At 36.7% G+C, this 72089-nt stretch overlaps 1 protein-coding gene across 1 annotated transcript; it reads right to left on the reverse strand.

Annotated features, from left to right (window-relative positions):
• Nucleotides 1-44073: 44073 nt before the first annotated feature.
• Nucleotides 44074-44751, reverse strand: CLDN8 (claudin 8; the record flags this gene model as incomplete). Its single annotated transcript, XM_082654699.1, has 1 exon — nucleotides 44074-44751. One exon carries the CDS (start codon nucleotides 44749-44751, stop codon nucleotides 44074-44076), a length of 678 nt encoding a protein of 225 aa, XP_082510825.1.
• Between the last annotated feature and the right edge of the window lie 27338 nt (nucleotides 44752-72089).

The raw sequence follows: 72089 nt of genomic DNA on the forward strand, positions 1-72089 counted from the left end.
CTTCGGTCAATAGGAACCTGTGGAGGCTTATGCACCCAAATGCCTCTTCCAACTGCTAAGAGTGCCAACAGCAAAATGATCTCACCTGTCATCCACCTTCAGGTATTGCCTGAAAACAGCCATCTCACCCAAAGTATTCCCCATGCATGGGGACAGCCTATATCCAATGAATGACTGATTAATATAGGACTGTGAAGGTCTAGTCCACTAGCCCCAACTAGAGGTTAACTCTAAGGGGCCATCCCAGATCCAGAGTTCACTGTGGGGCTAGCTTAGGCTTTCACTGATTCTGTACTACAACTTGACTTCTTATTTCCAATTCTCTTCCTTCTCTTCTTTCCCTTAGGGGTTGATCCCAAGAGCACTTTATAAAACCCAATGCACACTCTAATCTCCACCTCAGAGTCTGCTTCCCCAGGAGCCCAACTATTGATTGACACCTTATTATAATTCATTAAATATGTTTCCTGTTCTAACATCACTATGCCTTAGTTTGCCTTTCAACATTCCTACTTGAATCATTTCAGTAATGTTTTACCTAGTCTCCTTGCCTCTGGTATTACTCTTATGTCACTCAACCTCCACTAGGGACCATAAAGACTTTTTCAAATTCTGAACACCCCACCACCTTGCTTAAATTTTTTCATTAGTTCTCTATTTCCTCCAAGATAAAATCCAAATCCCAAATCCAAATCCCTTAGCACAATACAAAAGAGCAATCCTTGGCTTGACTCCTGCCCAATTTTAACATATATCTTCTAAACATGACTCCATCCCATGTCTTCACAGAGCTTATGTTTTGGTGACAGTAGTAAATATTAAACAAGCAATTGCAAGCACAAAAATATGTAATTACAAATTGAGATATAGCTATAGATAAAAAATATAGGGTATAGAAAACATAGGGTATAAAGAGAGTGTAAACAGATGAGACCTTAATTTTAATTACAAGGTGAAGAAAAGGCTCTCTGACAAAATGATATTTAAGACATAACCTGAAGCTTGAGTAGGAATTAGCCAGATCATCAGATAAAGAGTGGGTTAAAGAGCATTCTGGGCATGAGAGACTGTCTGGGTGAAGGCACTGAGGCCAAAGAGAGCTTGGAGCTAATGCAGCTGGAAGACCTTTAGCAAGAGGGAAATGACGGGCAGATGAGGACCTTGAGCAAGAGGGAAATGACGGGCAGATGAGGCTGCAAATATAGGCAAAGTCCAGATATGTAGTGCAAGTGAACCATTTTATAATCTTCTCAGAAGATCAAAGCAAAATCAGTTAAAGATTTTAAGCATCGAACTGACATGATCAAAACTGCATTAAAAAACATACTAACTATTAAGGACCTACTGTATAACACAGGGAACTGCACTCAATACTCTGTAATGGCCTATATGGAAAAGAATCTAAAAAAGAGTGGATATATGTATATGTATAACTGATTCATTTTGCTGTACACTTGAAACTAACACAACATTGTAAATCAACTATACTCCAATAAAACTTTTTTTAAAAACATTGTTATTTGGTGGGAATAGACTAGAAAGGTATACAGTTGAACATGAAGAAATCAGTTAGAGGGTTACTGCAATAATCCAAATGAGAGATGATGGAAGTTAAGTTAGAAGTATCAATAGTGCAATGTAGAGGACAGGATGGATTGTGCTATATATAGGAGTTATAACTGACAAGGGTGAGTGATGGGCTAGAGGTGGGGAAATGTGTAAGAGATGACTGTCAAATCATTGGTATGAGCATCATTGTACCCAGGGATGCATATACTGAGATGTGAGACACTGAAGAATCGGCGACCTTGTAGAAACACGTCAAGAGTTAAGTTTCAGATGTGAAGTTGAGTAGTCTGTGAGCCATCCCAGTAAAGAACATAGGAAATCAGATTTTGTGGAGCTCATAGGAATAGTCTGGACTGTACATATATGTAAGAATCCACAACCTCCTTCCTGTGCACAAATTGTCTATGATTAGATCACCATCAGTGAGAGGAATCTGACAGTACAGACTGCTGACTTACTCTATCTTCATGTTCTCTTGAGACTTGTTCTGAGGTCTTAGAAAATCTAACTTAGGTTGAGGGACTTTTGCAAAAATATGTCTGAGTTTTACTTGCAACGTCAACTTCAAGTAAATAGGAGTGGAGGTAGAACATCAGAATGAAAGAATTAGGATTCACAAAGCATCCTCATTTTGCCTTATTTTTCTCCCCCTTCAAGAGTTTCACTCCTTAAAATGTTCAGATATTCTGCTAACTTACTGTATTCTATTTTGAAAGTTACTGGTATATCTTGCTCTTTGTCCAGTTCAAGTTTTAACAAGTACTAGTGAATGGAAAAACTTTGAATGGAATTCCTGTTAGATTGATTTGAAATTGTATGTAAGTAAATGTATGATTACACATGCATATATAGAAATTTTTTATTCTTTTATTGACTATAATATATGCTATCCCCTCTACATAAAGAGCTTTCCCAATTCCCCTCACCCATGTCAACACATACACATTGCCCACTTGAGGATTATTCATTCTCCTTTAGATTTTGATCCAAATTTTGTCACAAGAGAAACTTCTGAATTATCAGAGTATATTACACTCCAATTCCACCCCCCATCTCTGCCATTGTTTTAGTCTTTTATAATAATATGCATTTTTCTCCATAACATTTTTCACTAGTTCTAAATAAATATATATTTCTACTTATGTTCATTTAAGTCTGTTTCCCATCTAGAGTATAGATTCTATGAGAACAGAGACCATCTATTTTGTTAACCACTAGAATCACACTGCATAGCAGAGAGGCTGACCCAGAGTCGGGCAGTAGTAACCTGCCCAGGAAATATTGTTTGAATTAATAATGAATTAATTAATAAATACAATGCTTCATTTAGTTAGGTCATCCACTAATTTAAGGATCAGCATTTAATTATATCTTCCTAAATTATAAATTCACAGTTTGAATACTTTTCTACAGAGTTAAAGACTGGATTTATGTAATGAAATATACTACATAACAATTTAAACATCTCATTTGCTAAAAAAAAAAAGTGTTCTATTCCAGGAATACATTTGGGGGTAATCTAAAATCCAACTAAATTAAGTTTAATACCACCAACTAGTCAATCAAATTTATCCTATTATCTTGTATTATTACTCAAATTCCAACTGTTTTAAGGTTACTTACATGCCAATATTTCAAATGGACTTTTCTGTTAAACCAATAAGGTAAATTAGAGTCCACTCTAATGCAAACCTGTGTTAAATGTATGTCTTTTTGCTTCTGCACACAGTTGAGTATATGCTATAAAAATCCTTGAATTTATCTTCCTCCTTCCCTTTTCCTTCTCTCCTTCCTTTTTTCAGTCTCATAGGGCAGCAGAAATAATTGAAGAAGACTTGAAAAAAGGAAAATAAAACAAGAATCCTTGTGATTAATTAAAAGCAAATGGAATTTTGGGGGACAGGGTACAACAAAAATAGGAAATAGAAGATAAAAATGACATGAAGTTTGTCCACAACATATGTTCCCCATTTGCTAAGCATTGGCCTTGAATTTGCACCTAAGCCTTTTAGCAGTAATGCAGAGTGTCCAGGCAATAAAAACAAATACATTTCTTCAGGAGTTGCATAACTCTTCTTACTTATGACACCAGAAAGAAATCTCTTTCACTGTGGAATACAATGAACAACATCCCTGCAGTAAGTATAGTAGACATATTTGACCAAGTGTTCTTCTTCTACAGGAGTCTAAATAAGGTGGCCCAGGTCTTGGAGCTATGGTTCTCAGCCCTGACTTTACATTACAATCACCTGTAGAAGCTTTGAAACAATATCAGCAAATTGCATCCCACCACAGACCCATTAAACCAGAATCAGGGGGTACGGCCCTAGTGTCAGCACTTTTGTTTTCGTTGTATTTTGTTATAGTTGCATCACTATTCTGAAAGCACCCCCTGTGATACTAATATGCAGGCTGGGATCAGAAGCACTGCTTTCTAGTTTCTATTCCAGTGGTTCTTGTTTTTGTTTTTTTGGGATTTTTTGTGGTACGCAGGCCTCTCACTGTTGTGGCCCCTCCCGCTGCGGAGCACAGGCTCTGGACGTGCAGGCCCAGTGGCCATAGCTCATGGGCCTAGCCACTCCGTGGCATGTGGGATCCTCCTGGACTGGGGCATGAACCCGTGTCCCCTGCATCGGCAGGCGGACTCTCAACCACTGCACCACCAGGGAAGCCCTTGTTTGTTTTTTTTTTAATTCCAATCATATAAGGGAACTTATTAACCATATCAAGTCCCACATCCAACCAATTAAATCAAAATAGCTCAAGATGGGAGCCAGATATCAGTATTTTTTAAGTGTCTTAGGTGATTTAATATGCAGCTAAGACAGAGTCACTGATCTATATGAATGAATGGGTTGTATATCCTCAAGGTAATTTTACATTAATATTAATTCTTTCAGTAGAGCTTTTGAGACTTGAGAGTGAGTTTGAGGTTATACTCCTTGACAAGAACCTGCAGTGTAAATATTTTACATTGCTGGTTAAACTCAGTCTTATGTGAGTAGGTGGTGAATGGCTTTGAAATAAAAATGATAAATGTTTTGCTCTTATCTCTCTGCAATTAGGCAATGTTATTTCTTAAAAACAGGGTAAGAGTATGACATTTACCAATTATAATTGAAAACTCCTCAAGTGAAGTATTAGCACAGTTCTTCTAACTGTAAATTATGTTCAAATATCTTTGAAAAATAAGTTAAAATTTTTATATTATAATACTGTATTACTTCAATTATGTTCAGACATAAATGTGGTACAAACTTTTATGCTTATAGTTCTTACAAAAACCATTAAACCAAAATAAATTAACAAATTAATTACAAGCAAGACTGAACAATTGATAAACTTTAAATTATCATTACTTTTATACAGTAGATAATATTAAATTTTGAAACTAAATTCTGGATGTTAGAGATACTAGCAGAAAGCTACACTTCCATAATTTGTCCTCCACTTGTCATTTTTTGTCAGATTTTGAATGTGATGCACCATTACTTGAAACATTCATTTATCATTATCATTTTTTAATTTTAACAATAAAATTATTCTTAATCTGATTAAATATTTTAATAAGTCAAAACACTTGAAAGCATGCCCCTAAGTAAAATATGGCAAATTAAAATGTACTGTTCTTTACTGCCTATTTATATCTATGGTTACTAATGAGCTACACAAAGATCAGATCTGCTTATTATGTTTGATCCAAATATGAGAAAATTTCATCAAATTCTTTCTTTCATTTGATTTTGCCTGAATGTCTCTGCATATTGTAAGGTTCAATATCCCACTAATTGGCTTTCTGACTATGAACTCTACATGTGCACAGTGTACCAGGACCACATTTGACCTTCATTTTGAAAATTATTCCAGTGTAAAATGTCATTTTCATGAAGGCAAATCAATGTCTCTACCACGTGATTTAAAAAACTAAAACCTAGTGTTGAATTTCTTTACACTGAAAATTATCACTGCAAAAAATCCTATATCTGTAAAAATAGGAAAAATAATTCAACCAGTAACTGTATTACTGACCAAATATTCTTACTTTAAAATTTGGACAAGTCAACCTGAAAGAAGTCAGATGCACCTCAAGCATATCACATATTTAACATTTTCAATTAGGTAATCATTTGGGTCAATCACTTCGGTCAGTCATAATTGCAGTTGTCATCTAGATAATCCATCATAACTAAAAACTCTCATTGAGCAGATGTGTCTGCAAATATTTTGGATACTCTCAGGTTCACATGGGTATCAGTTTAAACAATACCAAAGGACCTTTCTAACCCTTGGTTTCCTCTTTTGTATAAATGGGTTAAATGACATATTAACAAAAACTGGTTAATGTTAAATATAGTAAATAAATTTTCCATATACTAATTTTATAATCAAAAATTGATCAAAATGTATCCATTCAATAATTAATTTTATGACTTTTTTGAGATAAACTTAGTCCATTTTGTCATATTTTATATATAGTTTAGTTTTTTTTAATAATTTTAAATTTAGAAAAAAATTGAGAATCTAACACAGGGAGTTTTCATACTTCTTACCCAGTTTCATCTGTTACTAACATCATTCACTGGTATGGGATGTTGGTCACAATTAATAAACCAATACTTATACCTTATTAGCAACTAAAGTTCATAGTTTATTCAGATTTTCTTAGTTTTTAGCTATTATTCTTGCTCTGTTCCAAGATCCCATCCAGCATACCACATTACCTTTGGTTGTGATGTTTCCTTAGATCCCTTTTGGCCATGACAGTTTCTCAGACTTTCATTGTATATGATGACTTTAAAAAAATTGAGGAGTACTGTTCAGTTATTTTATAGCAGGGGTCCCCACCCCCTCCCCCACGGACCAGTAGCAGTCCATGGCCTATTAGGAACCGGGCCACATAGCAGGAGGTGAGCGGCGGGCGAGTGAGCGAAGCTCCATCTCTATTTACAGCTGCTCCCCATTGCTCGCACTACCGCCTGAGCTCTGCCTGCTGTCAGATCAGCAGTGGCATTATAATCTCATAGAAGCGTGAACCCTACTGTGAACTGAACACGTGAGGGATCTAGACTGCGTGCTCCTTATGAGAATCTAATGCCTGATGATCTGAGGTGGAGCTGAGGCTGTGATGCTAGCACTGGGGAGCGGCTGCAAATACAGATTATCATTAGCAGAGAGGTTTGACTGCACAGAGACCATAATAAATCAGTTGTTTACAGACTCATATCAAAACCCCATCAGTGAGTGGCAAGTGACAAGCTGCATCTGGTGGCAGGCTTTATAGTGTCAGGTGAGTTGCTATACTTCAATTGTACAGCTGCATCTGGTGGCAGACTTTAAGTCAGAATCTGACACTTATCTTAGTCCATATGTGGCTTGCCCATTATTTTATTTACCACTTCCATCCGTGCCTCTTTCCCACACTATGGCCTTTTCTCAGTCACAGCTTTGGTAAGCCCGCAAGCTAATCCTAGACAAAATGAGTAAAAAACAAACGTTGCTGGAGAGCTTCTTTGAAAACCGGAAAAGATCCAATGATGAGACAGCAGAAGACTCTAATACTGCCAACAAAAAGAAAGCTGCATTTAAAAGAAAATACTAAGAGTCCTACTTAAATTACCGATTCATTGCAACAGGTGATTCACATTCTCCAAGCCAGCTTTGTATAATATATGGTGACCGGCTATCTAAGAAAGCCATGAAACCTTCAAAACTGCTTTGCCACATAGAGACCAAGCACCCTGCAGCAAAAGACAAGCCTTTGGAGTATTTCAAAAGAAATAAACATGAACACAAAGAACAGAAGCAATTATTGAAGGCCACCACTTTATCAAATGCGTCCGCACTGAGAGCATCGTTCTTAGTGGCTAACCGCATTGCTAAAGCTAAGAAGCCCTTTACTATTGCCAGCTGCTAAGGACATTTGTCATGAACTTTCAGGAGAGGTTGCAATTCAAAAGGTGGCATGTGTTTCTCTTTTGGCTAGCACCATAACTAGATGAACTGATGAAATAGCAGAGGGTATTGAGGCACAATTTTTAGAGAAGATTAATGAGTCACCGTGGTACACAATCCAGGTTGATGAGTCTACCAATGTTGACAACAAGGCAACAATGCTTGTTTTCATGCAATATATTTTTTCAGGAGCATGTGCATGAGGATAAGTTATGTGGCACTTTTGTTGCCAGCCAACACCACAGCTGCAGAACTATTCAAGTCTTTGAATGATTACATATCAAGAAAACCGAATTGGTCATTTTGTGTCAGTATATGCACAGACGGAGAGGCTGCCATGACTGGACAGATTTCTGCTTTCACTACTCGAGTCAAAGAGGTCTCTTCTGAATATGAGTCTATGCACTGTGTCATCCATAGAGAAATGCTGGCTAGCCAAAAATGTTACCTGAACTTAGCAACGTTTTGCAGAATGTGATTAAAATTATACACATTAAAGTACATGCCCTTAACTCACGTCTGTTTGCGCAGCTCTGTGCAGAGATGGATGCAGAGCACACACGTCTTCTCTTATACACAGAAGTGAGATGGCTTTCTAAAGGGAGATCACTGGTCAGCGTTTTTGAGTTATGAGAGCCACTCCAGAGATTTCTTTTAGAAAAACAGTCATCACTGGCAGCTCATTTCAGTGACACTGAATGGGTAGCAAAACTTGCTTACTTGTGTGACATATTCAACCAGCTCAACGAACAAAATCTGTCACTTCAGGGGAGAACGACAACTGTGTTCAAGTCGGCAGAGAAAGTGGCTGCATTCAAAGCCAAACTGGAATTATGGGGGCAATCAGTGAACACTGGAATTTTTGACATGTTTCAAACATTAGCAGAGACTTTGAAAGAGACTGAGCCAGGGCCCTGTTTCTCCCAGCTGGAGCATGATCACCTATCTCAGCTTTCAAAAAAGTTTGAGCATTACTTCCCAACCACAAAAGACCCCTGAACTGGGAAGGAATGGGTTCATGACCTGTTTATGAATAAGCCAGGTGAATCGACTTTGTGCGTGCTAGAAGAGGATCAACTGCTTGAGATCGCAAATGACGTTGGCCTTAAAAAGTATGCTTCAGACAACTTCAAATCTCCATATGTTCTGGATTAAAGTCAAGGCTGAATATCCTGAGATGGCCACAAAAACACTGAAAAGCCTGCTTCTATTTCCAACATCCTATATTATGGTTTTGTTTGCTGCCTGCCTTTTTTGATTTTACTTATTCTTTGCTTTGACATACAAGTTTCATATAATGGTGATGTACCACAGTCAAATCACTTAATATTTTCCATCATGCTTTTATTGAATTCCTCAGTACACTCTTCTATAAACTATTCTACTTCTCAAGAAGATTCTTATTTTTTACAAGAAAATTTTAATGCTTTAATTATTAAATTAATATATGATGTGAGATAAGAAATTCATTCTAATTCTTTTTTTCATATTTTTAGCCAGTTATAACTACACCTCTACACCTTTTATTGTTTTCTCCTGTTTTTTTTTTTTTGTAACATGTTGCCATTATCACAGACTGTAGTAAGGAGAATAGTGGTCTTCCAAAGATGTCCATAAGTTTAGTTACATGAAAAAGAAGAATTAAGCTTGCAGATGAACTTAGATGATGGCAGATAACATTTTTTTTTAAGACTTGTGTGTTCCAGTTTTTATTTTTATTTATTTATTTTTTAATTGGAGTATAATTGCTTCACAATATTGTGTTAGTTTCTGCTGTACAATGAAGTGAATCAGCTATGTGTATACATATATCCCCTCCCTCTTTGACCATAGCACAGGGAGCTCAGTTCAGTGCTCTGTGATGACCTAGATGGGTGGGATACAGATAATTTTAAGATAGGGGGATTATCCTGGATCACATGAATAGGTCCAAGGTAGTCAAGAGGGTCCTCAAATGTGGGAAGCAGAAGAAAAAGCTCCAGAGAGAAGGCAGTATGTGAAGAATAGCCAGACGTTGGTTTTCAAGTTGGAGAGTGGAGGTCATATGCTAGAGAGTTCAGCCAGCCTCTAGGAACTGGAAAAATCAAAGAAACAGATTCTCCCCAGAGCCTCTAGAAAGACCTAGCCCTGCCAACACCTTGATGTTGTCCACTGGGACCTGTTTTGGACCTCTGACCTCCAGAACTGTAAGATAATAGATTTATGATGTGTAAAACTCTATGTTTGTGGTAATTTATTACAGCAGCAATGGGAAATGAATACACGTGTATATCATTTCCTAATGCTTGAAGCACCCAGCACCCTGGAACTCTACACTTCTTCGTTTGCATGCTCACTCTTGGTGACCTCATCCAGACTGTGGCTTTAAAATCATTTGCAAATTTATGTCTCCAGTTGCTGTCACTTCCTTGAACTTGGGCTCATCTATCTAGCAACCTATTAAACATTTCTCCACATTGGGGTCCAATAGATATCTCAAACATAATTTGTTCAGAGCCAAACTCTTGATTACCCAAACTTTCCCAAATTATTCCTTCCCTGTCTCAGTAAATGCAACCTCTGCAGCCCAGTTTCTCAGACCAAAAAAGTTGAAGGTAACCATAAACTCACCTCTTTGTTTCACATCCAGCATATAATTCATTAGCAATTCTTAATGCTCTATCTTCAAATCCCAAGTCTAACTATTTCTCATCTCCTCCACCACAAATATCATGGTCCAATCGACCAAACGACTGATGCTGCTTTCAAATTATTATTACTGCTGTGGTTTTCCCTGTTACTCTTTATTTTTCACAGATTATGTTTCCTCCTTCTTCATGAGGCTTTCTATCACACTTAGAATAAAATTCAGCATCGCTATCATATTTAGTACCTAGTTAGTTCTTTGACTTAATCTCCCAAAGGTTTGGCCCCAAAGTCCTCCATGCTCTACCTTCAGATATATGTGGGGTTCCCTGTCTGTTTTTTTTTAAGATCTCTGCTTAAATGTTATTTATTAAAAGAAGACTTCTCTGACCAGAGACCACCCTACCTAAATTGGAAATCCTTTATGACTGTCACTTTACTCTCTTTTATGTTTTTTAAATCACTTATCAGTACCAGACATTATATAACAAATCTATGAGTTAATTTTTAAAATTGTTTTTCTGCCTATTCTAGGGAAAATCTAAGAGAACAAGGACATATTCTGTTTTATAACTAATATATCCCCGATATTTAGACCACTTCCAGGAACATAGTATGGGTTCAGCAAATATTTATTTTTAATTTATTGAAAACATACTTAAATTGTTTCTGGACTTTCTATTCTGCCTCTTGGATCTCTACAGTTTAATTTGCTACAGGTCTATTTATATTCTTTGTCTTCTTTTGTAATTAGGATGAATTTCTCTTTAGTCTGTTTTCACGTTAATAACGTAACATTTTAATTATTGCAATTTTCTTTAAAAAGCTTTAAAAAATCTCCTGTTTTCTACTTCTTAAATACTTCTGGATTTTTTCCAGATGAACTTTAAAATAGTTTTGTTAAATTAACAACACAAAAGACCATACTGGATTCTGAAAGCATTTATGTAAATGGTATTATTACATGGAAAATGACCAACAGTTTCCAATATTAAAGATACATAACAGTTTCCTAATTTAAAACCCTAAGTAATTACTGTGTGTAGTTTACATTTGGGGTGTTTTGATTTTGTTAATTTTATTCCTAGTTTTATATTTGTTGCTATTATGATTTAGGTCTTTTATCCATTATAATATTTAACTGTAAAATAAGAAAATTATTAATTTTATACACTTATTTTGCCACCAGCCAAATTCTTGAATTATCTGCTTAGTTCTAATGGTTATCTGCATTTTACAGATAAGGAAATGAAGAAACTAGCGACAGTGAACAATGTTCAGCATCTGAATTCAAGTTCTGATGTGTCTCAGTTCAGATTCTATGCTTCAAAAGTCTCTCCCCCCATTGGACTGTTTGCTTCTGGCCTTCAGGGACTATGTCATTTTGAAATTGCTCCATCCTCTCCCCAGAAAATCTATTATAATACAAAACAGTGGTTCTTAATCAGAGGTTATTCTTCCCCATGGGACATTTGACAATATATGGAGATATTATTTCCTATGTAATCTATGCATTACTTATCATCATTGGCTCAAAATTACCCTATGGGGTTGACATCGTCTTCAATTCCATCTTTCAGAAGAGAATACTGAACATGACACACTAAGGTGCAATGTCATCCAGCTAATAGGTAAAGCCAAGATTCAGCCTCAAGCAGTGTGGCCTCAGAACCACATCTGATTACCATATGCCAACTTAAATTTGTTGCATTTTGTTCAATCCAAGTTAAGGACTTCTTTAGCCTTAAAAATGTATGAATTGGGACTTCCCTGGTGGTCCAGTGGGTAAGACTTCTCGCTCCCAATGCAGGGGGCCCGGGTTCAAACCCTAGTCAGGGAACTAGATCCCACATCCATGCCATAACTAAGTCCACATGCCGCAACAAAGACCCGGTGCAGACTAAGTAAATAAATAAATAATTTTTTAAAAAAGTATGAATTTATCTTACAAAAACAAATTAAAAATCAGTAACAATTGACACTAATTAATTTAATTGGTGAATTAACTAATTTAATTGCATAGAGATGGAAAATCGTCAGTTTCTTCCATAGCTTTTGGGGGGGGTGGTTTGTGTTTTTTTTAAACATCTTTATTGGAGTATAATTGCTTTACAATGGTGTGTTAGTTTCTGCTTTATAACAAAGTGATCAGCTCTATGTATACATATATCCCCATATCTCCTCCCTCTTGTGTCTCCCTCCCACCCTCCCTATCCCACCCCTCTAGGTGGTAGCAAAGCACCCAGCTTATCTCCCTGTGCTATGCGGCTGCTTCCTACTAGCAATCTATTTTACATTTGGTAGTGTATATACATCAATGCTACTTTCTCACTTCGTCCCAGCTTACCCTTCCCCCTCCCCATGTCCTCAAGTCCATTCTCTATGTCTGCATCTTTATACCTGTCCTGCTGCTAGGTTCTTCATAACCTTTTTTTTTTCTTTTTTTTTAGATTCTATATATATGTGTTAGCATATGGTATTTGTTTTTCTCTTTCTGATTTACTTCACTCTGTATGACAGACTCTAGGTCTATCTACATCACTACAAATAATTCAATTTCCTTTCTTTTTATGACTGAGTAATATTCCATTGTATATATGTGCCACATCTTCTTTATCCATTCATCTGTCGATGGACACTTAGGTTGCTTCCATCTCCTGGCTATTGTAAATAGAGCTGCAACAAACGTTGTGGTACATGACTCTTTTTGAATTATGGTTTTCTCAGGGTATATGCCCAGGAGTGGGATTGCTGGGTCATATGGTAGTTCTATTTTTATTTTTTTTAAGGAACCTCCAAACTGTTCTCCATAGTGGCTGTATCAAGTTACATTCCCACCAACAGTGCAAGAGGGTTCCCTTTTCTCCACACCCTCTCCAGCATTTATTGTTTGTGGATTTTTTGATGATGGTCATTCTGAGTGGTGTGAGGTAATACCTCATTGTAGTTTTGATTTGCATTTCTCTAATGATTAGTTATGTTGAGCACTGTTTCATGTGTTTGTTGGCTATCTGTATATCTTCTTTGGAGAAATGTCTATAGTTAATTTGACGGTTAATGTTTCACTGTGAAAGATGAGAATATAAAACCAAGTCTCTCCACCATCCAAGTTCAGTGCTTGCTCCTGAACTTTTTTATGGGAATCATAAAAGCTGATGGTGGGGACAATTGAAGCTTTAGGTAATACTATCCAACTATATATTAAGGTAATAAATATTTTGTATTGTTCAGTGGTTAAAAAGAAAGAGCAGACACACCTTCTTCTAGCAGAGAAAATCCATAGGAAGACATGATTCCTAAAACCTTTTATAATGTCACAGGACAGAGAAATTTTAATAAGAGGACAGATAATTGTACCCTGGTCTGGGAACAAAGGTTTCATACACATTATCTAACTTTACAACATTCCCAAGAAAGAGGGAACGAGCAGGTGTTACATCTGCTCCTGGTTGTGGGAAATGTGAGAATATAGAGCAGCTCAGTGACTTGGCCAAAGGCATTCTGTAAATCAGTAACAAAGAGAAAAATAGTTTTAGTTTCCTCTGCTTTTGAGCACTCTTCTTTGAACTAATGTTTCTTTTGTGGGAATATTTGTAGAATGCTTTGCAATTCTAACTCATATTTTCAAGAGTTTTGTTATGCAAATATTATGCTTCTGTAATGGCTCAAACTAAGTAAGTGTAATTAATAAATATGTATCAGTTATCAGCAGTTTATCCACGATTTTTCAAATGCCCTGCCTTCAAGGAGCTTACCATCTATTTAAAGAAACAAGACTAGTGGTGCATATTTAAAAGACCAACTGAATGATACTAACAAGAAAAAAAAAAGTTAATATGAACTGAGATACCTCTTCAATCTTGTAATTGATGTGAATTTATTCATCACAACAACCCAGTGAGGTAGCTGCCAACTTTATTCACTTTTCACAAATGAGAAAAGAGAAACGCAGACAGGGTAGATGAAGTGCCCAGGGGCACAGCGGGCATCTGAGATAGAAACGCAGACAAGGAGATTACAGAGCACACACTCTTGATCACTTCACTGTATATACAAACTTTAAAAGTTGTCAAATGCTGGAGAAATGAGAGGATAATAGTCACAGAAATCACTGGGAATACTCCTGAAGATATATTGTTCAAATTGACCCTTTAAAAATGGGTAAATATGCCTCAATCAGTGGTCCTGAAATGGGGAAATACAAGCTTAGGAATATTTTGATAATGTCTTTTTGGGGAAGTGGAATTTGGTTGCTGCTGTGATGAGGAACTTCATTAGCATTTAATAAGTGGAGGTCTGCTAGTCCTCTTGTACAAACAAGACTTAAAATACAGTAAATCCTTCACAAAGTACACTGCATCTCATGCAGCTTTCTAATGATCTGTTGGTTGGTGACTGAAAACCCTGTGTATGATTATGAACATAAAACTCTATTTTATATTTAAACACAAAGTAATTTTTTTTAATGCACAGTGAAAATCCAGGACTGAAGTAAAGAGGGATGGTTGACTTTTTTTTGTTTGGAATTTATACTAAAATTTATTCATCATTTTAAAAATCACGGCATTCATGGCAATCAGTCGTGGAATTTGAGTCACAAATCTAACATCTGTACCAATGTCTCTAACAGCCATATTGTCAGTGAGTCTACATATAAAAGCAAGCAACTGACCAATTTCTTTTTCTTTTAGTGTAGCTGTTCCTATTTGACTACATAATGAAATATGTGTTATTTTAAATAAATTATTCTCATTTAAATTTTCCCTTATGTTACAGTAGGACATGATTTTTCCAAATGACTATTTTATATTATCTGTGACATTCATTCCACATTATTCCATAGGACATTACCAAATCTTTTATATTAAAGGGAGCTTCAGGTCTGATAGAATGGGGATGCCGTAATTTAGATAAATAGATAAAACATGGCATAGAGAGTAGGTCAGTTTCATTGATTCATTATTTCAACATATTTTCTGAACAACTAATATATGTCAGATCACTCTACTGTGCACTAGTCATGGGAGACTGGACAAGAATGGTAAAGCCCCTACCCTCATAGACTTTGCATTTGTAATGAAAAAAAAAAAAAGATCCACTACTTAGAAGTAAGGCAAAATAAAAACTGCATGTCCTTTCAATGCCATGAAACCAATGCCATTGCTTAACAGAGTCAATCAAATCTTATTTAATTCTTTAGGGGATTGTACCTATGTCTTACTTGGCATTTATTATTAGTTAGGGCTGAAATTTTGTGATGTTACATGTTAATTTACAGATTTTTTCCTGTAGAGAGGTAAATAATTTCTGGACAGTAAAAGATAACATTTGTCCTCATGTTTCCTTTCTCTTAGGACACTGAAGAGGCTTGTTTTTGACTTAGCAAATTTATTTCAATATATCTTTCCTTAAATGCTCCTGCAACCAGCCCTCCTAACCTAGTAGTTCTCCTTAATGAGTAAATACACCTTTGAAACATGTTCATTTCTATATTGATGTAAGGGTGATATTTTTAACTTATTGAAATTTTCTTTTTATACATTTTAGTAAGAATCATAGTAAAGGAATAAGGTTGGGATAAACATCAGAGGGCCTAAGAAGTAAAGAGTTTAGATTTTTTGAGATTGAAAACTGAGGCCAATTATAAGTTTCTTAAGCAGGTTACTTACTTGACAAGAAAGGTATTAAAATGAATCATAAAATCTGAGAAATATGTTTTTATTTTTATTCAATATAAGTCAAGGTTTATTTAATTTCAGTTAGAGAATCTTCTTGTGCTATTAAGCATAGGATATCAATTTAGCACTTCAATTGATACTCAGCACTTTCTGCTGATACTGGAGACTAATACGCTATAATTTCCTCATAAAAAAATCTAAAATGCTTGAAAGAAAAAACGTCATTTTATTTAACGTCTAGTTTTTGAGAAAATAGGGGAAATATTTTGAGATTAAGAACTAAGCGGAAATTTAATTTTGAGAAACTAGCAATGTAGGCAGCTGAGAATGCCCGTAGGAAATCTACCATCCCTAGTGGCCTAGAACTGCAGTGTGGGGGCGGGGGGGGGGGTAGTGCACAGGGCCTGGGCAAAATCCTGGATTCAGGTTAGACATCCTAGAATAAGGGTAACATTCTCAAAGAACAACAATTTAAGGAGAAAGATTAAATTAGAAAGAATTTCCACCAGTAAGTCCAAAAAAAAAAGGAAATTTGCTTGTCTCAGATTAGAATTTCAAAAGTAACTTGAGATATTGTGGCCGTGTAAAAGTGCCTAACAAAAACAGTGTAACTTTCCTCTGAAGGAGTCCTCAATGAATTCCCACAGATATCCCCCAAACAGGACTCACAATCACAAATCTCAAAATACACAAGGAAACGTCATAATATGTGAGAACTTGCAGAAGGTAAAAACAGCAGAATCAGACCTCCAAAAATTTGAGATTATCGGGAACAGAATATGAAATAAAAAATATATATATGAGATAAAATGTAGAATCAAAGCAAATGGAAATTTCAAGAAAATAAAAATAACTGATAAATGGGTATTACAAGAGATTAAAAAGAGTTAGATCTTTAGAATATAAATTTAAAAAATTATTGATATGTAACAAAGAAAAAGAGTTGGGGAATGCAAAAGGAAGTTTGAGTGCTGTGGAAGATAAATTCAAAGTAAGTTTAACTGGACTTACATTTAGATGGAGACAATATATAGAATGAAGGAGACCAAAATCAGAAATAGTGGTTGAGAATTTTCCAGAAAGTCAGATTCTGAAATCAGAATTAGCAAATTGCCAGACTTAGGAAGCACTTTTAATTCCAGTCCAATAAATAAAAAGTTATCCTTCCAGCTGTATTGTGATAAATTGCAGAACACCAGTGACAAAAGAGAAAAATGTTCATATGAGTTGAGAAAAAAATGACAACTTACAAGGAAACAATAATTAGCATGATAACTATTTTTTTTTCACTTTTTATTTTGTTTATTTTTCCAGCTTTAATGAAGTATGATTGACAAATAAAAATTGTAAATATGTAAGGTATAAAATGTGATGTTTTGAAATATGTATACATTATGAAATGATTGCATAATCAAGCTAACTAACATATCCATCACCTTAGTTAGCATTTTTTTGGTTTGGGTAATGAGAATACTTGATATCTGTTCTCCTTGCAAATTTCAAGTATAAAATTTATTATTCTTAACTATAGTCACCATGCTGTACATTAGTCTCTAGAATTTATTCATCTTATAGCTTTTTCTCTCTGACCAGCATCTCCCCATTTTTCAATTTCCTACACACCTTCCTAGTAACCACCATTCTGTTCTCTTTTACTGTTAGTGCAGGGTTTTTAGATTCCACATATAAGTGAGATCATGCAACATTTGTCTTTCTGTGTCTGACTTATTTCACTTAGCATGATAACCTCCAAGTTGTCTTAAATGTCAGGATTTCTTTAAGACTGAACAGTATTTCATCATGTATTATATCACATTCATATATATATAATATATCACATTTTCTTTATCAGTTCAACTACTTACAGACACATGGGTTGTTTCCACATCCTGATTAATACAGATAATGCTGCAATGATCATGGGAGTACAAATATTTCTTTAAGATAGTGACTTTATTTCCTTTGGATATATACCCAAAAGTGGGACTGCTAGATCATAAGGTAGTTCTATTTTTACTTTTTTGAGGAACTTCCATACTGTTCTTCATAATCAGTGCACTGATTTACATTCCCACCAATAAAGTACAAGGGTTCCCTTTTCTTCACACCCTTGCCAACACTTACCTTTTGTCTTTTTGAAAATAACCATTCTAACAAATGTGAGATGAAATCTCATTGCAGTTTTCATTTTCATTTCCCTTATGATTAGTGATGTTGAACATCTTTTCAGGAGAGAAGTACCTTCACTGGTCAGCCTGGCAAGGGAGTCTGCAGCTCTCTCAGACTTCTTCTGTGCATGCACCTGCTTCACATCTCCTGTTTCCTCTTGAGGGGGAGTTCTCAAAACTGTGTACTTTCTTTTGATCCTACAAAGCCAGGCTAGGTGTTGAGAACCTCCAGTTTATTTTCTCTAGGGAAGTGCCCTGAAATGCTCAAGTTTGTGTACCTTCTCCCAATTCTGCAGAGCTGGACCTGCTTTATGTATGTGCTCTCAAACCTCCTACAAATGCTCACACTCACTTCTGTGGGGACTTGTGTAGGGAACCAGCGACTAGTGGGTTCATGAAGCATGTGGAGTATTGAGGGATGCCTGTGGGCCAGCTGTGGAGTGGGGGGGGTCTGCTGGTGATGCATCTCAAGTAGCTCATGGGAAGGCTTCCTAATGGAGTCCACAAAACTGTTAGTAGAATCTACGCCCTTTGATGTGTTCTGAGCCCTGGTTGCCGTGCTCCCAGCCTCTTCCAGACACTCAGCCATGCCAATCACCTCAGTATACCAGGTAGGGTGAGATAGAAATGGGTCTCCTGGTCAGTATCCCACATGGCTGGGGAAGCCAGGCATTCACTCACTACACTTCCACTTTCCCCTGTAAGAGAAATCACAGGTCGAGAGCTTCTCTCTTGGCCCTGAGATGTCCCCTTTGGGGCAAGGGTCATGTGGGAAAATTGAAACTGTTCTTCTTACCCTCTGCAGTGTGTTTATTCAGTGTGCTGGAGCTTCTCAGCTAGACTCCTGGACTCCTACAAAGATGCTCTCATCCATGGGTGGTTGTCAAAACCAGTGCTTTGTGGGGGGATGATGATATAAAATTCCTATTCTGCCATCTTCTGACCTGATAGCTACCTTTTCAATAGCAACAATAAAGCTAGAAGACAGTGCAATCATATCTTTAATATTAGGGAGAGATTTTGCATCTAAGTGCAAAATTTAATACCCAACTTAAATTTAAAACATGATAAGCTCAATAAGAATATATTGAATTAATTTTATTTTGAAACTAACATCAATATAAAGTGTGATGAGGGGTTTAACAGATATCTAATGTGTTATCTGTTCATTCCTCTGTTATAATATCTAAGGTATTATTAAATAATGCTCCCAAAAGATTATACCTAAATTTACCAGGCATACAAAATTACATCTACAGTCACCTAAGAAAGTAGAGTCTAGTCTTAAGGCATTTCAAGTTTTGTCCTTTTAAAGCAACAGGAGGGCATTATTCCTACAGGCAATTCTGTGTTATGCCTAGAAAATAGCAGAGAGCAACATAAGTCAGCTGTACTTTTTCATATAAAATTTTTTCATATAATTAGATAAATGTAATAATTTGAGAAATGTACAATATTGCATAGAAACACACACACATAAAGCCTGAAAGAATTTCTGATTATAAAAGATTTCACCATACTCAATATTTTATTTATTTATTTAATTTTTGTAATAACCATTTTTTAAATTGAATATAGTTAATTTTCAGTGTTGTGTCAGCGTTAGGTATACAACAAAGTGAGTCAGGTATACACACACATATATATATTCTTTTTCAGATACTTAATATGTTTGATGTGCCAATTGGGATAAGTAAAAATGGCTGAGGGTGGGTTGGTGGGATAAAAAATAAATAAATAGGGCTTCCCTGGTGGCGCAGTGGTTGAGAGTCCGCCTGCTGATGCAGGGGACACGGGTTTGTACCCCGGTCCAGGAAGATCCCACATGCCACAGAGCGGCTGGGCCCATGAGCCATGGCCGCTGAGCCTGTGCGTCCAGAGCCTGTGCTCTGCAGCAGGGGAGGCCACAGCCGTGAGAGGCCCGCGTACTGCAAATAAATAAAATCCCTACAAAAATCTCAATGAGGTTTTTGCTTAAAAAAAAAAAATTGCTATTGCTCTTTTTGTTGTGCTTAACGTGGTGATCCACACAAGGAAAAACCTTCAAAATTCAATCAAGTGGTGAACTCTAGAGTACAGTATTTTCTAAAGAATATCCAAAACCATTAGCCATAATTTTTTTTTTAATGAAACTCTTAGCTGACTATAAATTTACTAATCAGTGATTTGGGGGAGAAAATATGTAAACACTGTGAATATTTTTTATGTTAATCATAACTCTTGCCCAGATGATGTGAAGGCTTATAAAATAAGCTATTTAGGTTCACTAAAATTTTATGAATTGAGTGTGCATAAGAGGTTGCACTGAACCATGTTCTGCTCCACCCTGGGTGCTCTGCTGGTATTAAACATGTGTTTGTAAATAGAAGGGCTAAAAGCTTATGCAATTGCTCAGATATATAACCCATGGATTCAGGGTAATTTCACACTTTACTTCTTTCTTATAAATGAATATCTAGCAATTAAAGAGCATTTAAAAGTACATGAAAATACAGTGTTCTCTGGTGCATATCAAATGTGAATTCAGAAGCCAGATTATGAAATTATTATTTTTCTTTCTTTAACATCTTTATTGCAGTATAATTGCTTTACAATGGTGTGTTAGTTTCTGCTTTATAACAAAGTGAATCAGCTATACATATACATATATCCTCATATCTCCCCCCTCTTGCATCTCCCTCCCACCCTCCCTATCCCACCCCTCTACGTGGTCACAAAGCACCGAGCTGATCTCCCTGTGCTATGCAGCTGCTTCCCACTAGCTATCTATTTTACATTTGTTAGTATATATTTGTCCATGTCACTCTCTCACTTCGTCCCATCTTACCCTTCCCTCTCCCCGTGTCCTCAAGTCCATTCTCAACATCTGCATCTTTATTCCTGTCCTGCCCCTAGGTCTTTCATAATCATTTTTTAAATTTTTTTAGATTCTATATATATGTGTTAGAAAATGGTATTTGTTTTTCTCTTTCTTATTTGACTCTGTATGAAAGACTCTAGGTCCATCCAGCTCATTACAAAACACTCAACTTCATTTCTTTTTATGGCTGAGTAATATTCCATTGTATATATGTGCCACATCTTCTTTATCCATTCATCTGTCAATGGACACTTAGATTGCTTTCATATACTGATTATTGTAAATAGAGCTGCAATGAACATTGTGGCACATGACTCTTTTTGAATTATGGTTTTCTCAGGGTATATGCCCAGTAGTGGGATTGCTGGGTCTTATGGTAGTTCTATTTTTAGTTTTTTAAGGAACTTCCATACTGTTCTCCATAATGGCTGTATCAATCCCACCAACAGTGCAAGAGTGTTCCCTTTTCTCCACATCCTCTCCAGCATTTATTGTTTGTAGATTTCTTGATGATGGCCATTCTGACTGGTGTGAGATGATACCTCGCTGTAGTTTTGATTTGTATTTCTCTAATGATTAGTGATGTTGAGAATCCTTTCATGTGTTTTTTGGCAATCTGGATATCTTCTTTGGAGAAATGTCTATTTAGGTCTTCTGCCCATTTCTGGATTGCGTTATTTGATTTTTTTGATATTGAGCTGCATATGCTGCTTGTATATTTTGGAGATTAATCATTTGTCAGGTGCTTCATTTGCAAATATTTTCTTCCATTCTGAGGGCTGTCTTTTCGTCTTGTTTATGGTTTCCTTGGCTGTGCAAAAGCTTTTAAATTTCATTAGGTCCCATTTGTTTATTTTTCTTCTTATTTCCATTTCTCTAAGACGTGGGTCAAAAAGGATCTTTTTGTGATTTATGTCATAGAGTGTTCTGCCTATGTTGTCCTCTAACGGTTTTAGACTGTCTGGCCTTACATTTACATCTTTAATCCATTTTGAGTTTATTTTTGTGTATGGTGTTAGGGAGTGTTCTAATTTCATTCTTTTACATGTCGCTGTCCAGTTTTCCCAGCACCACTTGTTGAAAAGGCTCTCTTTTCTCCATTGTATATGCTTGCCTCCTTTATCAAAGAAAAGGTGACCAAGTGTGCAGGGGTTTATCTCTGGGCTTTCAATCCTGTTCCATTGCTCTATATTTCTGTTTTTGTTCCAGTACCATACTGTCTTGGTTACTGCAGCTTTGTATTATAGTCTGAAGTCCTGGAGCCTCATTCCTCCAACTCCACTTTTCTTTCTCAAGATTACTTTGGCTATTCGGTGTCTTTTGTGTTTCCATACAAATTGTGAAATTTTTTGTTCTAGTTCTGTGAAAACTGTCATTGGTAGTTTGACAGGGATTGCATTGAATCTGTAGATTGTTTTGGGGAGTATAGTCATTTTCACAATGTTGATTCTTGCAATCCAAGAACATGGTATATCTCTCCATCTGTTTGTATCATCTTTAATTTCTTTCATCAGGGTCTTCTATTTTTCTGCATACAGGTCTTTTGTTCCCATAGGTAGATTTATTCCTAGGTATTTTATTCCTTTTGTTGCCATGTAAATGAGAGTGTTTCCTTAATTTCTCTTCCAGATGTTTCATCATTAGTGTATAGGAATGCAAGAGATTACTGCACAATAATTTTGTATCCTGCCACTTTACCAAATTCATTGATTAGCTCTAGTAGTTTTCTGGTAGCATCTTTAGGATTCTCTATGTAGAGTATCATGTCATCTGCAAACAGTGACAGCTTTAGTTCTTCTTTTCTGATTTAGATTACTTTTATTTCTTTTTCTTCTCTGATTGTTGTGGCTAAAACTTCCAAAACTATGTTGAATAATAGTGGTGAGAGTGGACAACCTTGTCTTGTTCCTTTTCTTAGAGGAAATGGTTTCAGTTTTTCACCATTGAGAATGATGTTGGCTGTGGGGTTTTAATATATGGCCTTAATTACGTTGAGGTAAGTTCCCTGTATGCCTACTTTCTGGAGGGTTTTTACCATAAATTGGTGATGAATTTTGTTAAAAGCTTTTTCTGCATCTTTTGAGATGATCATATGTTTTTTTCTCCTTCAGTTTGTTAATATGGCATATCACATTGATTAATTTGCATATATTGAAGATTCCTTGAATTCCTGAGATAAACCCCACTTGATCATGGTGTATGATCCTTTTATTGTGCTGTTGGATTCTGTTTGCTATCACTTTGTTGAGGATTTTTGCATCTATATTCATCAGTGATGCTGGTCTGTAGTTTTCTTTCTTTGTGACACCTTTGTCCGGTTTTGTTATCAGGGTGATATTGGCCTCATAGAATGAATTTGGGAGTGTTCCTCCCTCTGCTATATTTTGGAGGTGGGAGTTCTATATTTTGAGAAGGATAGGTGTTAGCTCTTCTCTAAATGTTTGATAGAATTCTCCTTTCAAGCCATCTGGTCCTGGGATTTTTTTGTTGGAAGATTTTTATCACAGTCTCAATTTCAGTGCTTGTGGTTGATCTGTTTATATTTTCTATTTCTTCCTGGTTAAGTCTCAGAATGTTGTGCTTTTCTAAGAATTTGTCCATTTCTTCCAGGTTGTTCATTTGATTGGCATCTAGTTGCTTGTAGTAATCTCTCATGATCCTTTGTATTTATGCAGTGTCAGTTGTTACTTCTTTTTCATTTCCAATTCTATTGATTTGAGTCTTTTCTCTTTTTTTCTTGATGAGTCTGGCTAATGGTTTATCAATTTTGTTTATCTTCTCAAAGTACCACCTGTTAGTTTTATTGATCTTTGCTATCATTTCCTTCATTTATTTTTCATTTATTTCTGATCTTTATGATTTCTTTGCTTCTGCTAACTTTGGGTTTTCTTTTTTTTATTATTCTTTCTCTGATTGCGTTAGGTGTAGGGTTAGGTTGTTTATTTGAGATGTTTCTTGTTTCTTGAGGTAGGATTGTATTGCTGTAAACTTCCCTCTTAGAACTGCTTTTGCTGCATCCCATAGGTTTTGGGTTGTCGTGTTTTCATTGTCATTTGTTTCTAGGTAGATATTTATTTCATTATTGATTTCTTCAGTGATCTCTTGATTATTTAGTAGTGTATTATTTAGCCTCCTTGTATTTGAATTTTTTCCATATTTTTTTCCTGTAATTGATATATAGTCTCATAGCATTGTGGTCAGAAAGGATACTTGATATGATATTAGTTTGCTTAAGTTTACCAAAACTTGATTTGTGACCCAAGATATAATCTACCCTGTAAAATGTTCCATAAGCACTTGAGAAGAAAGTGTATTCTGTTGTTTTTGCATGGAATGTCCTATAAATATCAATTAAGTCCATCTTGTTTAATGTATCATTGAAGGCTTGTGTTTCCTTCTTTATTTTCATTTTGGATGATCTGTTGATTGGTGAAAGTGGGGCATTAAAGTACCCTACTATGATTGTGTTACAGTCGATTTCCTCTTTTATGGCTGCTAGCATTTACCTTATGTATTGTTGTGTTCCTATGTTGGGTGCATAAGTATTTACAATTGTTATATCTTCTTCTTGGATTGATTCCTTGATCATTATGTAGTGTCCTTCTTTGCCTCTTGTAATAGTCTTTATTTTAAAGTCTATTTTGTCTGATATAAGAATTGCTACTCCAGCTTTCTTTTGATTTCTATTTGCATGGAATATCAGTTTCCATCCCCTCAGTGTCAGTCTGTATGTTTCCCTAGGTCTTAAGTGGGTCTCTTGTAGACAGCATATATATGAATCTTCTTTTTTCATCCATTCAGCCAGTCTATGTTTTTTGGTTGGAGCATTTAATCCATTTACATTTAAGGTAATTATCAATATGTATGTTCCTATTACCATTTTCTTAATCGTTTTGGGTTTGTTATTGTAGGTCTTTTCCTTCTCTTGTATTTCCTGCCTAGAGAAGGTCCTTTAGCATTTGTTGTAAAGCTGGTTTGGTGCTGCTGAATTTTCTTAGCTTTTGCTTGTCTGTAAAAGTTTCAATTTGCCCATTGAATCTGAATGAGATCCTTGCTGGGTAGAGTAATCTTGGTTGTAGGTTTTTCTCCTTCATCACTTTAAATATGTCCTGCCACTTCCTTCTGGCTTACAGAGTTTCTGCTGAAAGATCAGCTCTTAACCTTATGGAGATTCCCTTGTATATTATTTGCTGCTTTTCTCTTGCTGCTTTTAATATTTTTTCCTTGTATTTAACTTTTGATAGTTTGATTAATATCTGTCTTGGCATGTTTCTCCTTGGATTTATCCTGTATGGGACTCTCTGTGCTTCTTGGACTCGAGTAACTATTTCTTTTCCCATATTAGGGGAGTTTTCAAGTTTAATCTCTTCAAATATTTTCTCAGTCTCTTTCTTTTTCTCTTCTTCTTCTGGGACCCCTATAAGTCAAACGTTTGTGCATTTAATATTGTCTCAGAGGTCTCTGAGACTGTTGTCAATTCTTTTCATTCTTTTTTCTTTATTCTGCTCTGCAGTAGTTATTTCCACTATTTCATCTTCCAGGTCACTTACCTGCTCTTCTGCCTCAGTTATTCTGCTATTGATTTCTTCTATAGAATTTTTAATTTCATTTATTGTGTTGTTCATCATTGTTGTTTGCTCTTTAGTACTTCTAGATCCTTGTTAAATGTTACTTGTATTTTCTCCATTTTATTTCCAAGATTTTGGATCATTTTTAGCATTATTACTCTGATTTTTTTTCAGGTACACTGCCTATTTCCTCTTCATTTGTTTGGTCTGATGGGTTTTTACCTTGGTCCTTCATCTGTTATGTGTTTCTCAGTCTTCTCATTTTGCTTAACTTATTGTGTTTGGGGTCTCTTTTTGCAGACTGCAGGTTCATAGTTCCCATTGTTTTTGGTGTCTGCTCCCAGTGGCTAATGTTGATTCACTGGGTTGTGTAGGCTTCCTGGTGGAGGGGACTGGTTCCTGTGTTCTGGTGGATGAGGTTGGATCTTGCCTTTCTGGTGGGCAGGACCATGTCCAATGGTGTGTTTTGGAGTGTCTGTGTCTTTATTCTCTTGTTAGGCAGCCTCTCTGCTAATGGGTGGGGTTGTGTTCCTGTCTTGCTAGTTGTTTGGCATAGTGTGTCCAGCACTGTAGCTTGCTAGTCATTGAGTGGAGCTGGGTCTTAGTGTTGAGATGGAGATTTCTGGGAGAGTTTTTGCCGTTTGCTATTATGTGGAGCAAGAAGGTCTCTGGTGGACCAATGTCCACCTGTCCAGAGCACCAAGACCCTGTCAGCCACACAGCTCAGAAGAAAAGGGAGAAAAAAAAAAAGCAAAACAAAACAAAACAAAATAAAATAAAATAAAAAGTGATTGAAATAAAAACTAAAAAAAAAAAATTAAAAAAGTAATAAAAGAAGAAAAAATGAAGAAGAAAGAGAGCAACCAAAACATAAAACAAATCGACCAATGATAACAAGCACTAAAACCTATATTAAAAAAACCCACAAAAATCAAAAAACAAAATGGACACACAGGACCCTAGGACAAATGGTGAAAGCAAAGCTATACAGACAAAATCACACCAAGAAGCATACACATCCACACTCACAAAAAGAGAAAAAGAAAAAAAATATATATATATATACAAAAACAAGAAAGAGAGCAACCAAATCAATAAACAAATCTACCCATGATAATAAACTCTAAATACTAAACTAAGATAAACATAAAACCAGAAACAAATTAGGTACAGAAAGCACACTCTAATCTACAGTTGCTCCCAAAGTCCACTGCCTCAATTTTGGGATGATTCGTTGTCTATTCAGGTATTCCAGAGACGTAGGGTACATCAATTTGATTGTGGAGATTTAATCTGCTCCTCCTGAGGCTGCTGGGAGAGATTTCCCTTTCTCTTCTTTGTTCGTACAGCTCCTGGGGTTCAGCTTTGGATTGGCCCCACTTCTGTGTGTAGGTCACCCAAGGGCTTCTGTTATTCACTCAGACAGGATGCGGTTAAAGGAGCAGCTGATTAGGGGGTTCTGGTTGACTCAGGCCACAGGGAGGGAGGGATTTGGAATGTGAAGCAAACCTCCAGTGGCAGAGGCCAGCGTGACATTGCACCAGCCTGGGGCGCACCATGTTCTCCCGGGGAAGTTGCCCCTGGATCACGGGACCCTGGCAGTGGCAGGCTGCACAGGCTCTAGGGAGGGGACGTGGGGATAGTAACCTGTGCTCACACACAGGCTTCTTGGTGGCTGCAGCAGTAGCCTTAGCATCTCATGCCCATCTCTGGGGTCCGTGCTGATAGCTGCAGCTTTCGCCCATCTCTTGAGCTCGTTTAGGTGACATTCTGAATCCCCTCTCCTCGTGCACCCCGAAACAATGGTCTCTTGCCTCTTAGGCAGTTCCAGACTTTTTTCCGGACTCCCTCCTGGCTAGCTGTGGCGCACTAGCCCCTTCAGGCTGTTTTCACACAGCCAATCCCAGTCCTCTCCCTGGGATCTGACCTCCAAAGCCCGAGCATCAGCTCCCAGCCCCCACCTGTCCTGGCAGGTGAGCAGACAAGCCTCTCAGGCTGGTGAGTGCTGCTCAGCACCAATCCTCTATGAGGGAATCTCTCTGCTTTGCCCTCTGCACCCCAGTTGTTGCGTTCTCCTCTGTGGCTCCAGTGCTTCCCCCCTGTCACCACCACCCCCATCTCTGCCAGTGAAGGGGCTTCCTAGTGTGTAGAAACTTTTCCTCCTTCACAGAACCCTCCTCGAGGTGCAGGTCTAGTCCTTATTCTTCGTCTCTGTTTTTTTCTTTTGCCCTACCCAGGTACGTGGGGAATTTCTTGTCTTTTGGGAAGTCTGAAGTCTTCTGCCAGCTTTCAGTAGGTGTTCTGTAGGGGATGTTCTACATGTAGATGTGTTTCTGATGTATTTGTGGGGAAGAAGGTGATGTCCACATCTTACTCCTCCACCATCTTGATGGTCTCTCCTATGAAATTATTTTTGACTGTGAGTAAATGAGCTCAACATGAAAAATAATTGGAGACTGACTGAAGGTCTTCTGAGTTCTAAAAATTCACTCCACAAAAAGCCCTCGAGCATTATTTAATAAATTTAAGTACTATGTGGATAATAATAGCAATCAATAATTGATCTCCCTAACATTGAAGGTAAAAGTCTTTTATGTTGTTTTTGTTTGTTTATTTTTTACAATAACAAAGTATATCTTGATAAAACATTATTATCCAATAAACTTAAGAAGGAAAAAAAATGATAATATTATGATTAAAAAATATTTAAATTTGGTGTCTTGAGATTTTCAAGGATAAACATGTACCATTTTTCCTCATTACATGCAGCCACTAATCCCAGACTTTGGAGACTCATGTTGTCTTGGTGTTTCATAGTCTGGTTCTCCAGACACATCTCCTCCATGGCTTGCCCTTTACTGCAACCATGACTTACCACAATAGACCTGAAAAGAAAAAATGGATAAGATTTAGATGAAAATAAGTTAGGCAAAACCTAGTATACATCCTTTTTTTCTCCACCTAATACTCTATCATGAACATTTATGTCATTACACATTGATGTCCACCTCATCATATTTATAATGGTGTTGTATTCCATTGTATGAATGAGCATAAGTATAATTTAAACATAATTTTCATTATCTACTGATTAAATGTCTTTTTTAACTTACAATAAAGGATAAAGGAAGGCATTTTGTAAACTCTCTCTTTGAAGAAAATTATATTTTCTAGAAATTACACTTGGCCTATGTAACGCATATTCTATTAATGTTGCTTAAACAAGTAAGATGTTTATTATTCTCTCATAAAGACAAAGGGTAGAGTTTGGCAGCTCAGGGCTGACACAGCTGCTCTGATAATTCCTGGAGGATGGAGGCTCTGTCTAGCTTCCTCCTCACAGCAACCCAGAAGGGGGCACTTGCTCCCAAAGTCCCAGAATGGCTGTGTCACCTTCAGGCAAAAGGGTGAAATGTGCAAAGGAGCAAATACCCAAGCTCCTGAGTCTGTCTCTATCAGAAGAAAACAAAACTTTTTCTGAAGTCTGACCTAGAATGCTCCCACTTAGTCTCACTGGCCAGATATAGGTCCCATGACAAAACTAGGTCAAGGAAGTGTTGGTAGAGGCGTGTTTTAAAAAAGCAGATTTCTACCCTAAACAAAATTGAGACTCTCTTAGCAAAGAAGGAAAAATAAATTCTGGGCATGCAACTCTTAGTATCTATTGCAGAAATATACACATAAGAGTTACATCTTATTTACCAGTTGATTAAGTGCCCAGTGATGTCTTAGGTCTGATCTTGTTACAGCTGTTATGTCTCTAAACAAAATTACTGTTACACATAACTTGTAGTTTAGGTCTATCTATTTGTCAAATATTTTAAATTAGAATTATATGAACATTTCCTATAGTAATAGGAGAGGAGAATGGAGAGAAACATCTATTTCTTATTCCTTAACAACAGTCAGGCAACATTCTGCCCAAGATTTCTTAGCAAAATAGTTAATTCAGTTTCCTTGTGCTAAAAAGACAAAGGCCTAATTTACGATAATGGTGAAAGTTTCCATAACTGTATCATAAAACAGCTGAGGTTACCCTATTGCTTTGCCGAGGAAGAGTTCAATTCCTGATTACATGTTATGTCATTCATCTTTACAATATACATATCTCCTGTGCTTCCAATGGTACTGCTTTTCACTCCATCTCAGCCACTCACTTTCATGGTACTCAACCTGCATATTATCATCATATGTGAAAAATGTAAGGAAATACTGATGACTGGGCTCCATCCCCAGAGACGTTAATTTAATTCAGCTTTGATTTAAACTCCCCAGGCAATTCTAATGTACAGCCCCAGAGAAGAACAGCCTAGACATTTTTATTCTCATTAACTCCACTCCCTCCATAGCTTAAACTCAAGCTTCTCACTCTCTGACCTTCATCATCTCCCTATACTATACAATAACATTTTTGACCCTGCTGAAATCCACAATTGATTGATTCACCACATTTTCAATACCTCTAACTTTCACCATGTCCACACTTCCTCCCTAAAGCACCTTAGATTCCCTTGCATACACCCTCACTTTCTAACCCCAATTTTCTCTGTTTCACTCTTCTGGCAAAACCTCAGCTTTGATTAAATCCAGCTCTCCATGGACTCTGTAGTAAATCCAGGAGGCTAAATACGCCTGAAGAAAAAAATTAAAAGAGCCAATCCACTGTCGCAAACTTCAGGCAGGTCCTTATTTCTGCCATACAATCATATTACTCTTTTCTAGTCTATTATTTGTCTATTATTTTCCCACATTCCCGAAGGACTACTGTTTACTTTTCATCAACATCTCTCCTCACTTCTCTAATTTTAGCTGATAGCATTGATTTTAGCTTCAGTGAGTGAAAAAAATGGAGGAAATTCTTCTGCCACTGAATCTATCAACTGATTGCAGCTGAATTTTATTCTAAGCCTGCTCCTATTAATGAAATCCTGTCTACGTCCATCCCCCATGTGTCAGATCCTATTTGATATCTCAAACATATAGGTTGAAAGTCATCACTCCAGATGTTGGCCATCTCTTTCCTGCATTATCACCTTCCCCTCTCGATTGTATCATTCCCAATAGCACTGTATTAGTTTCTTATTGCTATTATTACAAAGTATGACAAATTTAGTGGCTTAAAAGAATACCAATTTATTATCTTACAGTGTTAGGGACTAGAATTCCAAAATAGATTTGCAGAGCTGTAGAGAATCTAGGGAAGAATTCCTTTTTTTTTTTTTTTCTATTCCACCTAGAATAGCTGCCTAGAGGCTACCTGCATTCTTAGCTCATGGCTCTTTTTCTATCTTCAAGTACATAATGTAGCATCCTTGTATCTCAATCTCTCTTTGTCTCTGTCTCTCTGTCTCTGTCTCTCTCTCCTCCACTTGCATCACTTCTCTTTCTCTGGCCCTCATGCCTCCCTCTTTCCCTTATATGGACTCCTGTAATTGCACTGGATCTGCCTGGGTAATAATTACATTGGCTCCATGTGTACAATGGGGCATCATCTCCCGCATCACAAGATCCTTAATCAGATCTGCAAAATCCTTTTTTTTGCCATGTAAAGTGACATATTTCAAAGGCCTTGGAGATTAAGACACAGACATTTTAAGTGGGCCGTTATTCTGCTTACCATAAATATTCAAACCGACTGCAATACAACCAAATTTTAAAAAAGAAAGAGAAAAACACAACTTTCTCCTGACCACACAATCCCTTCCTACTGCTGTTTCTCACCTCTTTTTTTAAACTAAAAATCGACAGGAGAGTTTCCCCTTCTTGCTACCTTTAATTTATCCCTTCCCATTCTCTTTTCAAACATTTTATTCTTCACAACTCCCATAAAATATATTCTAAAAGTCACTGGTGATGTCCACATAGTTAAATCCATCATCAGTTCTTAGTTCTCAACCTACTTAACTGATCAGATTTGTCCTAGCTGACAACTTCCTTATTCTTGCAGTGCTTTGTTAGTGTAAGAGGTGCCACTTTCTCTACTGGTTCTTTTCCTATCTCTCTGGTCACCTTTACTCCTTCTCCTTTGTGAGATTTTCCTCATTCCCTCAATTTCTAAACACCACAGTGTTCCAGAGTGACCCTATGGATGGTTTTAATTCTTATATGCTGACAGCACCCAAATATTTTATCCTCAATCTGGCGCTCTCCATAATTTCCTTTGAAAAATCTTACAGGCATCTCAAATTCAGCACTACTAGAACCACATTACCAGTTGCTACAAACAACCACCCCAAACTTCTTAACCCATTCTCAATGGTAGCTCTCCTTCTGAGTTCATGAATCCAAAACCCTTGTTTTTTGTTTTAATTTTTATTGGAGTATAGTTGCTTTACAATGTTGTGTTAGTTTCTACCATACAGCAAAGTGAATCAGCTACACATATACATATATCCCCTCTTTTTTGGATTTCCTTGCCAGTTAGGTCACCACAGAGCACTGAGTAGAATTCCCTGTGCTATACAGTAGGTTCTCATTAGTTATCTATTTTATACACAGTATCAATAGTATATATATGTCAATCCCAATCTCCCAATTCATCCCCCACCTTTGGTATCCATACATTTGTCTTCTAAGTCTGTGTCTCTATTTCTGCCTTGTAAATAAGATTGTCTATACCAGTTTTTTCAGATTGCACATATATGGGTTAATGTACAATATTTGTTTTTCTATTTCTGACTTAGTTCACCATGTATGACAGTCTGTAGGTCCGTCCACATCACTACAAATGACCCAATTTTGTTCCTTTCTATGGCTGAGTAATATTCCATTGTATATATGTACCACATCTTCTTTATCCATTCCTCTTGATGCAACTATACTCCAATAAAAATTTTTAAGAAAAAAGGAAGAGATGCACAGAATTGGCTCAGGAAACCTAGTATAATCTGGCTCAAAATACCACTATAACTGCTATCCAAGACTTGTTGTTTCATTCCCAACTATGATTTTTGTTGCCATGACTGTATATGTATTTAAAATACATAGCATGCTTTAACTTATTTCAAACATGGCATAAATTGTATCAACATTTTACAAGTTTATTAAACTCAACATTGCTTTTGAGATTTATAGCTCTACCTTGCTTATTTAAACTGCAATGTAATATTCCATTGGGGGATACATTACCTTGCATTTTGCTAATTGCAGTAAGACTAAGCCTCTTTTCTTGTTTCTTGGCCACTTTGATTTCTTCTGTGAATTTCTGGTTCATAACTATTGCCCATTTTTCTGTCAAGATGTTTCTTTTTCTTATGGTTGTGTAGGAGTTCTTGAAGAATTCTGCCTGGAGATCTTTGTGGATTATGTGAGTTGTAATCCTTCCTTAGTATAAGACTTGTCTTTTAACTTTAATTATGGGTTCTTTGAAAAGAAGTTGTAAAATTCATAAGTTTGACTACTCTAAGTAAATATAACTTTTATAGTATGTGAAAAAAAACCCAAAAACCAAAAACCTGGGTTTTTATCCTCATGTTCTCCTTTTATTTCACCTTTCAGATTCTATTTATCAACACATCTGTCAGTTTTGCCTTCAAACGTACCCAGAAACAAATGACCTTTCCCCACCTCCACCACTCTCCAAACCATGTCATCTTCGTCTACACTACGGCAATCTGCTCTCCCAGCTTCTACCCTCGTTCCCTGCAGTTACTTCAACACTACAGCCAGGATAATCCTTGAAAACAAAGTCAGATCCTGTCATTTCTCTGATTAATGCTCCAAAGGCATCGCTTCTTACTCTGAGTAAGAGCTTACTATAGCTCACTACCTGTACGAACTCATACCTGGCCACTCTCTCCCTTGCCTCTATTGCCAAGTGAAGATGAAAATGAGAATTAGTCACACTGCATGAGCAGCTTTCCCTTCCAGGCTGAAAAATGGGAAGCTGCTCTCTCCTCTCCCCTCTGCACGACGATGCCTCTTTCTGGATATCCACATGGCTCAGACCCACACTTTCTTTAGGTCTTTGCTCAAAAAATCTTACCTGACCACTCAAAATAAAGTAAACACTCTCCCTGACAGGTGCTCCTATTCCTTGATTCTGATTTGTTTTTCTCAATAGTTCTCCCAACTTGTTATATTCTATATGTGGAAATAAGTGAAGACTAACCAAAGGAGAAAAGCAAAGTCTAATTATTCAGAGCTTGCTATAGCAAAGGAAGTCAGCCACTTCTATTTGTGTTTTGACAGAGACTCAAAGGCAGGCAGAGGAGAAGGAAAGCTTTATAGTGGGAAAAGGGAAGTCTTCAGGTGTGTCCAGAGGGAGGGTTTTTGGCAAGGGGAAAGCAGAGGTAGGCTCACTAGAAGTGGGACATCCTATGTGATCGGTTAGATTGGTTTTCTCTGGTTGGTCTTAAGTTGGAAGCAGGGACAAAAATTAGGGAAGCTGTCAGTTATTAATCAAATCCTGATCATTTGGGGCCAATTGTTAAAGAAGTTATTGTTTAGCTTCCCGAATTAGTACTAGAGGTAGTAGTTTGACTTCCTACAATTCTGACTTACAGTAGGCTGGCTTCCACAACTATTTATTATAGATTAAGGAGTTGGTTTCTTGGGCAGGTTGCTGCAGGTTGTGGGTCAGAGTTCTATTTTTATGTATGGCTTGGCCATTGTCATTTGTATACTCATTTTCTGATATATTTGTCTTTATAGATGTCCATTTTCTGTTTCTCTCCACTAAAATGTAAGGTTGGTGATTTATTATATGAGTGACTGGGATTGCTGTTTATGAATTTCCTAATCCCCAGTGTCTTATACATAGTACAAGCTCAATAAATATTTGCTGAATGAATAAATAAAAATAGGGCAGATATGATCTTACCTATTTTCATGAAATGTTAAATGAAGGATAAGTCACATCAGGGAGAAAATGGAGACTGAATTATTTAAAGTAATTTCAGAAGCCGAGATTCAGCAAATACTCTCTCCTCTATTTTGTTTGTATAGATACATTATCTCTTGCTTGTAAATGACTTGGAAATGACCTTTAAAACTACTGAGTATGGAAAAGGAGTTTAATACAGGAATTAGTTATATACATTGCTCAAAGCTACTCAGTTAGCTGGAAAAAACGTTGGAATCCTGGCTTCCTGGATGAGGTTCTGGTCGTCTACATTGGGCCTGATAGATTTTTTGGTGAAAGGTCTTTTGATTTAGTCTTGATTTATAAAAACCCTCTCCATATGAATAATGCTATCTGTGTTCTAAGTCAAAACTGTTTTTATGTCACAGTTGATTTGAAATTTACAAGAATAGATGGGACCAAGATAGTACCTGAGTACACCTGTCACAGTTTCTAAGATAAGAAGAAAGAGAGAGAGAGAGAGAGAAAGAAAGAAAGAAAGAAAGAAAGAAAGAAAGAAAGAAAGAAAGAAAGAAAGAAAGAAAGAAAGAAAGAAAGAGAGAGAGAGAGAAAGAAAGAAAGAAAGAAAGAAAGAAGGAAAGTTAGTTTTCATCTGAGTCTCCTCATTATTAATGTGATATTTTCTTCTCAGCACTTATTGTGCAGTGAACTGGGGCAAGCATTCTGTGAAAGTATTTCCATTAGAAGTCAGTAGAATATGAAGTAATATATTGAAGACAAGTATCCACAGACTTGATAAAACCACTGGCATTTACATCAATTAGTGATAATCTACTTTTAAAAGATCCAGGATCAATGAAGCAGAATAAATTGCCCAGAAACAGATAGTGAGATATGTATGCATTTACTGCTTGATAAATAATGCATCAGCAAACTATAGAGAATGGATTATTTAACAAATGGGACTGAAAAATTAGCTACTTGGGAAATTAAAAGTTTATATTTGCCTGTTGCATGCTAAAAAAAAAAAGTGAATTTTCTCTATGGAATAAGGATGGCTTAAAAGGGTAAATGAAAAACAAAGTCAAAGGGCAAAATGAAATTTAAAAAAAAAACACATTGTGTTGTTATTTAAGGGTAGAAATCAAACATACAACTTATAGTTGTTTAACTGATTTTTTTTTAATTTGGATATTTCCAAAATCCTTTAGTTAAACTTAAAATATAAAACTTTTTTCAAGCTAGATCATTAATTTTTCCATTTTTTTCCCATATTTTTATTATTTTCCTCAGAATTTAATGATCTTTTTTCATCCCTTTCCTCGACAGTCCTGTTTTGATTTTTCTGCCAAGTTATCAACTATCTACTGTGTTTTATATACTTCTATCCTTAAAATATGCATTTATAAGTTTATTAATTTTTCTCACTATGAAAATATTTGCTCATTAAAAAAATGGAAGCACAGAAAATTTTTTTAAAGAAAACAGTAATCACACAGAAGTTTACAGTTTAACCATTTTATTTTCTCTCCAGCCATTTCCTTTTATTTGGGTGTGGGTTCATCTGTTTGTGTGTACGTATGTAAGAAGGAGAGAGAGAGAGAGAAACTATTAATCAGGGTTATGGTGAATAAGGAATTCTTTAACTCTTTTTATTCTATTTTCATAACAATATTTAGGTCATTAAGGATTCCTCAACAGCAGGAAGACATACAACTGAGTGAACAGATACACTAACATTTAACCTTTCTCTGTGGGACACTTAGAATGTTTCCAAATTTTCACCATTATAAGTAGTTTTCAAATGAACACAACTTTACAAAACATTTGGGAACATCTCTGATTATTACTAAGCATAAATTTCTAGATTATAGAAATTTTTTCATCTATCTTTTTTCTTATCTTGGCCTGTGTTGGGGAAATATAATTAAAAACAAAATCTTCCAACCCAGAAAACCTGTCCACAAAGGTAGCAGAGAAAGAAAATAGTTTCATTATCGAATAAGCATTAAACCATAATGTGACATGCATCACAGGCAATCTGCTAAGTGACTGCAAAGACAGAAAGAAATCTTACCTTTCTGTAGAGCCACAAAGATACCACCAAGTTCATACATATTTTCAGTATAAATATTTAAGAATCCTTCAAGTAAAAGGATTTGAGAGTGCCTTCGTCACACATAGTTCATCCTCAATTTACCTGGTAATTAGGGTGACCATCTATGTTAGCTAATTTTCTTTATCCAGAGGAGAAACAAGATTCTCACATCTTTATGGCAGGAGGCTGTTTTGCAACATGGAACAAGATACCCACTAAAGTTAGGCTCCTTTTTGCTGACAGAAACTGGAAGATAGTGATGTTTACATTTCAAAGACAGGGCATCTAGGTCCTAGAGAAAAACATTCTTGGTTCATAGAGCTGACAAAAAGCTCTCTAGTTTTTTAAAGAATTTATATACCTTCCGAAAGAGGAGAAAACACAAGTTTTCTAAAATAAAACTCTAAGGTAAAGGAGAGGAGAGAAAATTTCTTCCTTTATTTTCAACAGGGAGAATTAAAGCTCATATTTAATTTGTATTTTTCCTTGCACCAGCTTTTGTTTAATAGAAAAGTCAAATTCTTTTTTATTTCATTTTAAATACAAAACACACCCTTTAAACTATGCCTTTGTTTCAAGAAGTAAGTCCATTGGAAAGAAACATTTCTCTTCAAGTTCTTTAAACCCCACCTTTTGCTTAGAGTGGATTAAAGATGGCTCCAGAGGCAGGACAGGAATAAAGACGCAGACACAGACGAAGAGAATGGACTTGAGGACACGGGGAGGGGACCTCCCTGGAGGAAGGAAGGAAGTGAGAGAGTGGCATGGACATATATACACTACCAAATGTAAAATCGATAGCTAGTGGGAAGCAGCCTCATAGCACAGGGAGATCAGCTCAGTGCTTTGTGACCACCTAGAGGAGTGGGATAGGGAGGATGGGAGGGAGATGCAAAAGGGAAGAGATATGGGGATATATGTATACGTATAACTGATTCACTTTGTTATAAAGCAGAAACTAACACACCACTGTAAAGTAATTATACTCCATTAAAGATGTTAAGAAAAAAAAAAAAAAAGATGGCCCCAGATTATTTGATGCTCTTCCCAGGGACATCAAGTATCTTTGACCAATTACAAATGGTAGAAAAGATGCCAGACCTCCTAAAAGGACTGGTGTTTTTCCACTTGGTTCCTTAGAGCCCTCAGCCACCAGGCTAGATGTCTGACTATCTTGTTAGAAAGACACGAAGAAAACCACATGTATGGGTAGAGGAGCCCATCTGAACCCACACTTCCAGATGTCAGTGCCAAGGGTGAGGCAGAGAGCAGGGTTGTTGTTGACTCTAGACCCCAGCTACCAGCTGAAGTCAGTGCCCCAGGCCACCTGAGCGCTACCTGATTTCCTAACCCACAAAGTCATGATATATAAAATGGTTGTTTTTTTAAGTCACCAAGTTTGGGGATAGTTTGTTTCCCCCAAAAAATTACCAGATTTCTGAGCTCAGTGCAGAATATTTTTTCTCTCTTCATTCTTCTTTGATAAAAGTAAAAGCATTGTATCAAGATTCAGTGTTAGATCACAGTTGGGTTGTAAGTATGGGCGTCTTCCTTTCCCTCAGAGGGTTTTTCGCCTTTAAAGTTGGAGGGAAGTTTTATTTCTAAAGCATTTCTATAATTTAACATCTAATAAATAACAGTTCCTTCTTCAAAGAGGACCTTTGTATTGCTATGGAGAAATATCTACCCATATCTCCACTTTCAAAAACAAAAACAATGTGTGTGAAATCTGGCCCAATTCAGAAAAAAATAGAGGGAGAAAGATCATTCACTTATGATGCTTGCACAACTACATTCTTACTAGGTTGCATACAAAAAAACAAAAAAAAAATAGTCTTCAACCTTGGGCTTCATTCCTTGCCACCACCCCTCCCACATATCAATTGAAAAATGCAGAAGTAACCCATGAAAGAAGCAACCCTGAGCTACAAAGTTAATGATTTTAGAGGCTAGTGGCTAATAAGGAGGGTGGGGTATCAGGAGAAAAAACAGTTAAGAAAGAGCTGGGTATATGGATGGACTATTTTTTGTTTGTTCATTTTACTTTGTTTTGCTGACTGTATTAATACAGTTTATCCTTTAAAAAATTAAAAATAAGAAAAGCCAATTTTTTTTAACATATTGGTAAGAAAGGTTGTATACATTCTTTCTTGAATTAGGGCAATGCTCAATTCTGTTTTTTGTTTGTTTGTTTTATTTGCTTTGTTTTTCTTTTTATAAAAGATTCTTTCTGTTTCCCATATTTTCATATAAATTTCTTGGAATTTGGAAAGGAGTCAGGAAAAGGGGTGTGGGGCAGAGAGAAGATTTACAATTGAAGGTGATTTGAGGGACAAGGAGGAAGCCCATAAACCTCTTTGTCTATCAAAGACCAAGTGTCCTTCCCAGAATGGAGAAGTAGGGTCAGTTGGTATACATCTGTCTCACAGCTGGACTGGGCTGCACTGAGCTGGGGCTGGCACAGGGATGGTGACTGCTTGCAGCTAGAGGTGGTGGCCAGGATAAGCAGTGTCAAGGGATCAACCACACCTGACAATAAAAGAAGACAAGGGCATTGCATATGAGCAAGGTCTATAGGAAAGAATTCCTGGATGGCAAAGACATGACATGGAATCTGACAAGGCTAGAATATGGACACTATGGACCCTGTGGCAGAAGATGAAAAGAAACAAGAAGTCTGGGGCTAGATTTTTAGATGTTCTTTGTTTTGTTTTGTTTCCCATGCTGAATATGTTGAACTTATCCGCAGGACTGGGAAAGCAGCAGTTTAGAACTTGAGGATCAACCTTGACATGTTTGTAGTGGTTTCCTGGACACTGATGTTGAGAAGAGTTCCAGAAGACGGCAACTGGAAACCTTCAAACCTTCCTCTCAGTTCTTGTCCAACCAATTCCTTCTCTCTACTGCAAGAGTCATGGCCGACCAAGGTTCCTCTCCTTTCCAACTTCCCCTCCTTGTGGTCTCTTTAATGATTCATTGCTTCCGTATTTCCTCCAGATCAGCCATATGAGTGACACAGCTGCTGGATCTTGGGCTAGCCACAAAATGTCTTTCTTTCTCATTAACAGGGAAATGTAGTTTTTGTTTGGAAAAGACTTATTGGATTATGGTCTTTGCTCTCTCGTTTTCTTTAATTATTAATCCACCATCATCTAGCTTCTAGGTTTGTGGTTGAAATATTTGCCAGAAGTAGTATGTTTTTCTTGTTTTGGCTGTTAGGTAATTTCTTATGATTGGTGAAACCTTGCATACTTTCTTTTTGAGCTTGGAATTTAAAACTTTAATACTTTTTTTTTTTTTTTCTTTAAGTGATTGCCACTGCTTTCATCTGTTTTTTATTCCTCTCTCTGAATTTTCCCCTTAGGTCCTTGAACTTGTTCTCCGAGTTCTTTATATTTTTCCTTATGAGTTACATCTTTTTCTCCTTAATATTTTCTATGATTGCTCTGTGTTTGGAGCTTTTCTTCTACTTGATCTTCCAAACCTCCAGTTTTTCCCACAGCACTGACCTCCCTCAAGGCTTCCTTCCCTGCAGACTTTTTAAATGTGAAAGTTATGTTATTTCAGGAAAAAGAAGCTCTTTAATTCTATGATTCAACCTCCCTTTGGCTCTTACAGCTAGAGTTTGTTTGTGTAAGACATCTCTCTTTCCCAGGAGATCATTTCCTCAAAGATCCTCTGCCAGTTGTGGGCACTCAGTTTACACTTCCTTTTTCTGGTTGTTGAGTCCCATTTGGTGTTAAGTGATTCTAGGATCTCTTTTCTTGTGGAAGTTAAGTTGTTGTAATTAGCAATAGCCCACCGTAGGGTGACAGGGATTCTCATTGTTGGCTGGTGATCTAATGACCTGAAAGTTGCTGTCTCTCTCTTGGGGCCCTGGGATGTACCCTCTCTGCCTCTCTCTCCCTCTCTCTCTCTCTCTCTCTCTTTCTCAATATCCTCACTCTCAGTGACAGTTCTCTCCGAGGCCCCAGGACAAGCAAGAAGCTACCCTGTACTTGAGTCTCCCACAGTTTTGCTGTCCCTGATTATCCACCTTGAGACTACACAGGTGTACAAATGCCACCCTCCTTCAAAGACTATTTATGAAGCAGGTAAGGCCCACATTTCTCTTCCTGCTTGTCTCACCCCAGCACAGGGCTTTGGGCCTAGCCTTAGGCCTCTGCACCAGGAATCTCTTGCTTCTCATGACTCTCAGAATTGAACACAGTACTGCTCTTTCCTTCTGGAATCTGGCAGGGCCTGAAGCTTTGCAGAAAGCTGGTCTCTTTGCTCTGCCTGTTGGCTGGGTCCCAGCTACTGCTCTGCTTTGCACAGTGGGTGGTGGGATCAGAGTGGGGAGGAGGGGCTTGCAGGGATATTGTTCCAGCAGCTCTTGGAGGCCTTCTCAGGGAAAGGAAGGAGACCTGGTGAATTTGAAATATGATATGAGTCTAAAAAATAGAATATATTCCAAGGAAAAAGGTAATGGATATCAGGAACTGAGAATCAGTAAATTCTGTAGAAGTTGGGAGGGAGGAGAGAGAGGAGCTTAGGGGTAGCAAAGACTGATGATGAGGTCCACCCTGGGACTCAGGGAGAAAGGGTGCTGGGACCAGTGAGTCATAGGGAGGCTTGGAGTTGGGACAGTGAGATGACATTTATCTCTCTGGGAGAGATGTCTCTGGACAATATTACAGTAGGAAGAGTACAGCCTCTTGGATTAGGGGATATATATATATATATATATATATATATAATCTTTGATACTCAGTATTCTCATGATTTCTTAAGTAATTCATAGAATTCTTAGAGGATTGATGTGGTAAGAAAAGAAAAGGCCAAGCACCTGGGAGGCTTGCAATGAAGGCTACATTTCTTGCTCTTGTCTCTGGTTAGACTGAAAATTCTTTGAGAACAAAAACTGTCTTGGCCATCCCCATAACCCTAGCACTTAAGGTAATGCAGCTTAATACCAATTTTTGCAGTGTGGGAGGGGGTCATTTTGGATACAGATTCAGCAGAAGTGGTTCAGGATAGGGGCTGCAAGTGGTACAGTATGAAAGAGAAAAAAGTCCAGCTGTAAGCTGAGGGCATAAAACTATACTCCCCACCTCCCTTTGTTCTTTTTGTCACACCACATTTTTTCTCCATAAGACTAGAGTATCAAACATCCTTTCTGCACATAATTTGCCACCAGTCAAACCATTTCCTTATACCAGTGCATATTTTTCAGGATATTAAAGAAGACATTTGGCATATGAATTATTCTAGTTTTGGACATCCATTTTATAATTGTTATCATACTCGTTATACACTGATGTTACTGTGTGATAAAGTTTGCCATGAAGATTATAAGACAGATTTTCCTTCTTGTCTCTTATCATCTGCTAAGGCATTTGGATTTACCTTACAGGCAATGGAGCATTCCTACAAGGATTATGGGCAGAACGTGATGGGGTCTGACTTGCATTCTAGAAAGAACTGAGCTAGGAACATGGAGGGTAGCTGGAGGAAGGCGTAACACAAGTCTAGAGGGTAGGAAAGAGAGATGTTAGTAAGGTGGAAAGTTGGAGAAAGATTTCAGAGATACTCAAAAGGTGATGCCACAGAAAACTAGCAATGTTAGAATTCTGCTTTAGGGAAAAGAACATGAAAAGAATAAACTGAGTTTGGGATATTCAGGAGAGCTTTCTAAGTAAAAAGGATGTTTGATTAAAGGCTGGTGCTTAGAAGATTGGACTTTTTTTTTTTCTCCAAAATGCTTAGTTAGTTTTCCTTTATTTCTGCTCTTATGAATGTTTTGACCCAAAATTGCCTAAGGTAAATTGGTATTAGGCTATTGGAAAATCACCAGTCTCAGAAAAACACTAAAAGTTTTCACAACTAACAGTAGTTAAGCAAGTCATTTTCACATACAAAAATCAGTTTGTAAACTAGATATTGCTGAAGAAAATCTACGTGCCCTGAAGAAAAAGAGCATGGACTGTGAAATCAGACAGTCCTTATTTTTTCTCCTGACTCTATTGGGTAATCAGTAAACTGTTCTGAGGGGCCCTCATCTGTGATTGAACTAATCATATCAATCTTATAAAAGATTTAATGATATAATTCATATAAAGAAGTAGAGGTCCTAGTATATAATGCATGTCCCTAAATCATTACCCACTGTTATTAATTAACACTACTTCTCAGAGGTAGAAACATATTTAGCTATAGAAATTTTTTACATAAATGGCTATTACAAACATAATATTTATAGGATATAGATTTTTGGGGGTAACCTATAGCATTATCTTAATAAATTACAAATATCTGCATCAAATATTAGTATGGGAATACAATCATTGTAAGGTTGTTAAATGATATATGATACTTTATATTCTCAAAAATTAATGCTGAATCTATCTTTATCTTTAAAATGTGACTTTGATAGTCTTTCTTCAAAACTGCAAAGATGAAAATATCAAGTTTTTAAACTCTACAAGTTAAGAAAATAGAAAAAGTGGAGAATAATGAAAGACTATAAACTTAATACAAAAAGGCACAATTTATTAATACAAAAGACATAAAGCAGGTAACATGCATAGTCATTTAAGGTAGAAAAATGTAGATACAAACTTTCAAATCCGTTAACTGTTGGATCAAATTTGGGGAAAACACAAGATATAGTAATTCTATACCTTAGTAAAATTGAACAAAAATGACACAAATTAAAAATTTTATCTTTGAAGGACTTAAATGACAATTTTGACTTAAGTATCCACATAGGAGAAGATACAGTTCACAAGGAACAGCTCAGTTTTATTTTTTAATAAGCAAATAAAGACATATTATTTTTCTCTTCTGTTATTTACATTAATGAAAACCCAAAGTCTGTATACAAATAGTTATTAAAATATTCATATACATATAAGATTTCTTGTCAAAATGTATCCTTCTCCAGCCACAAAAACTTAAAAAGAGGAAAAAAAATTTTCACCTTCCTGAAGTCTTTAATGTTTCTAAGACTATAGTTTTATCTTTCTTCTTAGTATAGCTCTGGAAAAGCAGTTTGAATGCAAAGCCCCTTGACAAAATAGCTGCCTTTTAAAAGCTGTTCATTTAATATACAAGAAAAGGAAGGCCTCTGGGGAATGAGGATAAAGGAGTTAGGATTTCTAACTCCTGGGCTGAAAAATAGGATCTCAAAAAACCATTTAGTTCCCTTTACACTGCTGATTAAAGCCTTCATTTTAACCTTCATTATAAATCAAGTGCATTCATCACTAAGCTGTTTTTAAACAATTAATATTAACCTTCTTCAATCTTATCCCTGGTTCCCCTGAAAAGCAATAGTTGAATTCTATTTATTCAGTGTAATGAATCAGTGTTTCATTTAAAATAGAACGATATAAGCCTCTCTCTATTTATGCGACATAAAAACGTCACTCTCATCTATATGCATAACGCTATGCCATAAAGAAATCACAGTTGTAAAATAATCGTCTTTAACAATGTCATTTTCAAGTAACTGATAAAAGGAGAAAACAGCATGAACTATTTTAGAAAACAAATGACTGTACTTTCTAGAACAATCAGAGCAATGTGTATAATATCTCATTCGGCTGAAATCGCTTATAGAATCATAAAGAGCTGACACACAGTTCCTGTAATTAATAGCAGGCAGTTAAGAACAGCAAATCAGTGTTTTGGGGGGGGTTTCATTTTTAGAAAATAGTGGATATTTTTGTCATCTGCATGGCTTTATAGCTAGTTTAAAAATATACACAACTACACATACTGACTTTTGGAGTACACACTAGGTGACTTCTTTTCCATGTGATAGCTTTTCTGGGTCGTTCGGTGGGAAGGTATGGAATATCTGTAGCTACTGCTTTTTTCATTGCAACAAGAAACACAACAGAACAGTGTCCCTCCAGCGATCAGCACCAGTGCTGTGGTCCAGCCTATGTAGAGGGCTTCTCCCAGCTCACGTTTTTGGGCAATATCCACTATTGGGTTGTAGAAGTCTCTGATGATGGAATTGGCAACCCAGCTCACAGGGATGAGCACCACAAGGCCAGTGACGATGAAGACTACTCCAGCCGTTAGCAGGATGTAACGCTTCACCTTCTCATCGTCCCCGGTGCATCTGGTGCACTTCATGCCAAGGACTGCCGTCATGAAAGCCAGGAAGGACAGCACAGAGGCAGCACACATCAGTCCTCTGGATGCCTGTAGGTCCGGAGAGAGAGCCAGCAGGGAATCGTAGATTTTGCACTGCATTCTGATATTAGCGTGCCTCATGCAATTCATCCACAGTCCTTCCCAGAGGTTTTCAAAAACCACAATGTTGCTTCCAATGAAGGCAGACACTCTCCACTGAGGCATGATGGTGACAGCCACTGTCCCCACCATTCCAACACCACCAAGCACCAGTCCAGCGATTTGCAGGGCATAGGTAGCCATTCTCCTCCAGGATGGATTTTATCTGACTGGACTCCTGAGCCGGTAGGGCTACTCTGAAGCAAGGTTCTCTGAGTCCCAGGGGAGAAGAGTCTTCCTGTAGTAATGAACTCAGAACTCAATGTTTTTTCAAATAAGAGCTGCTGTGCTACTTCTAACCAGATTAAATCCAGTGTTGGCCGGCTGAGGTGCCCACTCACCCTCACTTCACTGACTACCGCAGGTAAACTTACAAATCAGGTGGGACAACTTTCTCAGCCAGTAAGAGGGGGATGGTAACTCAGGTGTGTCTAAGCCCGCAAGAGATACTTTGGAACTGCTAGACCTGCACATAAACATTCTTTGTACTTCTCATTTGTCCAAGAAGACAGCAGTATATTTACCTGGAGGCATAATTAGGAATGCTTGCACGATCATCAAGAAATGCATCAATCCCTTGAGATGTGAAAGTTGCAACTTGTACTGGCAATGCGGAAACTTTTAGTAAGAGCTGCTGTGACGAAGGCACAAAATAAAATCTCTGCCTAAGAACTTTGCTAGGACTGTCACAGTGCCAAAGTGAAAGGAGAGCAGAGGATTGATAGATTGCTCATACCTGAGAAACCACATTCTTTGGGACACATATGATCCAAGTGTTTGATTTAATTTATCTACAACTTCAAAGCAACCTTGACTGTAGTGAAATCAGGGAACAGATCATGCCAAAGGACAAAATAAGGCTCAAGTAATTAAATACGTTGTCCTCCTCCACGGCACCGAACACATGTTGTTTTCTTTTGAGCCAGGGAGACTACTCATTAGTATTTTCCTGATAATCTTGATTTCTAAGAAAAAAAAATTGCAGAAGCAAGAAGAAAGAATCCATGCGATTTTCTTCTGGTTTCTTCTTCTGGATTCTTATGTAGCAAGCACTCACAATAGCAATTAAATGATGCAATGGCTTATAGGCTGCTAGCTTATTCTGTGGCTCTATCTTTACTACTCTGTCTTCCTAGACCTAAGCAACTAGAATTCTACAGATGGTGTAAGCATCCTAAGTCTATACAAATGGCTGATATTTCTAAATAAGTATTTACAGGACAAAATGACTATATTCATTGAATCAACTAAATTTGTCAATTAAACTTGTCTTTAATACCATGTCTGCAGGAGGAGGTAGAAACCCCTAATGTAATGCATTTTCAACGGTCTCATCTCAAAATAATATCGATGACAACAGTGGAGCTAAAATATGCATGTTGATCTGGGAAAACTCCACTAGCGATTTTCTTCTGGAGGGCCCTTGAATGTACTGTCCTGTCTTTCCATACTTCAAACGCTAATTTCCTTTCATTTTTACATCATAAAAATGATCTTTTATTTACAATTTTGCTTCTTCTCTGCGTCCTTGTACTATCTTAAATCTGAGTATGGAAGAAAGCATACCCTGCTCACTTGTTAAACTTTGAAAATTTAATGGTCCAAAAAATCTTAGTGCTTTACAGAGGTTAAAACAAAAGTACTTTGAAGGAGGGGAAGAAAAAGATGCCAAAATAAACTGTCTTCTAAAAAAAAAAAAAAAGTAGGAATGTCTGGTAAGCCCAGTTGTTATTATTTTATTAGACTGGACACATTGAAATTAAGAAAAAAATAAAAGCTGATATTTACAGTAATTTTCCTCATTTGTTGGCCTCATTTAAGGATGAACCTAGAGCATATCCCTTTTGATAACAGAAAATATCTAGCATTTTCTCCCTCAGGTTTGTTTCAGGTACAGACTTGTGGTGGAGGGGGAAATAAGTTAACCTTGGAAAAGTAATCTGTAATCCATAAAAAGAGAGTTGAAATCAAAACAGCAGATTATTATTTTTATCTTGAATTGCCAACCTGGGCAAAGGGAATGACTTGACAGAATTGGAAAATGAAAAAGGAATGACATAACTGGTTGAGATAATGACTAACTAAAACTATATATATATATATATATATATATATATATATACACACATATATATATATATGTATATTTTATATATATATACACACACACATATATACACATATATGTGTGTATATATGTGTATATATATTTACATTTGTAGGGAAGCAAATCAAAATCTCTAAATTCATGTGACTTGTTTTTTAGGAGTCCGTTTGAATATTGCAGAATATCTACATAAAAACAGGAAAACGTGATAGAAATAGGTATCTACATATTTGAGAGCCTCAGCCTTCACCTAGGAGCTGCCTCCTAGGTGTGGATTGATGTACCCGTTGCCTTCATGCACTATCAAACCTCTCTTCCTTGAAGCATTAAGCTTTATTTACCAAGACCTTATTTCACACAAAAATATTTCCCCCATTTCAAAACTATTGGTACTTTACTCCTGAAATTTTCTTAGCCAAAAGATTACGATCAGAATGAGAAATCAACCTTGGGTTCGCATTAGAATAATTATAGAGTTAGCTGTCCTATCAGGAACTAGCCCAGGGCCTTCAGGCAGGTTTCTTATCACACAGTGATCCAGTTATCCCCATGATATTCTGAAATAACTGTGCCCTAAAGGTCAGAGGAAATGAGAAAGACAGGGAAAAATGGCAATACTAAGTTTCTAGGGACAGAAAGCCCTAAATTCAGAGCTTAAAAAGTCAAGTTCACTGTTTACTGACTTTTCTGTAATACTATGTCCCTGAGGTGATTAACTTGTCTACAAAATTCAGATAGCAATAATGCTTAGAGAATTAGCTGATTAATAACATTTTCTAATCTTCTTTAATTTAGAACTACAGAGCAACTTACAGAGATTGTTCTATCATTTGTATTCCATTTTTAGGAAGAACCAAAATATTAACAAGAACCCAAGAAAGAAAAGCATGCCCATGTTGACCCACTATGCTCCCCTTGTCTCTTGAGATCTCCCTTTTGTCTACATTATCAAAAGCATGATTTAAGTTTAGCAATTAAATTTACTAAATTAAATTTAGTCCTGACAGCTACATAACACATGCAAATGCTTCTTCTTTATAAATGATAGCACACAATGTCACTGTCAGACTGCTCTTGTTTTTGTCATCCTTACTGTTACAGCAGTTAATCTTTAACCAACAACTCTTTAGTCTGGGGTTCTTATTAGTTCTCATCACTACTTGAAATAATCTTTCTTTCTGCCCATCAAGCCATTGCCAATTTCTACTGTTTTCTGAATTTTTTCTTGTATTTATATTTTTTAAAGATTTTTATTTATTTATTTTAATTTTTATTGGAGTATAGTTGATTTACACTATTGTGTTAGTTTCTGCTGTACAACAAAGTGAATCAGTTATATACATGAATATATCCACTCTTTTTTAGATTATTTTCCCATATAGGTCATTCTTTTTTCTCTGTTGTGTTGAGAGCTTTCAACCTGTGTTTATTTTTAATTATTTTTCACTTTAATTAACTGTACTTGGCTGACCCTCTTGTCCTGGGAAAAAGAAGATTACATATCAATAGGTATCTTTGTTTGCTGTTCCCAAAATAATCTTGGGCATTGCCACATGTTCTTGAACTATCATCCTATTTGTCTTTGTGATGTTCTCTGCTCTCAAAGTTCTGTAGCCATTAGCAGTTCTCTGTATTCACCACCTCTCTACGGTTTATATTTGCTCTGCTTAAAAATGAACTCCTTTCCATATAATAATTGCTGTGTCTTAGTTCAGGCTGCTTTAACAAAATACAATAGACTGTGTGGCTTAAACAACAGACATTAATTTTTCACAGTTCTGAAGTCTAGGAGTCTGAGATCAGGGGGCCAGATTGTGGAGTTCTGGTGAGAGCCCTCTTTGTGGTTTGCAGTTGGCCATCTTCTTGCTGTGACTTCTCATGGCAGAGAGAGTGAGAGAGCTCTATTCTCTTTCCCTTCTTATAAGGGCACTAATCCTATGATGAGGACCCTACTCTCATGACCTCATCAAACCTAATTACCTCCCAAAGCCCCCACCTCTAAATACCATAACACTGAGGATTAGGGTTCAATATATGAATTTTGGGGGGACACAAACCTGCAGTCGCTAACATCTAGCTACTAACAAATCCAAGCAATTAAGTTCACATAATTCTGAAAAGTCTTTTCTTCTTGTCTCAGGAGTCCTTTTTGTTCCAAAGTTAATAAAAAAAAATAGAGTGAACATAAATAAAAAATACACAATGGGAATAATGATTATTGAAATGTTTTTGTCTTTCTCCTACTTTTCATTGCATTTTAAAAAAATTAAAATCTGGGCTTCCCTGGTGGCGCAGTGGTTGAGAGTCCGCCTGCCGATGCAGGGGACACGGGTTCGTGCCCTGGTCCGGGAAGATCCCACATGCTGCGGAGCGGCTGGGCCCGTGAGCCATGGCTGCTGAGCCTGTGCGTCCGGAGCCTGTGCTCCGCAACGGGAGAGGTCACAACAGTGAGATGCCCGTGTACCGCAAAAAAAATAAATAAATAAATAATAAAATAAAATAAAATCTGACTTGCAGTGAATTCTGACATATTTTGGGAGATAGGTCCACATGTTTTGTTGCATGTAGTGTATGTGATAATCCCACTAAAGGACAGGGAATTCAGGGAGATCTTCTTTTTTTTTTAATTAAGCTTTATACTGTGGGAATTCTTTTCACTAAATTGATGAGCAATCTCTATAGACTAATTGACATGAAACATCCTCCTTCTAATGATTTGTGAAAATTTCTTTTAAAGCTGCTGAAATTTCCTAGTAATAACAATAGTTACAGAGTATTAAATGATCCCTATGTCACAGGTTACTTACATGCACTACATCTTATATTTAAAACCTCCCTATGAAGTAAGGGTTATTAGCCCCCTTTTGTAATTGAATAAATTGAAACTCAATAGAGACTGTGCCTTTTCTAAGGTCACACAGCTTTTGCTTGCTGAATCCATAGAAATAGAACCTAGATTCAGACCTAAATTCCATGTTTTTTTTCTGTATTGTCTACAATCTCCTGAAGGAAATTAGAGAAAGGAAATCTCTTATATAAACACATATGATCAAAGTTAATGAAAAACAAAATTTGTTCAACACATTTTTTTTCCATGTAGTGCATTATTGAGAACTATTTGCATGGTCAAGCTTTGTGATTTCCTTTTTTTTTTTTTCAAATATCTGATTCATTGATATTTGAAATATATATCTTTTGATACTCTTTTCAGAGAAGTTTCTCCTGGGGAAGACACCACAGTTATTCCTTGTTTAGAGTTTCAGAGAGTTCCCCACTCAGAAATCATTATAGGGCACCCCTTCTTATCCATCTCTCATTATCATCTTCATCTTGATAGTTTCTTAACTACAGACTAGGTTGTGGTACTTAATGATCTAACCATTGCTGGGCACATATTTGGCTAAAATGAGAATTAAACAATTTTAGTGCAATGAAGTGAAGAGCTTCATGTATCAGCACCCTCAGCTTATTGTAATACAGGAAAACTTTCCTTTGTGTTTTACAGGACTTGGTGATCAACAGAGGTAGGACATGATACCTTTATTAGTTCACTAAAATTGTTCTTTTCAGTGACTCAGGAACAACTTTTCTGTCTTTGACAAAAAGCCAAAATGAAAAACATTTGTAAGTTGCGTAAAACTGCATTCCACATGGTTATTTTCAGAATTGTTTGAAAACAATTTTCTTAAACTTTTCATCTCATGTCACAATTCTTTTTATTGAAATGTAAAGAATGATGTGCACCTTTGAACGAGGAAAACAAAGCGTCCATGACAGAATTTATTTATTTATTTGGCTGCATTGTGTCTTAGTTGCGGCACACGGGATCTTGGTTGCGCACGTGGGATCTTTGTTGAGGCATGCAGGCTCTTCATTGCAGCACACGGGCTTCTCTCTAATTGTGGCATGCGGGTTTTTCTCTTCTCTAGTTGTGGCGTGCAGGCTTCAGGGCACGTGGACTCTGTAGTTGTGGTGCGTGGGTTCCAGAGTGTGTGGGCTCTGTAGTTTGTGGCACGCAGGCTCTCTAGTTGTGGTGCGTGGGCTTAGTTGCCCCGTGGCATGTGGGATCTTAGTTTCCTGACCAGGGATCGAACTTACATCCCCTGCATTGTAAGGTGGATTCCCATGGGACCACCAAGGAAGTCTCCATGACAGAATTTAGAAATAAAATCATCATCTCCCTGAAGAGAGGAGACAAATTTCTGGCCAAGTGGAGACATTCATTGGGACCAGAAATGGTAACATCTGATAATGAATAGGGCCAAAAAAGAACATTTCTCATAATTTAATTTTGAATCCACAGCAATTCACATCAAGTTTAACTCAGGTTAACTACAAAAAGGAAAAGAAAAGACAAAGCATGTAAGATAATATCTTCAATATGATTACATATGCTTAACATAATATATTTTTAAAAATATTATGTAATACTATTATGCTCATAAGAACTCTTCAATAAATAATAAGTTATATTAAAAATTAAGATTATTAAACTATATAATATATTAATTAATTATATGATTTGATCCTTCCAACTACCTTATTAGAACAGTATTATTATATCAGTTTTATTAAGGAAACTCAGACTTAATGAAGTTTAAATAAATGGCCCAAAGTCCCACAACTAACTAGTAGAAAGGCCAATGTAGGAACTCAAGTCTGTCAGATGTCTGAGGCCATGCTCTTGAGCCAGTATGTCCTTACAGACCTGCCTCCAAATCAGACTCATTGCTTGCATCATTTTATAGTTTTATGTCTTGCTGTTCTCTGGAATAATGCTCTGCACATTGTGGGTTTTCAATAGCATTTGAAGCAGGATGGACAGTAGTAATAAGTTGTCTCCTTTCCCTACAGCAAGAGCCATTGTTCAATATGAGAACCATAAGATGAAAATTTATCATTGAAAAGGCCACACACATGGAAAACACACAAACACACACGTCCTTATGAGCAAACAGTGAATATGGGAGCTTAAGAAATGACTTTCTCTTGTAAAGTTGGAGTTAACAGGACTGGGTAATGTAATTAACCAGGCAAATAGAGCTAGGCCTATTACTGGTTAATTTACAAAACAATTAACCTTCCACTTAAAATTCAAGTTAAGATTCTGTCTGCCTTAGGCAACCAGTGTTTGCAAATTTTGATAGGGTTAGACATTAACTGTTTTACTTAAAACCAACTTCAGACCACACTGGGTAAGAATATTATTGGAACAAGCAGTGCATGGTATTCTTGAGTCTTAGCTATTAAAAGAAAAAGAAAATATTGCAACATATTACAACATGCTGGACTTCCTAATATCTTTTCAATGAGAATATGAGAAAAATTTAAAGCTGTACAACTTCTATCCCAAATAGATAGAGAATTTGTAATTTTTGCAAAATTTTCAAAATGATGACTCATGAAACATCTTCTGAACATTTCCAACCATCCAACAAATATACTATGTACAAGACACCATGATAGACACTGAGGATCAAGAAATAAATCATAGTCTCTGCCTTTTATAGTTTTTATATTTGCAGAGCAGTGAGGGGGCAGTGGGAAAAAGAAATGCTGGGTCAATTACAATTGTCATAATAAACCAAGTCTTTAAAAATGATATTAATAACATCTGTTCACGATTATACAGCTTTAAAAATGCCAGATTTGTTTGTTCCAGAATGATAAACAAAAGCACATCCTTTGGTCATTTAGGTATAGGTCCCTTTCAGGGAGTTGCAAGAACACTACCAAATGCTGCTTTTGAGGACCTTTTGATAGAGTGGCTGTGTGTTTTTCTACTCTTATGGTGTTATTGCAATACTGCAGCCTCTGGTCTCCTGAAGAGCAGGAGCCTTGCCCTGCTGTACATCCCCAAATTTCACCCAGCACTCAGACCACGAAAGACACTAGATAATTTAGTGCTGACTTGAGTCAGGGTCAGGAGTTTGGTGCTGATCTGGTCAGTAGATCTCGCCTTTTTCATGGTAAGGCACTCTACCAATGATCCAAACCATTCTTTTGACTTTGAAAAGGCACACCATTAACTGCACAAGCAGGTAAGGAGAACAGCCTGTCTTCACTCCACACAAAAGCAGCTCCAAGGCATTTGGGGCCTTTAAATGAAATCAAACAACCCATGAAAAGCACCTCCAGGAGACTGTAAACATTCAGCAGAGGCAAGTCAACTGCCCGGGGTAGTTACACAACTTCCTGGCTCATTCACCCTGCTATTTCTTGTTCTTATCTTCCCTTTTCTCTGACCCTTGCTCCTTTAGGATCTTCTTAAGGATTCCTGCTCCAGGGACTTGTATGTGACTACTGAACTGGCTTCTGGAAGGCTCTCTCAGGCAGTTTCAGCTAGCCCTCTGGTCTCTCATACTCCTGAACATTCCATCTCTTTCCTTTGTTACTCAACTTGTTGGTCCTGCCCTGTCAGGCTTCCCTCCAAGTTAAGAGCTTGGAACAGGGAAGAGTGTCTTTGTATACAAAAGCAGGATGGAAAATAGATCCAAAGCAGGTGTGAGTGATCCTCTGCGCACCTCATGCTATAGCTGAGGATTCATTCAAAAGACCCATGAAAAACAGAAGCCATCTCTGTTCTACCTACCCTTGTAGCAAAGTATTGCATAGTGCCTGGCACATAACAAAACTCTCCATATTTATTTAATATCACACAGATAGTGCTGAAATCTCTATACCCCAGTTTTTGATATCTCCTTGGTGACTCTTGGTAACTAGGACACTCTGGCCAAGAAAACTGCCTGTTGTTCATGTATGCATTGGTTTATTTTTATTATTGTTTGTTTTTCCCAATAGAATGTAAATGCTATGGGAAAAGTGACTTTGTCTTGTCCCCTGATCTTATATCCAACCACTAGACATTACCTGGTTCATAGTAAGAGCTCAGGAAATATTTGCAATAAATGAATAGTAGCATTTCAGAAAAAAACTCTAAGCACATAGAATTTTGTTAATCTCCTACATGTAAGTTACATCACTTTGTCAGACTTTTTCAGGTCAATACCTAAGCAGAGAAGAATCTAAAATACTACTCAGCTCTGGCTCTATCAGCCTTTCACTACACAGTTAGCTCTACCCTTTAAGAGGTGGAAATAACATCCTAGTCGGCCCATGTATTCTGCTTCAGCATTCATCAAGTTTGAGTATTTTCAGCAAAAGACTTCCATTTTCTTATTTGTTCTACCTCCCTTCTCTTTTCTCAGTACACAGATCCCCATTTTTTCGTAGTGCTTACTATTATTAATCGAATACTCTTTCAGTTATCTTGGCAAATATTGGTAAATTGGGAATCTAGGTTACCATTTTTGTTAAATATATAATTTTAATATACTGGAAAATTATCACTTATTATTCTCTAAATATACTAAAATAATAGAAAAAAGATATAGAATGTTAGGAAGTTAAAAAAAAATAGAGTACTTATATATTTTTTTAACTTTAGAAAGAGCCTGTATGTATCTTTCATGCATTTTCTCAAATGGAAAAAGCAAAATTTATTCCCTTCCCTACTATTTAGGAGTGGTTCTGATGTCTCAGGAACTTTACTTTACTTTGCCCATCTTCAAACTAGAATTCTTATGAGTCAATGATGTTGCTGGAAGGGGTTTCATTTAGGAGTAATAAGCTACTTCAGTAGTAATCTCAATTGCATCAGCGGGCCTTCATCTATTTGCCTTGTTGTGATTTACTCTGAACTCAGAATGGGAAGGGAAAGAACTTCCACTACAAATGAGTGTATGATCAGTCCATAAGTGAGCTATTACTGGGGACTTCTTTGGCTTCCAATGAACAGACTAACTTAGCTATAAAACTTGAAACAGTGATTTTATTTGAAAATAATTAGAAATGTGCATGGATTACTGTTTAAGTGTGTGTGTTTCCCTTATTTTTCAGTCAAAATTTGTCTCAAATTTTATACTGTTTTGAGCAAAGATTTTTAGAATTAGCGAAACAGAAAAAAACTTTTAAAGTATGCTTTTGGTACCTCAAATTGTGGACAGTCGTTCTCCTGGGGATTGTAACATAGGAGTGCTTATATGTGTATGAGTGGGGTTATAAAGGAAAGACTTTCAGATTCTGTAGATTCTATGTTGTTTGAATTCTGTACATGAGAATATGTCCATGTAGTACAAAATAATAAATAAATAAAGTTTTTCACGTAACATTTATCTAAATATAAATATGGTTCTTATGGTTCCCTTGAGATTCAGATTCCATTTAAATAACATGTATTGATCATCTAACACATGCTAGAAACATTACATATACTATTGTAATTGAATTAGTCTATTCTTTAATTTGGAGATAGTAAACCACCTTTGGCATTTAAAAAAAAAAAAATCCCTGGTGGTACAAGTTTCATAAAGGAAGGGGCATTCTCCTTACAAAGCAATTCACAGCTGACTCTCTGGGGTTGTAATGGGAGCACCCAGAGTAGAAGAGAATAGACTTACAGTGAATAGACTTATTCAGTGAATACACTTATTCCTACAGTGAAAAGATCAGAAGAAAAAGGCAGCAGTCCAACTGGATTTTGACATCCCCAAGCTTTACTCTCACAGACCATTTTCTCACTTTACATCCTTTTTTTTTTTTTTTTTTTTCCGTATGTGGGCCTCTCACTGTTGTGGCCTCTCCCGTTGCGGAGCACAGGCTCTGGACGCAGGCTCAGCGGCCATGGCTCACGGGCCCAGCCGCTCTGCGGCATGTGGGATCTTCCCGGACCGGGGCACGAACCTGTGTCCCCTGCATCGGCAGGAGGACTCTCAACCACTTCGCCACCAGGGAAGCCCTCACTTTACATCTTGACACACATAACTCATCTACATATTTGTTATGTTCTGTGGCCACACTCTACCAACCTTCACTCTAGGTTTGAAATCCCAATTACAATGATTCCTTTGTGTCAGGCACTGGTCATCATGGAAAATGTTAAATCAGTCAACAAAGTTCAATTCAGGAAAACCTCTCAAGTCCATTTTCCATCTAAGGAGAAAATTTCCTGCTATAAACAGTCCCAGCAATTAACAGCTTGACTCAAATGTCATTTTAAGTCCTTCATTTGTTTATCCCCTCATTAATTCATCAAATATTGATTACCCAGTGACCACAAGACCGATGTTGCTCTAAGAACTGAAGATTAACTAGGCCCAAGGCACAGTGCCTGCCTCAAGGAACTTATGGGCTAATTAGGAGAGAACACTTGCTGCAAGCACGACTCCCATTTAGAACCACCATTTCCGTCGATTGTAAAATCATAGGATTTATGACACAGTGTCCCAAACACGAATGCCTGCTGGAACCAGGATGGGAACCAAAAAAAAATAATAAAAAAATGAAGCAGAGCAGGTAAGGACAGTGCATGCTCCCATAATGCAGCAAAAGCTGCTCAAATCCAACTGATGTTCGCCACAAGGGAGTGCACCCTTGTGTTATGAGAACTTTCCATTCTGAACAAGAAGACAAACATCTGGGCTTTTAAATGAAATTCTCCAATTTTTAACATTGCCAAAGGTGTGATTGCTGAACAAAACATGTGGAACAACTTTGGTACAATGTTTGTCAGTTTCTAACCACGTTTCAAGACACCGTGACCTCCAGGTACCAATTGCCATCAAGAAAGCTGACCTCACCCATGTTTCAGTTTCTTTGTCAACACCAGGAGTGCAGAACCTGCTGGCTGCCTCTGTGGAATGCTTTAAAAATTACTGGCCCTGTGAAGGGCTTAGATCTCCTTAGATAAAAGCACTATGCAAATAAACATTGTGATCACCAGTATTATGTTTCACCCTGAAGAGTTGCACTAGTTGTCCCAAACTATGGTAATTCAGTTCTGCATGTTGCACAAACATAGTAGAGGAGAAAGTACTTAGAGCTGTTTAGTATCCACCTCTAGATTTTCCCTTAAATAACACACTTTTTTTTTTTTTCCTTTTTGTAAACTACCAAGAGCATTTGAAAGGCTCCCAAGGAAAATATAAATCTGCTTTCAAAATCAATCTTTGGGGTTTCCCTGGTGGTGCAGTGGTTAAGAATCCACCTGCCAATGCAGGGGACACGGGTTCAAGCCCTAGTCTGGGAAGATTCCACATGCCGTGGAGCAACTAAGCCTGTGCACCACAACTACTGAGCCCTTGTGCCACAACTACTGAAGCCCATGTGCCACAACTACTGAAGCCCACATGCCTAGAGCCCGTGCTCTGCAACAAGAGAATCCACCACAGTGAGAAGCCTGCACACAGCAATGAAGAGTAGCCCCTGGTCGCCTCAACTAGAAAAAGCCTGCGTACAGCCACGAAGACCTCACACAGCCAAAAATAAATAAATAAAATTAATTAATTAAAAAAAAATCAGTCTTCATCTTAAATGGTAAGCTCAATAATTTACGAGCTGTTCATATTATTTGTTCCCATGTTAAAGAAACTGTGAGGACTGGAAGTGCTATTAAAATATCAGAAAAGACGAGTGGCTGGTATGTGCCCAAATTCTCTTACGGAACACAAGGTACCAACCTTTTCCATTCCCAAAAGGACACTGGTTAGCCTGGTGGAGAGATGAGTGGAGGAAAACCCTTCTGCTGATCTTTCCTTTGCTTAACAATCCCTGAAACAAGGAGGAGAATATAGCAAAGGATGCTTCTGTAGATTCATTATTTCCCTAAGAGAAATTCTGTTTTGATAGCATTGTTGGTCAGACAAAACCAATATTTACCTGTGCCGATGTATTGCATGCTTGCCTTGTTTCTCTGGTTTTACTGGTGCTTAGGAAACAGAGGTCAATGTCACGTGTTGGTTAGCCTGGTATCTTGAGATATGCTCATTCCTCAGGTTCATCTTCATCGTGCGCCTTTGAATATTGCACAACAGCCCATGACAGAGACATATTCCAAAGAGATCCAGATTGCCCAGTGTTGAATAAGAAAAAATTAGCATATGTTGGATAAATAATGCAATTTAATCAGATTCATCATTCAGTGATTTTTTGAAAGTGTTCTCTCAATTATTATGTATGAGGGCAATAAATTAATCTAGATCTCCTTTCCCTCAAGAAATGTTGATAGACAGGTTTGGGTAAAATCTGGCTAACAGCACATCTGGCTCCAAGGGGTTGCTGAGGCCTCTGCCTTGATAAAACAATTTTGTCCATCACCCAAGTTGTACTATAAGTGTAAATAGAAGATGTTAGCTCTTGGGCTAGACAAACACAGGCTCCTGAAGCATTTCAATTAAGATCACTGTATAGGGGACTCCCCTGGTGGCACAGTGGATAAGACTCCACATTCCCAATGCAGGGGGCCCAGGTTCGATCCCTGGTCAGGGAACTAGATCCCACATGCATGTCACAACTAAGAGTTCACATGCCACAAATAAGGAGCCAGAGAGGCACAACTAAAGAGCCCACAAGCTGCAACTAAGGAGCCCTCCTACTGCAGCTAAGAAGCCTGCCTGCTGCAACTAAGACCTGACGCAACCAAAAAGAAAAAAAAAAAATCACTGTGTAACATTGCTTCCCAATAATATACCAAATTGAGAAATGAAGGCTCTTCCCCAAGCTAAAGAAATAATAAACCTTGGGAAGATATTGGTCCTATAAGAATATATATGGCTACTTTTACCTTATTATAAAATTATATTAGATGCTAATAACCCATAAAAAAACCTCAGCTAGACACGAAAGAAAGAAAGAAAGAAAAGAAACAGAAACAGAAAATCAAGCTCTTCTAGTGTCATGTGCTTAAGATATAATATACCCAGTCTTGGAAGTGATTTAAGAACTATTTTTAAACATTGATATCAAGGTATGAAAATTAAGATAATTCAAAATTCACATGGGAAATTTGAAGCAGAGCAAATAGAAAGAAATATCTTCTGTTTTTTCCTATAATAATACTGCATAATATGATAAGATTGCTATATACAATAATGGGCTTAGGATCTGATGTATTCCAAATAATGTTATTCTCACAGGGCTGATTTATTTCACAGTACCCATACAGTACCCATACAGTCATGATGACCATTAAAGAACAATATGAACTCACAGATAAAATAGTACATTGGGATTCAACAGGCTGAGTTTCATATACTCATCCCTGACTTTCTTAGCAGTGTTGGAAAAGTAATGAAGAATTACATTTTCTCCCAAAACACAGACCTATTGGGTTATAAGTTCATTAAAATATGAGGTATTCTTAAAAAAATACTCTCATTATTCTTAAAAAAAAAGACAAGAAGATTATTAAAGTACATGACAATTAATATTCAAATTTATGTTTCCTCTGTAAAATTGCACCTTGGATAACACCTTGATTTGTATCCATTGCTGTGGGTGTAGAATTTATTAGTCTCAGCTCTAGGGAAAAAGGCTGCTGCCTACTGAAAAACAGTGGTGTCTTCCTGGAGCCCAAGGGCATTTCCTTAAGAAAGTCTACTGCTATTGTGGCCATTCATGTTTCTAAATGATATGAAATGAAAACTGAGATGCCATGGTCTTCTCTCTAGTACTTAAATAAACAAAGAAAGGGCCATACATATATGAGGCTGAGTAGCAAATGTGTTTTGTGTAGGGAGGGTCAAGTCAACTGTAGAGTGGGGGTGAAGGGTATGGGGGGATCAGTAAAATATAGCACTTATCATTATTGAAACCTATGATTTGCCAGTTGTTTTATAAGGAATATAGTATTAATCCTGTGCCATACCTCTGAGATAGATATTATTCTCTTCATTGTCCAGGTTAAGGGACTGAGGCTCACAGAGATTAAGAGCAATACATGGCAGAGTTGGAATACCATCTTGAGTCTTTCTTCCTCCAAAGTCCATAATCTGTCTACTTCACCATGCTTGGTCTTCAACTCTCGTTCATTATAAAAAAGCAATGTACATGAAATTTTTTTTAAGGAATATAATGCATTCAACTAACTCACTACCTAAGGATTAAGAATAAAATAATAAAATTACTTTCGATAAGTATTTAAAAATCTCTAAAATGTATTTGTCTTAGAGTTTTTAAAGTTTTAGATTATAGTCAGATTTGGAAGAAAGAAAGTTGAAAAAAATCTGTTGGGAAAGTAAAATACTAAAAAGATGTAAACACTGAGAGAAATGGGCAGAAAATGAGAGACTCTGACAATAGAGATCACAAAAATATAGACAAAAGAGAGGAAGTGAGACAGAGGTAGAGGGAAAAGAACAGGGAGGCATACATAGACCTGAAGAAGGCAGGTATGGAGTTGACCCAACACCTTCCAGCCCTGCTCTGCATGTCTCCCTGTACTGAAGAGGTTGGAGAATGAAAAGTTATTTTTTACATATTCCTTTTCAGGTAATTCTGGATTCTACTTAGGCTCCAAAAGTTAGATAAACTTATGTGAAACTCGTTTGAACTTTGAGTTAAACACAAGAAGAGAGTGGATGGTTGCAGCATATCCACCTTGTTGGCATTGATAGTGACAGAGGAGATATATTTCCGTGGTGGTGACTAGTTAACATGGAAAGAAGCTTCCAAATGCTTTAAGTTTTACATCATGGCAAGAGCGGTTCCTCCCTTGGTGGCTCAGATTTGCTTTGTGGCTCTGGGGATCATTCCTAAAGTCCTAGGCTAAAGTCTGTTTGTTCACTCTTCCAACCAAATCTATGAGCTGTCTATCTCTTTGGAAATACTCCTCTCTAGATTCTAACTAGAGGGGATTTATGAGTGCCGATCATGAATTCTGAGTGTTGTTGAACGGGGCTGTGAGCTTGTTTTCCACTCAGTTTTGAAATGTTGACAGATTAATCTCTGTTCACAGGGCTCTTTAACCTTTAAAATTTCAGTTGGTCCACTTTAAACGTGATAATGCTTTGGGTTTCCCTGGTGGTGCAGTGGTTAAGAATCCGCTTGCCCATGCAGGGGACATGGGTTCGATCCCTGGTCTGGGAAGATCCCACATGCCACGGAGCAACTAAGCCTATGTGCCACAACTACTGAGCCTGCGCTCTAGAGCCCGCGAGCCACAACTACTGAGCCCACATGTCACAACTACTGAAGCCTGCGCACCTAGAGGCCATGCTCCTCAACAAGAGAAGCCACTGCAATGAGAAGCCTGCGCACTGCAGCAAAGAGTAGCCCCTGCTTGCCGCAACTAGAGAAACCCCGCGCGCAGCAACAAAGACCCAACCCAGCCAAAAATAAATAAATAAAAATAAATAAATTTATTTAAAAAATAACACGATAATGCTCATACCCTGTTAGTGGAAAAATTCATTAGGATCCATCAGTGAGATTCACATGTTAGTCACATAAAATCAAGTCAGTGTGCCAAAGATTCCTGATTCCTGGTGGACATTTAAACATCTTTAACAGCTTTTATTTTGTTTTTAAAGATCAATTACAAAATCAACTGGTGGTTTTACTGGGAATAGAGTATCAGAAAGGGGCATGATTGAGAATAGAATGCCAATTTAAATGCAGAGTCAGTTAAGATATGTGGGAAAAAGCTAAGTGCAATCAGAGGCAGAAACAATGAGTTTCTGCCAGTGATGGAGGAAAGAAGAATGACTTTCACCAATATGTCAAGAAATAGAACTACTCAAGAGGAAATAGGAATAGGTCCATAATAAATGACTGGATAAAATGAATACAGCATGTGAGACATATATATATATATATATATATATATATATGTATATACAAAGTAATAACTACAGGTCCATTAAAAGAAAAATAAACAAAGAAAGCTAAGAAATGCATTGAGATTGACTGGCTGAGCAGAGCTGTTCTCTCCAAGTGAGATAGAAAAGGAGGATTTTGAGCAAATGTTCATACAGACACTCAAATGCCTCAAGGTAATGTCAGCATGTTCTTCCCTCAGGCATTGTTCTTAAAAAAAAAAAATTAGTATTTACGTGTCCCAAGTCACAGGTTTCTTAGAGGAAGTGACAATTGCAGGAGCTCAGTTACTTCATGAAAGGGAATCCAAGTAGATCTCAAATGGAAAAAATCAAAATCATGCTGAAGCCACTACATTTCTTTGCATCTATAACGTGATAATGGCTTCTGATATGGAAGAGGATTTACCTCTGGGAACATTAAACAGTAACAGAATGAGCAAAAGCAAAAATCCACCCTTGGACTGTTACAGAGATTTCCAGTAAAAGTCAGTAGGCCTGGAAAGGGGGTTAATAGATCATAGAATTTGGCTTTATGGCCAAATGAATACATTTAGTTTATACATTTAATTTATACATTTAGTGAATACATTTAGTTGGAGAGAAAGACTGCTGGTTGGGGGGGAGGGTGAGGAATGAGGAAGGGAACATGCTGTTTGCAAAAGGGCACACCTCTCAGCTTAGGACTTCTCATGACTATGTGGCTTTTCCCAAAGCTATTTTCTTGGGCACAATCTTAGTTAATATTACCTTTGTGTAAACCAAACAGTATTATGCGCAGTATGATTTAACACAAAAATTTAACTCACTTTTCCCAAGAAGAATGTTAATCATGTGATGTTTAAGTTGTCATCTCTCTGTGCAAAAGGGTGTTATTCTCATTTCCAAGCAAGAAGGAGATTTTCCTAGCAAAGGGACTTCAACCATCTTAGTGCCTTTCTCCCTAATGGGAAACAGATGCATATTGATTCCTGAAGAGAATGTTGAGCAGTAGGTAGGAATGTCATGTAGCAATCCATGGACAACGGGAAAGTTTTTCAGAGATATCGGAAGGGAGAATCGTTTTCCATCTTTACCCCTAATTAATAAAGACTTGAGCAAACATATAAGCCAAGACTTAAATTTAGGAATAAGTGTCCCAAGGGGTAGTGATAGAAACCCCTAAGTTATTAAGTGAAGCAAGAACAATGTAAAATTCAGCATAGGGAATGTTTGTTTAATTACATTAGCTATGGATTTTTGCTAGATCCTTAGAAAGAAGGAACTGCAGAAGAATTCCATGTTCTTCTAGGTATCCTTTGTGGAGCTGTATTCTATATAAATACGTAAACTGTATACAGGTTTTATTGCAGCAGGAATACAGTAAACCACCATCTGACTGGGGTAGGCAATAGAGTTCAGGCTCTATGCCATCGTGGTCTTGAACTTTGCCCATGTCTTTGCGGCAAGTCCAATCTTTGTCTGTTGAGTTATCTCTATTTGCTTTCTGGAAAATAAATGTGTTTCCCTCTAAAATACTCTAAATGTAGGCTGGGAGTGTACAATTTCATAGTTCCATCATTGTAATCTAAACTATGTTTCTACTATATCTTGTTAAATCTGATGGGTCAAGTTTCTCCCTGGAATCCCCAGTCTTTTTTGATTATGAGAATAACATTTAATTATCTTTTAGAAGAAGAGTATTTTTTAACTTAGGCTTTGCAAAAATGTTATTTGTTACTCAAAAACAAATGCCATTTTACTATTACACTGTTACTACGGTTTATTGTCAACAGCTAGTATTTATTAAGAACTTATTTTGTGCTGATCACTATAGGCCATTGTGTACATTATCATCGCTGATCAACAGACCTCTAGTTGGTATTTTTTATTATTATCCCCATTTACATATGAGGAAACTGAAGCCTAGTGAATTTAAGCAACTTGCTTATGGCTACACAGCTTGTAAAAGTTGCACATGGATTTGAACCCAGCAAATCACCCTTTATGGCCTACTTATTTCTTCCAGAGGAAGCGATAACTTACAAGTAATTCAGAGGCATTCTTGTTTAATAAATGACTGATGTCCTTAACCACACTTTCACATTTTAACAGATAGATATATAGACGTCATTTCACACAGATATATTTTAGGCTTAAAGAGGAACATAAATATCCCATTTCATCCTCATAACATCTATTAGGGTAGATATGGTAGGTTTTATCATCTAAAATTAATGAAGGGGGAATTGAAACTGAAAGATATTGTATAATTTACTTCAAATCACACAGCCAATAATTGACAAAGCTTTTATCTTCTAACCTTAGATTTATTTTTTTCCAACATACATGGTTCACCCAAAGTGTAGTCTGCCTGTCAAATTATGTTCACCTACCTTAATCCCAAAGTGCTAACCTCGAGAGAGATTTTTAAACCATGAAATACTTTAGAATAATTAGCTAGTATGTATAAACTAGTGAGCACTAACCACCTGCGGGAAGGAGTTTGAGATATTTGTCTTGAAAAAGGAAATGATCAAGTCATTTATTATCAATTTGGCTCCTATGATGACAGGGGCATTTAAAAAACAGAATGTTTCAAATGTTTATTCAAGTCACAAAGAAGATTGATCTGTCTACATTTCATCGCATTTGTCAAGAGAGATTATGACCTGACTTTTGCAAATCAGTGTCATTGATAAAATGGAGGAAGAAATCAATATGAAAACTATTCTTCATGTTTATGCCGTCAAACATCAAAAGTTCATGTTTTTACCTTTCCAAATAAGCTTGCAAATGTGGCTAGAAGTCCAAGGTTGTATGTTGGGGCTGAACATGGGGAGGAGACAGGATATTTGTGTGCTGGGAAATGACAGGAAGTATCTTCCGGAATTGTCAGCTTTCTCCGAGACTTGGGAAAAATCAAATTAAGTGACTTAACTAATGATTTCAAATACCAGTTAATATACTGCAACAAATAGATGACATGATAGAAAATAAAAAATATTCCATTAATTAAAACATATTAACACTTGAGATTTTTAAGAGATTTCATGACAACAACTGAGGGCTTACATATGAATTCATCTTCAGTCTTTCAAAGGCATGACTTTGTGTTTTTATATTATCACTAGAGAAGCTGAGAAGCACTGATTTAGGGGGAAAAGGAGGACAATTTAAAGTAGAATATTGAGCTTTGTGCATGTGTGTGTGTGTTTGTGTGTGTGTGTTTGTGTGTGTGTGTGTGTGTGTGTGTGTGTGTGCTTTCCTAAAGAAGTTGGTGGAGCAGGGCATGGAAATTGCAGGGAGACTAATAATGTTCTCAGGTAGAAACATTTTGATGTTGCAGCGCCCTCTGAGACCCATGTTTGTAGGACTTCCAATAACTTCAAACTGTTTTGCATTTTTAGCTAATATTATAAGAATCTGAAGACACTGCATTTAAACCTGGAAGGAAAAAAAAAAAAAGAATGCTCACCAATGATTTATTTATGAAGTTCAGATTTTCAGAACCCAACTAGTCAGAGCAGGTGGCAAATAGAGGCTTCGCTCATTTCACACTGCTCAACATCCAAAGCTCAGTGGAGTCATGGCTTTTGAAAAGCTGCACAATTATTTTGTGGACTCAAAGCCTCAACTCCAGAAAAGATTGACAGTCTCTAATGCATACACACCTAAAAGCATGTCTGAATTACGAAGAATCTGTGCCACTCTATTTCTAAAGAAACCAAGCAGAGAGCCAGTTTTGACCAACTAGATGACAAGTACCATAGAATATTTGGGATATATAAATAAAGTACAAAATTCTCCTGAAACTTAAGACAATGTTTTCTCCCCAGGTAGCTGCATAAGAGTGTGAACTAAGAATGCCACCTGCCATGTCAGTAAACAAAGGAGGTTGCAGCCATCAAGCCACCACATTACAGCCACCTCTCAAGGTGAGCCCTGAGGCAACTCATGATGGAAACAAAGAATGCCTGCCATCTAGCAGTCAACTGCTGCAGCCACCCCAGGGTGCACCCTGAGGAGACTCAGGATGAGAAAGCACAGGATACTGGCCACAGATAGCTGAGGTGCATATCAAAGGAATTATTTCAATGAGCCCAGACATGCATCTTCCCATACATAGAAAAGTGCAAATTTCATTAACTTGAGACTACAGGTTTTCTTTTACGAACAGTAACTTTTGGACATTTTGACTACCTGCTTTTGTGGCAAAAACTCCTATATATCCTAGCTTTCCCTTCTTCTTCGGAGCAGTCTCTCAGAAGTATCTGAGATGCTGTGTCCCAGGCTTAAGTCCTCAGGTTTGTCCATCAAATAAAAAATAACTGTCAACTTTTAGGGTGTGCATTTTGACAAGAGCACAGTAACTTTTATGAAACTGCTGGTCTGGAAAATGAGAATCTCTGCTAGTGATGTACCCCTCAGCTGAAGTGGTCTAGACCCTGGCTGAATGCACCTCAAGGTGCTCCATAATGACTCCAGTAAATATGAGTAGAATCTCTGACATGATCAGTAAATAAAAGTGAGTAAAGGGGGTTTCCAAGTTTTTATATAAATGAAGATGACTGTAGATTTGTTTTGAGGCTGACAATACTTTTAATTTTTAAAATCTCTAACTGACCAAATAAAAAGGTAGTTACATGATCTATACAAACAAGATTTTCTGATCATGTGACTCACAGCTGACCTTAACATAGCTACTTTTTCATTTGTGCCCTGACGCTGTCTCTGCCAAGAATATAAGAACTAAATTATGAAGCCCCTATTGCATGGCAAACACTTTCCCAAAAACACTTTTGTTCAACTAATTACCACATCTATACTGAGAGGTAAATTGTATAATTATCACTTGAAAGGTGAGAAAACTGAGACTAAGGTTAAGTAGCCTAAGTTAAAACTGTAGGAAAGAGGTGATTTCAATAGTCTTTTGACTCCTAATTCAGGGTCGTCTTTTTCTGTGTCTCTTCAATGAAATGGAACTCAAATCTATGGTACTTAAAATATGAGTTCAGGAACAAATCTCTCTCATTCACAGTCCAGCATCACTTTGTTCAATTAAAACTGCAACTAATAGTTGTATTTAGTATATCATTTTGTACAACACCTACTATATGAGTGCTTAATAAATGCACCTGGTTATAAAAAATTTATCATATGAAAGTATAAAATACATAGTTTATGCATTACTTTATGTAAATTGTAAGTGTTGAAATATCCTCACATACAAATACCTAGCAGCTAACTGTTGGTGCTTACGTATTCTCTCGAACGAGGGAAAATGAGATGTTGCTATGAAGAAATTTTCACAGATGATTGCATACTATTTGAGAGAACTAATGCTTATTTTCTGTGCTCCCAATTAAACATAATTTATCAAAGCTCCCTTAACTACAAAGATAAATACTGAAACTAACTTCCTTAATTATAACTAGCTGATTCTAAAAAAATCTTAAGTTACGTGCATATGCATACGTCTTTATTTAATACATATAAAATTTGTGCCAAGGAGTGTATGCTTATTATCTATCTTGTTGCAGCTAATGAAACAATAATAACAATAATAATAATAAATGTATATAGTCAGAAGGGAGATGTTAGTTCTGAAAGAACATTTTTCAAGATCACATACTAAACATGTGTTCAGAAAATAGCTTCAGAGAAAATATAATGGTGGTTAAATATTCATAATCTCTTCCTGTCTACTCTAATTCCTTTCATTTTTTTCTGTAATTAAGTAGTGATGTTTACCCTGCTTAATTATTACAAAGCTTTTACTAAATGGAAGCACTTACTTTTAAGCCACGTTAAGAAGAGGTATTTTCATACTTACAATGTATTATGTAACAACATTAAATGTATTTTATTCCTCACCCTATTTTTTGTTCAGATTAATAATTCATTTTTCAAACTATAACATATAAAGATGACTTTGAAGGAAAGAAAACCTAAAGGAAAATTTAGAATTAAAGATTATAAAAATTAATATATGTATTTTGTTTAAGTAGAATCATCAAATTTGTTATAGAATACTGTAATATCAATAGGAGGCACTCTCCGTGTTTAAATGCTTGATAGGTATCCTACTAAGAGTTTATTCATTTGCTTTATTCTCTTAAGTGCTACCTGCAGAGAAGACAAATTCATATTTTCCTTTAAGTGATTCTAGAGTCACTGATTGGCAAAAATGTGCAAATTCACAGTTTTTTACACATTCATTTATAACGTCTCTTAACCCTACTAGATCCTTCCAAATATGGAAAAAGTACATACATATTACCTTATGTAAATAATTTTAAACTAAAACAAGTAGACTTCAATAGTGAATATCTTAATTACGATTTTCAACTTGCTACACTTGTCCTCAACAAGTAGACTATTGCATTCGATAGAAGTATAGCGAACATTTATTGTCCTTTGTACTTTGAGGTAAAATTAAAAGTATATAAGTAAATAAACAACATTTACTTACTTATTGAACTCATCCTTGCTCAAAAATATGCTGTGTGCTGGCCTATTTAAAAATACCGTACTTCTTTGAGTAACCCCAAATATTTGCTTGTAAGTAAACTTATAAATTTGGGATGGAAAATATGTCTCATCGTGGTGGCACTTTTTCTTTCTATACTCATAGTTTATTGCCAAAAGATTTTACTTACTGACCCCAGATTTGGCCTTAGAATTCTTCTCAAAATAATTCTCTGAGCAGCAGTTGCTATTATGTTCTAAAATCTAATTGCCATCACTGATCTAAACTGCCTAAAGCTAAGATGGCTGAGACCTGCCTTTCACAGATAGCAAGGCCAACCATAGGATAAGTTACAGGAAGTGCCTGAGTCATGTTCTTTGACGAGGAGCCCTTGCAGACTGTGGAGCAAGACTCAGCGGATACCAAATGAGGAATTAATTGAGGTATGCCCAAGAGTTCCAGAGGTTAGCCCTGAAATGCAAATTGAATTATATTTAATGAAGAAATAAAGCGATTTATTTGTTAGTCTTAACACTGCCCTCAGCATCCTCAACATCACCATCCCTACAATTGGTACCATTATTTCTGGTCATAATACTGGTACCAGTATTTCTGGTCATAATTGTTGTTTATGTAAAAAAGCCTATTCTCTTTTTAGCATACTGATCATTTTGCATTCATGAATTATCAAAAATATTACAAAGGAATAGCTATCAGTTACCTCTACTTATTTGGATGGTTTTATTTTTAACCTATGTCTAGTCTGATCTATTTTCTCATATTTGTATTTTAGAAGATATTGTGCTTAGTGTACAGAGAATCACAACTCTCACCTCCCAGGGTTAAAGGATCCATCTGTTCACAGAAAGTTCTGTCTTCAAACACAGGGCAGGGACTGGCCCACGCAGACTAAACCAATCTTAAGGAACAGTGTATTTATAAGTTTAGGTCACCTGGTCCTGTTTCCTTTGCCATATTTAAGCATACTAAAACCAAATAAAGAAGAAGTCAAGAGAATTGATCCATTTTTATTTTAATAGTTGCTAAAAATTAAGTTAGCCAAGTTATGCTTCTATCAGCTTGTTTCCAGAGCCCATTATGATAAATCACATCTTTAAAATCATAAATTACACTCTGAAGTTGTATAAGAAGTAAAATAGGATAGTTGGATTCTAAACATGATTCTAACTTATAATCTATGACTATTTGACTTGGTTTCTCATAATATCCACTTTAAAAATTAAAATAAAAATTCAGTTTGCCCCTTGATAAAACATTTCATTTTGAAGGGTTAGGGGTATATGGACATCATTTCATGAGTGAGGGCACTGTGTTTTTCTACTTAATGCTGAAGTCTCCCACAAGAATCTCTCTTTTTTTCCTTTTTTAAACCAGGTACTTAATGATGTCCTCTTAATTATTTATCTTTGTCAATTCATATCAAAACAACATAGCTTCAAGGATTTTTCCTTGATTTGAGAGCATGATTAAATAGAGTCAATGCATAAGCCACCAGCCTGTTGAGTGGCCTTTCACATCCTGACACCTAATTAATGTCAAACAACTGTTTCTGATCTGGAATGTGGTTTTGGTGCATTGAATCAACCAACTTTGCTCAAGGGAAACAAATGAACAAGGTTACTGAAAAATGCATCAGCCTTCTGGTCCTTTGCATGGGTGTGTTTTTCTGAGCACATTCATTTTGCCAGGTCAGAGGCCAAGTTTAATAACTGGGTGTTGTGGAAAGAGCATACATCTGCAAAATAAGCCTGAGCTCTTGCCTTATTTCTCATTTAATAAAAATGTACTATGTTCCAAAATGATCTGTCTGGATTGAGCACTGATGGCACAAGGTGACCTGGAGGAAACACATGAGCATCCACTTAGTGTTTCAAATGAGATTATTTTATTTCCTTTATTCTCTCAGTAAACCTATGATGTAATGGGATGCCCTGGTTTACACTGGATCCCAGTTATACTGACATTTTAATGTCTAGCAGTGGGAAAATTGCCTTTTTAAATTTACTAGGATGGGAGTCGAGTTTTAAATATTAAAAATGTTTTCCTGAAAGTGGAGTCTTTCTTTTTTTTGTTGTTTTTTCTTTTTTCTTTTTTTTTTTTTTTTTTGTGGTACACGGGCCTCTCACTGTTGTGGTCTCTCCCATTGTGGAGCACAGGCTCCAGACACAAAAGCTCAGCGGCCATGGCTCAGTGGCCCAGCCACTCCGTGCCATGTGGGATCTTCCCAGACTGGGGCACGAACCCGTGTCCCCTACATCAGCAGGCAGACTCTCAACCACTGCACCAACAGGGAAGCCCAAAAGTGGAGTCTTGAATTTACCTTTGAGAGTAGACTGCTCCTTTGTTTTGGAGGGGGGGAGGAGGCAATAAAACTTTAATGGGAATTTAAGTTTAAGTAAAAACTCTATTGTGAAGTTGAGATTCCAGAAACAGAGGAGTGAAACTGCTCAGCATAATGATGTAAAAAGTTATCTTTTTAGCGCATGAGGTTGTGTTTTCCAACATTGTGTTTCTTCTGTGGAAAACCATTTTGTTTATGTTGACAGTGTTGAAGATCTAACTTGGAATAGAAGATGAATGCTCAGGGTGAACCTCTGTGGGAAGGAGAACTGGAAGATTCCTGGAGGGCAGGGCATGTGGATTCTTGGACCTGCTATTTTGTTTATTGCTTTGTGATTCCTATGTGATATCCAAACACACACACACACACACACACACACACACACACACTCTGTTCTTAGTTGTTTAGAGGTGATATGAAATACTGCATATGTCTGTACTTAGAGGTGTGTGTGTATGTGTGAGTACTATGGGCCTGCTTCTTTTTGAAGGAAGTTGACTAGAGATTATGGAGGTATCCTTAAGAAAAGCTGAACTCCATTCTGAAGCTACCCAAGGAGGGAGAGATATTTGGTATGCACTAGAAGTTCTAGAGTCCAGTAGGGCTCCCAGATCATGAAAATTTAAGCTTGAAAGAGGTATATGACTGCCTAAAGCTTTATGAAGCCTTATAAATATAGAAATTAAGTTTTAGAGGTAAGAACATAGTTAGTAAGTGACACAGAAATAGTGCTCTTATTTCAAATCCCAATTGTTAGTTCTGATTTGGGTTATGATGGGCTAGCTTGCAGTTGAACAATCTTCCCTTTAAAAACAACTTGATCAGCTGGGTTAAGAAAAAAAAAAATCTGTTTAAAGATATCTGAGAGCTACCGCGAGGCAGCCAGGACTTGATTGGCCAATATTCCAGAGAGGAGACGTCTTCATTAGAGTGAGCCAAATATTCTACATCGTGCTTCCCTCAAGATATTTGTCAGTTCATAAGAGGGGTGGAAAGGCTGAGAAGTACAAGCTGAAGCTAGTACTAAAAGGTGAAAATACTGAGTAGAGCTTTTGATAGTCTTTGGGATTGGAGAATACAAATGGTATTCACTGGACAATTACATTGCAAAAATGTAGTAGACCATTCTGTCATATGAGTTTAGGTGTAAAAATGTTAAACCAAATATTAAAAAATTAAATTTTGCAATGTTTTAAAAAGATAACATATCATAGAAAAAATGTGTTTATTCTAGAAGGAAAAATATTGTTTAACATTACAAAATAATCCCCTAAATTATCCATATAAAAAAAGAGGCAGTCTAGGATATTCTCAATAGATATGGTAAAAGCATGCTACTAGACTCAGTCTTCATTTATAAACAAACATTGTAAACTGAAATAAAAAGGGATTTTCTTAATTTGATGGCACGTATCTACAAAAAATAGCTACAACAAACCTTTTGTTCAGTAATGACATATAGAAATCCTTCTCCCTCAAGACTGAGAATGGATCAAAGAAGTTAGAGTCAGCTCTACTATTTAATTTTGTACTTGAGGTCCTATCCACAACAATAATTCAAGGACAAAAAAAAAGTGTGAGAATTGAGCAGAAATAAATAACACAAACTTTATTCAAAGTAATATGACTATATGCATAGGTAATCCAAAAACCCTATAGATAAACTATTTCAATTAATATACATGAACTCAGCAAGATCACTGAATACAATGAATACAAAGTCAATGTATTTCTTTATAGCAGAAATAAAGTTGTAAAAAATTAAATACAAAAATAGAGTTTACAGTTGCATTTAAACAAATATCTGGCTATAAATTAAATTAAAGAAGATTTGAATAAATGGAGGTGTTCACTACATTTGTTAATTGGAAGATGTAATACTTTTAAAAAGCCAATTTTTCCTAAATGATT

The sequence above is a fragment of the Grampus griseus genome (assembly GCF_964374135.1).
Source record: "Grampus griseus genome assembly, chromosome: 5".
Classification (NCBI taxonomy): Eukaryota; Metazoa; Chordata; class Mammalia; order Artiodactyla; family Delphinidae; genus Grampus; species Grampus griseus.